Genomic DNA, 71,734 nt, shown 5'->3' on the forward strand with positions numbered 1-71,734 from the left:
AGGAGCAGTAAGAAGTGAAAGGCCAAGGGCCTGAAAAGCTTCATCAGCCTCTCAAAAATGCACCTTTTTATCAAGGACTGTGGACAGAGTTCATTAGGAGCTGCTGGAGGTTGCTAGTAGCTTGTTGGGGTCAAGGAATCCTGTGGCTGGCCTTTCCTGGCAGCAAAAGGCACCCTTAGCTTCCTCAGAGAATTCCCAAGAGTCCACAAATGATCTTAGAGAAAGTCCCCAGACAACATTTTCAGCACACTGTTAGACAAAGCCCTGAGGAACTTGGTGGTAATTCAGTGTTCATCCTGATGTGAGTGGGAGGTTGGACTGGACACCTCCCAAGGTCCCTTCTGAACTGAAGGGTGCAGTGATTCTGCCACATTTTTGGCGTCCAGTGTGGGGCTCGACAATGGCAGTTTTATCTTAAGCATGCTATAGCTAGAGTAGTTATTAAGTGGCGAGCTCCAGTGTGGGTCATGGAGTTTGTTGGCTGCACTGCTTATCTCTATTTTGCTGAGCTTGGGAACATGTTAATACAAATAATGGCTCTGTGCTTTGCCCTGGCATTGATGTTATTTCTGTGCTGGGGGAGCTATCTTGTGGATACAATACAATGCATCTCCCTCTCCCTACCCGGGATTGATGTAGATGGTTTTATTATGCAGGCTCCCAAGGTCTTTGTTCACCCTCATGTGAGCTGTTTAATAGTACTAATGAATACTGTTGGCATATTGTGGGTTTTGTGGAATTTGGTCTCGTCCTGGTGTAAGAAAAGATAACTTTTTGGTGAGGTGATACTGAAATGTGCCCTGAGGTGTCCGGTCCCTGGGTGGCAGGGTGTGTGGAAGGATTTGGGCAGGTTCTAGGACTGTTATCACCTCCCATAGCCTGGGACTTTACGCCTAAACAGGCAAGCAACCCTGGCAAACTGACACGCCACCTGATAGAAGGGTGCCTTGCCTACCCCAGTGAAAACCAACAGCTCCTAGCACTGTACTGGGGCCTGACCTGTGCCTATCGAGCAACAGTGCAGTGCTCTCAGAGGACTGTGGTTGAGGCAGGGACCTAAACCACATCTGAGGACACCGTGGCTGAGATAGGGACCCAAAAACCAACAACTACAGTCATTGCCCTAGCAGTAAAAAAAGAAATAGTGGACAAGGAGGAAAAAGAGAAGGAAAGGTTCAATCAGGAAGCTGATCCTTCAGCAAAAAAGTGGGAGGAAGGAGTGAAAGAAATCAGGCAGGAAGCAGAAACTACCCAGTCCCTAACCTCATCAGAACTCTGAGACACGCGGAAAGATTACAGGCAACAGCCAGGTGACCCTGGCTGCTCCAATGCTGGGGTAATGGGGCTGACAGGCAACAACTGGAAGGTAGGGAAGACCAGCAGCTGGGATCCCTTGCTAAAAACTGGGGAATTGAGAGAGGAATTGGAAAAGAAGCAGCAATTTGCAGTCTCTGGAGACAGCTCCTCTCAAGTATGAGGGCAAGATATCCGTTCAAGGAAGATCTTGTGAACTCCTCAGGAAAGGGGACTACCACAGATGAAGGCGTCCAGTGCCTGAGAGAATTAGCAGTGCTGGAAGTCATCTACTGTGATCTAGATGATGAGGAGGTCTCCAAAGATCCAGAGGATGTCCTATTCACAGGGGCCATATGGAGGAAGGTGATTCAAAGTGCCCCAGCATCATATTCTAACAGCCTGGCAGCGATGTATTGCCTGGATATGGACACACCAACTGTGGAGGGAGTGTCTTCTTGGCTCCAAAACTTTAAACAAAATCTCTGTACCTCCTCCTCCCTACAGGCCAGCACCTTGGCTGTCAGGGGCACCTCAAGAAATCAGTCCTTTCCTGCTCTGATCAGAGGGGAAGGGAGCCCCAGGTGTATGCTGCATGGTGTACTCTGGTTCTTCCTGTGTGACCAAGGGGAGGACGTGAGGAACGGAGATGGTGAACCCACCTTTAAGCTGGAAGCCCGTGTACACAAACTGATGGGGAAGATAGCTGTTAAGAAGGGGTTACTCAAAAAGGCTGTTAGCGTAGTTGCTGCAGAGACCCAAGAAGGCAATCAGTGATCTCCCAGAGACAGAAGAACTAAAATCACCTCCCTTGATCCTAGTGTGGGTGCTTGGATCAAGATTGGACAGTTTGGCACTCTGAGGGTCAGACAGTGAATGCTCTGACCAGGAACAGGAATAGAGGGTCCCTGCCTTCAGCCAGGAGGAGGAAAGGGATGACTGGGTATACTGGATGGCGTGGATTCGATGGCCTGACACATCAGACCCACAGAAGTAAAAGGCTTTGGTAGACATTGGGCACAGTGTACACTGATACCATCAGGGTATAGGGGCACAGAACCCATCTGGATCTCTGGAGTGACAGGCGGATGCCAAGCATGGTCTGTGTTGGAGGTTGAGGTGAGCTTAACAGGGAACAATTGGGAGAAGCACCCCATTGTGACTGGCCCAGAGGCCCCTTGTATCTTTGGCATAGACTACCTTAGGAGAGGGTACTTTGAGGACCCAAAGGGGTACCAATAGGCTTTCGGTGTAGCCACTGTGAATGCAGAGAAGATTGAACAGCTATCTAATCTACGCTGTCTGGTCTCTCAGAAGATCCCTTCATTGTGGGATTGCTGCAAGTTGAAGAACAGCTTAGGTGGACCTGGACCAGGAGTGTAAGGGTGAGCTATTTCTAGATTGATGGGCTCATGAAACATTGGGACATCTATGGAGAGATGCAACATACAGATGGGCTAGTGATCAAGGGATGAACCTCACCATGGAGGCCATCACACAGGTCATTCATGACTGTGAAATATGTGCCGCAATCAAGCAAGCCCTACAAATAAAATCTCCCTGGAATGAGGGTGGTGGCTAGGTTTTCAATATGGTGAGGCCTGGCAAATTGACTATATTGGACTATTGCCATGAACATGCTAAGGTAAATGCTACATACTCACCATGGCAGAAGCAACTACTGGTTGGCTAGAAACATACCCTGTAAACCATGCCACTGCCTGAAGCACCATCCTAGGCCTTGAAAGGCAAATTTTGTACGCCAGAAAGAATCAAATCAGACAATGAGCCTCATTTCTGAAATAACCTCATAAACTCATGGGCAAAGAAACGTCACTGAGTGGGTGTATCACATCCCCTATCACCCACAGGCCTCTGGAAAGAATGTTAAGACTGTTAAAGACTATGTTGATGCCATTGGGCAATGTGGCATGGAAGCACCGGGATACAAATTTACCAGAAGCCAGTTGGCTGATTACCACCAGAGGATCAGCTAACCATCCTGGTCCTGCCCAGACAAAACCCCTACATACTGTGGGAGGAGATAAGGTCCCTGTAGTGCACATGGGGAAGTGGCCAGGGAAGGTGGTGTGGATTGCCCCTCCCATGGGAAAAGGCAAACCCATTCCTGGGATTGTCTTCGCTCAAGGACCTGGGTGTACTTAGTGGGTAATGCGGAAGGATGGGGAGACCTGGTATGTGCCTCAAGGAGATTTAACACTGGGGGAAAATAATCTGTAATGTGAGTTGTATGTTGTAGGAAGTAATGGAGCAGGAATGACCTGAACCGACAAAGAGTGAGTTTCACAAGGAACCAGATGAGGGCAACAATGACCCAAAGCAAGCTGTTGCTGGTGCCCAACAATTGGACATACTGCTTCTCCTGTCCTGAACACCCATCCTGATGGACTGGGCCCAAGTCATAGCCTGTTTGTGAACATCTGGAGAAACAGAGGAAGCCCGTTGAATGGAGAGTAACATCTATCTGTTAAAGAACTGGGGAAGTGGCTGGACGTTGCCTGCTAATGGGAAGTAGAGCATAAATCTTGTTTTTCCTTTGCTTCCACACACAACCTTTTGCTTTTTGCTTTATTAGACTGCCTTTGTCTTGACCCACAAGTTTTTTTGTTGAGGTGTTTGGTTTTTTTCCCTCCCCATCTTATTTTTCTCCCCTCCCTGTCCTGCTGAAGAGAGGGGTGATAAAATGGCTTGGTGGACACCTGGCATCCAGCCAAGGTTAAACCACTACAACAGAGCCCTGAGGAACTTGATGGTAATTCAGTGTGAGTGGGAGGTTGGACTGAGGACCTCCCAAGGACTCTTCTGATGTGAAGAGTCCGGTGGCTCTGCCAGCTCTACTGATAGATACTGCAATTCTTGGAGTCATTAATTCCTCTTCTGCATGTGGATTATCCAAGCATGACATCCCCCAGAACAATCCTCTCCTCATGGTGTGATGTTGCTTCTTGAGCCTGAAACATTTTAAGTACTAAGTTTAATTCTGGATGACTGCGTGTGCAAATTGTACCCTCCTCATAGCCTACAACATGTGAATTACATCATGATGACAACTGAGAGTGACACTTGCAGAACACCATGGCGGGAGGGTGATGATATTCTAACAACCCTGGAGTCCTTTGCAGTTCCAAGAGAATACAGCAGGATTGGAAAAACCTTGAACATCTCAGGCATGCATTTGTAAGGTTGACCTTCTCACTGTGGGAGGCTGAAAGGCTAAGTTTTTTCAGTCATGAGAAAAGAAGGATTTGGGGAGACCACATAACAGCCTTCCCACACCTACCAGGAGGTAACCAGGAAGAGTTCACTGCTGTACATGATTGGGGGACGAGGGCCAATGTGCAGTAAGAAGGTTTCCTAGAGTTGGTGCCATCTCTGTCTTTGGAGGTTTTCAGGCCTAAAATTAATAAAGTCCTGTAAAAACTGCTGTGACCTGGTAGATGACCCTGCTGTGTGCAGGAGGTTGGACTTGGGACAACTTAGTCTGCAGCCTGAGATCACTTCCAGCTCAAACAATTCTGTGTTTCCATCCACTACAGATCTTCCTTTGATGCTGTTATGCAAAGCACTCAGAGTCTCGGTGACCATAGAAGTCAGTCAGACGTAAATATGCCTGGATCAAGTGCAGCTTGCTTGTCCTACTCCAGTCAGTCTTTCCTAGGTGAAGAGCTGCTTGGCAGATACCCCAGAACAGCCTTGATCATATCCTTGGCTTCACCTCATATTTTCTTTTTCTGTGTTTTGCCCCTTCCAGGTTCTTCCCTTTGATCATCCTCATGACCTCCTGTATGATCAACACACCTTTTCTTATCCTTTCCTCACTGACCCTGATTTTACTTGCATTGTACCTTCATTTGGTGATTTTGGGATGGTCACCATGATAATACCTACTACCCTGGCCAGCAATTTCATTTAACTAGCATCTCCATCTTCACCTACACGTTAACAGCGGACACAATGGAGCTTCAGTCCAGCAGATCTTGAGAAATGGATATGGTCAACAGAAACCTCTAGATGTTTTCCAAGGAGAAGGGTTTGTCCGATGTTGTCCACCAGGGGACTGAACAACCCCATACATAAAGACAGGCTCAGACCTGATTGGATGAGGAGCAACCTCAAGGACCATGCCTCAGTGGGCATTATGAGGGATGCTCTATGAGTCAGTGGTGCTAAATGTGAATAAGGCCATGTGCCTATTGGGCTGCACTGGGAGGAGTGTGGCCACCCAAACACAGGGAGTTATCATTCCCCTTGAATCAGCACTAGTGTGGCCACATCTGGAATAGTGTATCCTGGTGTGGGGCTCCCCATTCAGGAGGAGCGGAGAGGAATTGGAGAGGGTCCAGAGGAGATCTGCCAAGATGGGGTTGGGGGCCATGTATGAAAAGGCTGAGAGACCTGGGCTTCTTAGGCCTGTTGAACAGAGGCTCAGGGTAGTGTACAGTAGCTTGAGAAATCTTGAAAGTTGCTTACAAAGACGATTGCATGTTTTTCTGGCAGTGGGAAAGAGTATGAGGAAGGAAAACCATCAGAAGCTGCAGCTTTGGAAGTCCAGACTGAACAGGAGGAGGAAGAAATGTCATTCAAAAGGTAGTGCTGTGCTGATACAGGTGACTGAGAGGGAATCTGTGATCAGCCCATAGCTTTGTATTTCAAGAAACAGCCAGTGAGGATGGAGAAATCAGTGAAGGTAAGGACATGCTGTGGTGAGAACAAGCTGAGGAGGTGAGTGGGATGTCTACAGCCTGCAGGGAAACAGGTGCAGGGGTGGGACAGTGTAGGACAGCCTGCAGTGGAGATGGCTGAGGGGGTTCACAAGGCTGGAAGGCTCCAACAGAACCGAGGTCTTTGTCCCCTTGGCTATGGCAGATGTCTCTGCCACCAAGGTCTATGATGAAACACATTGCCCTCATAGCACTGGAGCCTCTTTTCCTCTTTGAATCCCCCAGGGAGGCTGGGAGGTGTTGTATTTTTGTCCTTCACTTGACATCACAAATCCTATATCCTGCTGCCCCAGGAAGAGCCCTGAGCCATGTGTGAGGGACAGGATCTCCCTTCCCCAAGAGGAGGTGGTGGTCAGGACTTAGTATTTGGCTTGATAAATACTTCAAGGCTTTACTCAACATCAGAGCCACCTGTACAGTACCGCCATCACTGCCTCCAATTTTCTGCACTAAAGAGTCCATGGGGAGGCTTTGTTAGTAATGGCCTTCAGTGGGGCCAATTAATACTCCAAGAAACTTCAGCAGTTCCTTCTGAATTTGCCTTCTCAAGCAGTTTGTTCAATCTCCTCTCAGTGTCTGAGATTCATGGATTTAGGACCAAATACACCATGGGGCTCATTACAATCCTGTAATTTGCTTCAAGTCTTCAAGACTTGTACAGCTAATTGGAGAGGTTTCAGGAGAGCAGTGAATGATGAAGATTTCAGTGATCATTTCATAAGAAAGGATTTTTGCTTTTTAAGGATATTTTTATAATTTTTCACTTTACAGAAGAAGTGATAGCAGCCTGCTCCTACTGATACTGATCCAGAGAGTCCCCTAGGGAGGTATGGGTGGGCAGGAAAAGCAGTTTCTCTGAGGCCAGAACCTATATCAACAAACTTCTTCCTCACTTTTCCAACCCTGCCATTCCTTGTCATCTGCCCCCTGGGAACTGCATCACTTTTCCTTACATCAGACTTCTCCACTGAAATCTGCAGCTTCAGTGTGATGCTACAGCTCCTTTGCACCAACTCCCTCCTGCTTTCCTCAGGAACTGCCTGCACGCAGGCACAGAAGGATTTCTCTTCATTGTCAACAAACCAAAGTTACACACAATACAATTTAATGAACAATAAAAGACTCCTTAACTGTATCTAGGTCCAAGCTGCATCTAATGATATCCACCTTCTACAAGGGATACCTGTACAAGAACTCTTTTAGGCAGAGAGATAGGAAAGATTAGATATAAAAACAGTGGAGTAGATTAAAGAGTAAATTAGGTTTCGAGAGATAGGGCAAGCTTCTAACTCCCTGAAACTAAAAGCAGCAACTAGTTGTGAGATATCTAAGTGAACAAAAAAGAAGGGGAAGATGAAATCTGAAGAGCAGTGGGAAGGGCACATGTCCAGATGGTCTGCTGAAAAGATGCCCTCTGACGTGGTTTAGGCCCAGCCGGACGCTGGATAAAACCACAGGATACCTCGTGATGTGTATGCTCCATATCCCCTCTCTGGAGCAGAAAAACACTTACTCCTAACAGCTGAAATACAGGTCTGTGCAGGTGGGGAGTATGATATATCCTCTTTGAGTTGCTGGACGTCCTGGGACAGTTTCTCCACAGCTGAGACAAGGGAGGAAGAAAGGCTCTCTTCATATTGCCGGAGTCGGCCAGCCACTTCGTCCACCGTGGGTGCCTCTTCACTTTTGCAGTCGATTACTGCCAGTGAGTTGGCGTACGATGATGGTGTACTTCGCACAAATTTTCGCCACATGGGTCGGGTACAGTGGACTTCATCGGGGTCTGTGGGCAACTGTGCATTGTCCGGATCATAATAAACCATATCCCGCACAGCTAATTCCCTCAGATATTGAATACCTCTCTCCATAGTGGCCCATTTGCCTGGCCGACATACGACATCTTCGCTGAAAGGATACCTTTCCCTCACACTTGACAGGAGTCGCCTCCAGAGGCTAAGGGCCTGTGCCTTCTTCCCAATTGCTTTGTCAATGCCCCCTTTCTTAGACAAGGATCCCAGCTGCTTGGTCTCCCTGCCCTCCAGTTCCAGGCTACTGGCCCTGTTATCCCAGCAGCGGAGCAGCCAGGTAACAATGTGCTCCCCTGGAAGGCTGCTGAAATCTTTCCACATATCTCGCAACTCAGGGACAGGGATCGAATAATCACTTCTGGTTCTGGCTCTTCTTCTTCTCGTGATGGCCCCGGTTCATCATCGTCTTTCACTAAGCGAACTGATTTCCTTGTGTATTTCTTTTTGTGTATAGGGGCAACTGATACTGGTGTGGGTCGATCTTTTGGCTCGACTACAGTGCCTGTTGCAGGGGCTTGGGCAGCTGCAGTGCCTGTGGGTCCGCTCTCTCCCTCTGGATGGTGCTGTCTACTATCAAGCAGTGTTTGATAGATTGTGGCCAGGGCCCAGCACAGCGCAGTAAGTTGTGTCTCCTTAGAATCCCCACAGCATTTTCTTTTCAAATATTCTACCATTTTATCAGGGTCTTGCAATTGTTCAGGAGTGAACCTCCAAACCATTGGGGGTGAAAAGGTCTCTAGATACCCGCCCATACTCTCCCTCATGCCATGCCAGCCCTGACCATTCAGTCTTGGGGAAGATCCCTGGGTGGTACTCTTGAAACAATTTTTGCTAACCCTGAACAGGACTTGGAAATCATTCAGGAGACCTAGCAACAGGAATACTGGCCTGAACATTCCAAGGGAATTCAAAATACTCAAAAATTGTTGTAACCAACCAAAGGGGAAAAGGGGAGGTGAAAGAGTGGGAGAAGGTATCCCCCCCGTCTTCCCCATAGATTGGGTCCAATTATTAATCAATTCTGACAGGTATTGACCGAGGTACAGGCCTGACCGAAATGCTACATACACATACCAGCTCAGACCCATGACTGTCGATGATATCTTATCATAAGTCATTATCACACAATACAACAACATGAGAACAGGAACCCCTCTCCCAGAGGTGATAAACAGCACCGCAGGGATTGCATAGAGTAAACACGGGTTTACAAACCAGAGCCATGTGACCAAACAGAACATCATTATAACCAGTGACTGTTTCAATAACATCATAAATGCTTATAACAACTTTGTTTTAACACACTTGGGTCAAACTTGTCGTTATCACAACCCCTTGAGCCCCACGTTGGGTGCCAAAAAGGACTGACGTGGTTTAGCCCCAGCCGGTAGCTAAGTGCCACGCGCCGCTCGCTCACCCCTCCCCCGGTGGAATGGGGAGGAGAATGGAAAACCAACGGCAAAAGCCTCGAGGGTTGGGATAAGGGCAGTTTACTGGGACAGCAAGGGAGAGGGAAAACAATCAACAACAGTGCTGATAACAGATAGTAACAATGGGTGATAACAGAGAACGATTTTACCGATCTGACGACCGACCGACTGGACGCTCGACCCGTCTCGGAGCCACGCCGACATGCCGAACACTCCCCTGCCCGACTAGCCCCCTTTTATGGTGAGCATGACGTCACACGGTATGGAATAGCCCCCAGCCATCTTGGGTCACCTCTCCTGGCTCCTTGTGAAATTAACTCTATTCTTGCCGGAACCAGGATGCCCTCTTAAACCTGATCCTTTAATTAGGACAGGTGGGAACACCTGAAAGATGAGGTAGATTAAGTATGCGATGTAACAGTAGGGTACTGGTAATGCAAGTACAGGGGGAGGTTGGACATGGTGGAAAAACATAGCCCTTTTATTAAAAGTACTCAATTGTTTCAGGTGATGAAAATGTGCTCAATATTTTTTAAAAGTTGAAAAAAGTTGTTCACCTTTCTAGGCAGACCTAATTTGTCTCAGCATAAACATCCAGTGCCACTTTTCAAGGGCCCCAGTGTACCTCATGTGTTTTCATGAGACTGGCAAACATCACAGAGGACTGTAGGAGACCAGGGTTCCTCACGAGCTGCAGGTGGAGCCTGGGCAGAGAGTTCCAGGGCATTGATGCTGACACTAGGTGTCTGAGTTCCTGTAACTGAAGACATTTGTGTCCCTCATCCAAACTCTGTTCTGAACATCTTTCTCTTTCAAAGAAAGAAAAAGAACACATAATCCCCCCCAAAGACCAACACATTAAAAAAAAAACCCCAGAAAACAAAACAAAAAAAAGATTGTTAAAAGCTTTGATTTAGATCCCGGTCTTCAGTTCTTCTTTTTTTCATTTTTATTGACATTAATTAGTATATGTCAGGCTAACAACATTAAGAAAAGATTATTTTGTATCTTGCACAGAGTCCCATGCCTTCAGAACAGTCCCTGTCCAGGACTGTCCATGACACTCCTCAGTCTTCGCAGAGAGCAAGTCACACTAAGGTGTTGACCTCTCTTAACTGGTTTAGATGTTGGTTTAGATGGTCACATAGAGCATAGGAAGATTCACGTCCCATAAACATTTGCTCTGTACCCATCAGAAATAGGGCCTGAAGGTCATAAGGTTGGAAGGGACCTCGGCAGGTTTGTAGTCCAACCTGCCAGGAACAGGGTCAGACCAGGTTCTTCAAGAATTGGTCCAGTCAGATTTTGAAAACCTCCAAGGACAGAGACTGCACAGCATCTCTGGGTGATCTGTACCAATACTTGGCTGAGCTCATGGGGAAAAGTTTTTTTCTTATGTCCAGGATGAAACTCCTCTTTTTCACCTTCCACACATTGTTTTTTATCCTCCCAACATGCACCGCGGTGAAGGGCCTGGCTCTTCATAACCTCCTTGTAGGTATTGGCAGACTGTGATGAGGGCCTCCTCAGCTTTTCCTTCTCCAGACTGGACAAGCTCAGCTCCCTCAGCCTCTCCTCACAGACCAAATGCTCCAACCCTCTACCATCTTCACTAAATCCACTCCAGCTTGCCAACATCTGTCCTGTACTGGAGATCTGAAATATGGATGCAGTAACCTCGATAACCCCCTGCCTTGATCTCCTGGCTGTGCCTTTGGTCATATAGCCCAGGATGCTGCAGATCTCCCTTGCTGCCAGGGCACAGGACCATCTCCTGCCCATCTTACTGCCCAACAAGTCCCTTCCACAGGACACCCCCAGCCTGTGCCATTTCCAGGCTTATTCACCTGTGGGGGCAGGAACTAGCAATTGTATTTGTTGGAATTCATGACTTTCCTGCCAATATGTAGTGTCCTCCTCCTTGAACCCTTTCACTGAGCACAGAGGCCTGGAGACCTTTTCAGTAAAAGGCTCAGGCAAAGCATGCATTGAGTCCCTCAGCACCTGGGTCTACTGTTATTAAAGCACGCTCCCCATTCAGCAGCAACCCTACATTTTCTTTGTTCTGCCTTGGTCTCTAACAAGCAATTGAAGCTCTTCTTTTTGCTCTTGACTTTTCGTTGCAGATATACCAACTCCAGGTGAGCTTTGTCTTTCTCAAAATCATGCCTGCACGGCAAAGGCAATGCATATAAATTCCTTGTATATACCTGTCCTTGTTGTAACCTCCTGGCAGCTGCTTTGTAGCCCCTGTCAGTGCCCTGTCCCTGATGCAGTGCCCCACATGTCATCCCATCTGTCATGGAACCTCACAAACCAGGCCAGGCCAACTAACAAACTAAAAACGGGATTTATTTTTACAAAATCAAACTAAGTTTTACTCTATCCAAAACTGCTTTGAGACTCCAACAGACATTAACAACCTGGAAGTCGGTCAATAACAATAAGGATGTCGGTCAGGATGTTAATACTACATCACCAACTTAAGAGATCCTAAGGTTTATGGTTGATGACCCAAAATGCACATAATCACTCACCCACGTAAGATGAGGTCTCTCAGAAGATAAAAAGTAGGTGGCGTCCCAACCCACAGGGAGAGCCCCCGACCGCAGACCCGCTGCTCTGAGGGAGACCGACTCAAAATGGCCCTCTCACAGGCCCCATTTACACCCAATTCAAATCTGACCTGTGGTCATATATGGTCACGTAGCCCTCCCATTCACCGAAGACCGCAAATTCATCATCTTTCAACTGAAATGACCACCACCATGTGGCCGTATCACAAACTGTGGTGGGAAGATTTTTGTCAGATCTTTGTTAGGTTTTCATGGGCTTTGTTGGAGCAGGTGCACCTGCCACACCATGGCCCCATCGCTCAGGCAAAGCATGGGACAGGCTATGTTCAGGAGTGTGGAAAGGTCCCCCCCATTACAATACCGACAGTCCTCAGTTCCTTATCCCCCCATAACCCTCCTACTTTTGCAACTTTCCCCAGTGACCAGGCCCTGCTCTGCCTTGCCCTGGCTGTGTCCCATGTGGGTCCTTGCAGACATGGTTTGCTCCATGGTTTGCTGTGGTCTGGAACAAGAGAGGGGCTGGGCAGGTCTGGCCATTCCCCTGATACAGGCACTGAACCCAGCAGGAGGATGGAGATGGCCTCGAAGCAAGAATCACCCAAAAATCTGGGGTGAGTGAACACTGATGAAAATTGCCAGTGTGAGAGGCTGGATGTGACAAATGGCCTGGGCCAACGTCCCAGACTAGCCATGTGTCTAAGGGCACAGACTGGCCTCCTCTCTTCTGCACCTGCATATCTCAGCTCCCTTCCATAAGTGCTGGCTCTGCACCACAAACTCACTGGTGCATGTCTTCACCCTGCATGGTCACACTACTCAGCTACCTTTGGTGTTTTCCTCTTCTGGGCACTTTCCAGCCCAGCCCAGCCCCTACCTGGCTCTCCCCACCTCCCCTGCCTTCTCCCCAGCCCAGCACAGCAGCACAGTCTGGGCTGGCCCCATGGCAGTGCCCATTGCAGGGTGCTGCAGAGCTCTGGGCATTCACACCAGAGCCACAGCCCCTCTGAAGGGCACAGCAGCTCCTGAGGGGCAGAGAGGGGTGTTGTTCCCACATCAGCCCCAGGCTGGGAGACAGAGGCCAGTGTCACCCTGTGTCTCCTGCCTCCAAGAGATCTTTATTGCCACTGCTGGCAGTCCCTCTGTGCCAGCCCATCTTGCCAGCACAAGACTCCTGGACTTGGGAGGTCCTAAGACTGCCCATACTGCTCCAGTGATGGAGCAGCCTGCCCTGAGCTGGTACATGCAGAAATAGATTTTTCTGTCATTTATTTCCTTGTGGAAGCAGAGAGTTGTTCCTGTAGTCTTCCCCAGGGACATCCCTGCCACCAGAGAGCCTTTCCACAGGGAAGTGTGTGCAGGCTGGCCTGGCCAGCCGCTCTTGTCCCCTTTCTGTGCTCAGTGCAGGGTCCCAAGCTGGCAATGCTGCATGGTGTCTGAAAGCCACAGGGAGACAGACCTAGGCAGATCCCTTTTGATCATTCGCCATCTCCAGGGGCACTGGGCACCCACATGTGAAGGCTCAGTCCCGGCCTCCTTCCCTAGGACATCGCCCTGCCTTCCTCTCCTGAGCCCATGGAGAATACAAGCACAGAAGCATGGCATCACGGGGGACAATTTCTTCAGCCTTTTTTTTCACTTCAGCTTTGGAAGAACCTCCAGACACCAGCACTGAGGAAATCTCCTTTTATTACAGACTTGCAACATGGGAAGCAAGCTGTACCATTGTGCCAGACATGTGTACAAGGGCCTCTGTGTCAGGCCAACTTGGTTCATGCCTCTGGAGAAGTGCAGTGAATACAAACATTCCAGGAAAAACAGTATTATTACAGATAAAATGTGAAAAGCACAGAAGTTTCCCAAGATAAGTTGAATTCACTTCAGAGGAGACATGGGCGGCTTATTGTTGCTGAAAGACAACTGATTGAATAAGCTTCTTCAGTGCATCTTTGAGTTCCTGGTTCCTCATGCTGTAGATGAGAGGGTTCACTGCTGGAGGCACCACTGAGTACAGGCCTGACACCACCAGATCCATGGATGGGAAGGAGATGGAAGGGGGCTTCAGGTAGGTGAACATGGCAGTGCTAGCAAACAGGGAGACCACGGCCAGGTGAGGAAGGCATGTAGAAAAGGCTTTGTGCCGTCCCTGCTCAGAGGGGATCCTCAGCACAGCCCTGAAGATCTGCACATAGGACAGCACAATGAAAACAAAACACCCTAAAGCTATAGAAAGACTAACCACAAGAAGCCCAACTTCCCTGAGGCAGGAGTCTGAGCAGGAGAGCTTGATGATCTGTGGGATTTCACAGAAGAACTGGTCCACAGCATTGCCGTGGCAGAGTGGTATTGAAAATGTATTGGCAGTGTGAAGCACGGCATTGAGAAACCCACTGCCCCAGGCAGCTGCTGCCATGTGGGCACAAGCTCTGCTGCCCAGGAGGGTCCCTTAGTGCAGGGGTTTGCAGATGGCAATGTAACGGTCATAGGCCATGACGGTGAGAAGACAATACTCCCCTACAATCAAGGAGAGAAAGCAAAAGACCTGGGCAGCAGATCCTGAGTAGGAAATGGCCCTTGTTTCCCAGAGGGAATCAGCCATGGATTTGGGGACAATGGTGGAGATGGAGCCCAGGTCGAGGAGCGAGAGGTTGAGGAGGAAGAAGTACACAGGAGTATGGAGGTGGTCGTTGCAGGCTATGGCTGTGATGATGAGGATATTGCCCAGGAGGGCAGCCAGGTAGATGCCCAGGAAGAGCCAGAAGCGCAACAGCTGCAGCTCCCGCGTGTCTGCAAATGCCAGGAGGAGGAACTGGGTGATGGAGCTGCTGTTGGACATTTGCTTCTTCCAGAACTCGGTGCTGTCTAAAGAGGAAAAGACATTGACAATTTAGGGCAGGCTTCTCTGAGAAAACCTCTTCTGTTTCTTACGGAAACCTCCCATATCACCTCTCTTCTTCTCAAGACTCACTTCATGTTTCTTCCTCTCAACCAATGGGCTCCCCAGGAGTAAGAACTGCTCTACAGCAGTTTGCACAGTGAAGTGGCAAAAAGCCCTATATATCAAGGAGATCACTGAGGATGGACACCCTGGGCTGAGTGCAGGAGCCTGAATGCAGTGACCCTGTAGGAATAGTCTTTATGTCCTGCAGGGAGAGATTAAGTTAGCACTCAGGCCACCTGTCTCTGAAAAAGTGCCCTAGGAGGGATTTCTCTTTTCTGGTTCTAGTCTTCTAAGCAGAGGTGTCTGGGTTTGATTCACTCACCACTGTGACATACCCTGCCCACACATCAATTTACCCTCCACCTGCAGGCATGATCACAAGAGAGAAGCAGGTGTGGACTATGACTATGTGCACATCCTTCCTTGGGAGAGGTGCACCCATCAGCATCTTTCACCCCATGTTCCAGATGATAAGCTTTAGCACAGAGATTTAGCGATACACTTTCTTCATTTTTAGATGCCCTCGTCACATTGGAGGAGCGTTCATTGAAGAGGTAGAAATCCTCAGCTTCTGGATTGCTTTCAGCATAAACACTCATGAGCTATGAGAAGCATGTGCCTGAGTGCAGAGTCAGGAGAGCTGGTTTCTCCACCAGTCTTGTTTCCAGCTGCCTCATTCTGTCTCTCTCAGCTGGAGGATGATCACATTCAGAAGTTACTCTGAAAAAAGAACTGGAGAGAGCAGGGGTTTCCAGATCCAAAGGGTGGATCTCCAAACTTCTCTCTATCATTCTCAGCCTAGATGTGCAGGGAGTGACACAGAAGTTGTGGCTCCTCACTCAGATGACCAGACCAAGCACTCTGGGGTGTTGTGTCCACATCTGACTGAGGTCTCAAGACTCACTCTCTAGCCAAAGGCATGCAGGTCTTATGTCATCTGTCCACATACTCATGCTGGAAAATGCCCAGCAGCATTACCACAGGCTCAGTGTCTTCACTGCTTCACTTGTGGGGCTCTTAGATAGATGCTATGGGAGCACTGCACTCTTGTGGATAACAGCTTGATATGACACTGCAGGGAGACAGTCAAGTGTCCTGAGGTGCTGTGGCTTTCAGAGAGAATGTGCTTATTTCCTAAATCCCATTGACTGCACTCCTCCAATGATGACAGGTTAAAAGAGAGGGAGGCAGTAAAAGATGGGATCTCTGAAGGGACAGTTGGTGCATTCGCCACTCCCACACACTGCATTGCCTGGGGTCCCAGAAGTCAGAAGGGGGCTGGGACACCACATTCCCATGCAGAACACATCTGTGGGAGAATGGTCAGGGTTGGTGTCTGAACTGCAGCTGAAACCCCCGCCCCCAGACTGCCTTAAAACAATAGCAGCAGCATGGGCAGGTGGAGAGACATGGAGAAATACCATGATGCTCATGCCGAGGAAGGCAAAGAGGCAAACACTCTGGACGGTCATTACCTTACCCAGCTGTGCACACTTCTCCAGACATCGGCACCACTGTGCAGTCACTCCAAGCGTGTGCTCTAAGCCCTCTGTCATGCAGCAGGAAACAGGCATTTGTAAGGAGAGAGAGGCACCTCTCCTCTGCTAAAGCTATGGCTGCAGAGGAGGCAGCTCATGCCCTGGCCACCACCATCTTCATGGTAGAAGCTGTTGTGACAGAGGCTTGCTCAGAGGAAGGCATCTTCACTGAAGGAACTGACAGGGATTTGCCCAAATCCACCCACCACAGCACTTTTAACAGCACTTTCTTCTCATCCTCTGACATATCTCCTCTGCCTGGAGCTGTTTGTACCTGTAGCTGTTTCTCTGTCTTTTCCCGTCCCACTCACTCTGCACTCAGCTCTGCTCTGTAGAAACCTCCCAGGGGCAGGACGCTGTCCAGGGGCACCTCTGTGTCTGTAGGAGCAGGTCACAGAAATTCTGATGTGTCTGTAAAAGGGAGGTTGTGGCTGGGGGCAGCTGGGTTACGGTGCTTTGAGGTGCTTCTTCCAGATTTACTCATCTCTCAGTGTAAGAGATTGGGAGTCTCAAAGCTTACTCTAGAGTGGAAACAAGAATTTCAACCTCCAGCTCAAAACTCAGACAACCAGGCAGAGTCAGGAAAGATTCTTCCCCTTCCAGTAGCCCCTACCTTGATGTGCTTCTTGAAAAATCCCCTCAGAAATATCCCAGGAGTGATCTGGAGCTGTGAGGAGCCCTGATTCCATGCAGCACCCTCCTGAAAGCAGAAGGAACCTGCCTTCCTCCCACAGATTCTCCCTGCAGCCTCGTGAGGAGCTCCCCAGGCAGGCTGAGAGCTGACCCTGGCAGGCAGCAGAGTCCTGCCCCAGCACACTGGGGTGCAGGGACCTCGCTCTGAAGGACAGCCCTGGGCACCCCTGGATCCACACCTGGCTGCACACCCCTGCAGCCATCCCTGGGAGAAAGCAGCCATTGTGCCCTATCCCTCTGTCAGCACGGAAGGGAAATCCTGCTCTGGAGCATGCCCTCCTCCACGCTAAGAAGATCCTGAGAGCCATCCTGCCAGATCGTATCTGCCTGGGGATGTGCCATCTCTAGGACACCCACCCAGGTTACTCACGTGCCCTGCTGCCATGCTTTCACTTACCATGTGAAAGGCTGGGTTTCTCCCTCAATGATCTCTCCTCTGTCCTTCCACCCCAGACTGCCTCAACCTTCCTCTGCCCCGCTCACTTCCTCTCGGTAACATCCATGCAGTTCCCTCAGCCCTGCTGCCCTTTGCAGAGGAGATGCTCCAAGGCAGAGCTATCTCTCTGAAGTGCTGCCAAGTTTCCATGAGCTCCCTCCATCCCAAGAGCTCGTCCCAGCTCAGGAGCAGAGGACCAGACCAAGACATCGCCTTCTCTACCTCCTCTGGACTCCCTTGAGGTGTCCCTGGGGCTCCAGCAGAACCTGATGTTCCCTCCCTCAGCTGGGGAGAGACACTTACTTCCAGCAGTGTCATTTCTCTATCAGAGACAGAGTTAGGTCCAAGAATCAACTTTTCTTGTCTTATTATAGACGAGACACCCAGACAGTGACAAGGAAGGATCTGCTTTATTTGTGCTGAGGGAAGGGATTCAACTGAGTCAATCAAGGCATCTCATCCTGGGTTTGTCGTCCTGGGACAGGAAGAGTATTCATCTCCCTCCAAAGCCTGCCATAACCCACAGGAGGCAAGATTCCTCTTGCCTCAATTCAGGTGTGCACAAAATGGGCACCTGCGTGTGAACTGCTTGTCTCAGCTCCCAAGCTAATTAATGGAGGTGGAGGTCAGGAGTGAGTTGTTGAGATGCAAACACTTGGTAACGTTTGAGGGGCAGGAAGCGGTCCAAAATATATGCAGGTAACTGCAAGCTCTAATGGAACAATTCTCAGGGATAGGGCAGCATGCGAACATCTTGGAGGCTGATGAGAAATCCCTTTGGCCCAGTGAAATGACGTCAGATGCCTGCATTTAGTACAAACAAACCTGTCCTAATCCTTATTATCTTTATGTTCAGGGCAGCTGACAGAGGTATTCATCTGACCAAATCATGTGCCAGTCTCTCTCTTTCTCTTCTCTATTTGCTGTATTTACCAGACGTCCAGTGACTGCAATAGCAGTAGTCTCATGGACACCTCCACATAGTTTCACCTAATCCAGTCCAGCTGCTGAATTTATTAGCCAAATACAGGCCTGTAGTGCTAATTCAGATACCAAAACCATCCACCACAACTGGAGCACACAGCTGACAAGGGCAGAGCAGGACCTATGGACAGCTATCCTCATTCAGAGCTGGTACCCAACAGATACTCCAGGTCATCTCAGGCAGATTTGGTGCTTATGAGCAAGTGACTGATTCCCACCACTGCCATGAGGCAAGGCCTGTCCCATCCCTATCCAGTAGGTGCGGGCAGTGCTTCTCCTGCATGCTTGACTCGTCCCCTGGGACTGGTCCCTGCTGGGACCAATACTATTTAATTTCTTCATCAATCACATAGATACTGTGATTGAGTGCACCCTCAGCAAGTTTGCAGATGACAAGACTGACTGGTACAGTTGTTCTGCTTGAGGGAAGGGATGCCATCCAGAAGTACCTTGACAGGCCAGAGAAGTGGGCCCATGTGAACCTCATGAAGTTCAACAAGGCCAAGTGCAAGGTCCTGCACCTGGGTTGGGGCAATCCCCACTATCAGTACAGACTGGGGGATGAATGAATTGAGAGCAACTCTGCAGAGAAGAATATGGGAATACTGGTGGGTGAAAAATTGGACATGACCCAGCAAGAGGTTCCTAGAGTGTATGGAAGATAACTTCCTGACATGGTGAGGGAGATAGATGAGAAAGTTTTTTTCCTAGTTTTCACCAACTAGGAAAGGTGCCCTGCTGGACCTGCTGTTTGCAGAGGAACTTGTAGCTGATGTGATGGTTGGAGGCTGTCTTGGACATTGCGATCACAATTCTTGGAGGAGTAATGAGGGGGGTCAGCAGAACTGCACCTTGGACTTCCAGTGGGCAGACTTTGGCCTGTTTAAGGGTCCATTGGGAGGCAGTCCTGAAGGGCAAAGGAGTCCAGGAAGGCTGGGCATTCTTCAAGAAGGAGATCTTCCAAGGCAACTCAGGAGGACTACAAGGATGTTGTGAGGTTACACACAGAGAAAATTAGAAGGGTCAAAGCCCAACTAGAACTTAATCTGTCTACTGCTGTAAAAGACAATTAAAAATGTTTCTATAAACACATTAACAGCAAAAGGAGGACTAATGAGACTCTCCATCCTTTATTGGATGGGGGGGGGGGGAAACATAGTGACAAATGACAAGGAAAAAGCTGAGGTATTTAATGCCTTCTTTGTCTCAGTCTTTAGCAATAAAACCAGTTGTTCTTGCGTTAACCAGCCTCCTGAGCTGGAAGACAGGGATGGGGAGTGGAATGAAGCCCCCATAATCCAAGGGGAAATGGTTAGCAACCTGCTACACCACTTAGACACACACGAGTCTATGGGGCTGGATGGGATCCACCTGAGAGTACTGAGGGAGCTGGCAGAAGTGCTCACCAAGCAGCAGTCCTGGCTAACCAGGGAAGTCCCAGTTGACTAGAGGTTAGCCAGTGTGATGCCCGTCTACAAGAAGGGCTGGAAGGAGGACCTGGGGAACTACAGGCATGTCAGTCTGACCTTGGTGCTGGGGAAGGTTATGGAGCAGATCATCTTGAGTGCCATCACATGGCATGTTAGGACAACCAGGTCATCAGGCCCAGTCAACATGGCTTTATGAAAGGCAGGTACTGCTTGACCAACCTGATCTCCTTCTATGACAAGGTGACCCACTCAGGGGTGTAAGGCTCTGATAACAAGTGAATGTCACAAACATCTGTCTTGACACAAGTAGGGATAAACTGATAATGAGGGAATGTCGCAAACATCTGTCTTGACCAAGGACAGACCCTGCAGAGGCAGGATACCATCTTGTGAGCCCATTCCCCTATTCCTGAAACATGCAGACAAAAGACAATCTGCCTCCCGGGGAGGGGGGGGGGGCTTGTGAAAGGTCATCATTCAGTCAACCCTGAAGTAGGGGGGACATGACTATGAGACCCCCAAGAACCCCACAGCTGACTCATTACTGGAACATTCCTGAGTACATACTGTGCCTGCTCAGTGATGACAGATCCCTGCCTATGGGATGGGCACATTGGGTTATAAAAAAGGGAAACACAAGTTTTCAGTGTGCGCCCACCACCTGAGGACTACAACTATGAGCAGAGAACATCGCTGGATCCAAGGGCAGTGATACCTTTTCTCTTTTCCTCCCTCTCTTTCTCTCTTTTCCTCTCTATAACTCTCTTTGTCTCTAACTTTGTTTTCGGCACATTAGGGTAATATCATCCCAAGTTTTGCCAAGCCTCTATCTTTTGTAGTTCCACTGAATTTTAAGTGAATTTGTGATTTGTTTGAATCTCTAGAGTAATTGTCATTACTCCTGATTACTGCGCAGAGAATTAAAAAGTTAACCTCACCCTCACCCACTGAGTGGGACGGGATATTAAATTGGCATCATGGACAGGATTCTCTGTGAGAAGCGGTAAAGAGGTTCCATAAAGGAGATATCAGTCAGAGAACTGAAAAAAGGAGAACTGATTTCCAGCTGAAGCCAAAATCTCTGACAGTAGGTCATGGCAACCCGGGATAAGCCTGATTTTGACTGCTCCCTGCTGTTGGATTTGTTGAAGTGCTACAAAGCTTGCCCAAACCCAAAAGGGCGTAGCTGGGCTGAGGGACATTAGCAGACCCCGACAACTGTAGCAGAACAGATAAGAAAATCAGTTTAAGCCTGGAAAGGGAAAGGCTGTGGTTTGTGGTGTCTTGGGAGCCGCGTTGATAGCTGCCCAGAAGGACAAATGCATTGTCAAACATGCTGAGCCAGAGGCAAATGAATCCCTCTAGGAGCTGGTTAGAAAACTACAGGCAGAATCTGTAACTTGCAACCTCACCTATATGCATGTGAATTTAAACAAAATTCTTGTAAGTTCATTCTAGTTTAAAGCCATTCATAAGGTTTTGAAACTCTGCTCTAAAGTTGAAAACAATCTCCTATATCTTCTGACTGTGGGAACTTGAACTTCAAGCAACACTAACAAAAGCCATAGTAGAGTTGCTGTATTGCTGCTGTTCTCTATTCTTAAATAGGAAACTTGCTAGTTTTTATTTTGTGAAAAGCTTAGTACATGCTGACCGGGTGAACTGTTGATCAGCTTACAGCTGTACTGGTCTGCCAGTAAATCCACAGGAGGTGATTCTGACATCAGCCATTGTTTTTTCTAACTTCCAGTAGCCTGAAAATAGTTTACTTCTGATGCTTGGAGAAATTAATCTTTATTGATCCCCTAATCATGGAGGAATTAAAACTGGTGCTTCACCTTGCCCTACTTTTTTTTTATACCCATCAGGTCCTGGCCTTTCAAGGAATTTGGTGCAATTTGTGCACCTGCTTAGGTGAAATCATGCTGCAAGTTCTTCTGCCAAGTGAATCAAAGAGCAGATGAACTTGCACTTTTCCTCTAAAATATAAATGGTTTGCAGATTTTCAATAGTCATATGAATGTAGATCAGCTTAAACTGAATCACCAGGTGTCCCTGTGCTCAGGTATTAGCATTGCCCTACAGAAGATCTGTGGTTTTAGAGCTTTGGCTCATTTAGGAGCTGATCTTCTTGCGTAAATGGTTGAGCTAGTTGTAGTTAAACCACAGGTTATTCTTAAGTGGTGATACATGCACCTTGTTGAACCAGCAGGCTTGTGGGCCTTATTTTGAAGGAAGGTTTCTTGTTCTGTGCTTATTGCACCTTGCACACTGAAAAGGACTGGTGTTTGGGTCTATAGGACCTGCTGTGTTCCTAGTAAATATGGACTGTACTTAGCTTAATGTCCCTGAACTAAACCAGACTAATTGCATGTGGTTTTCTTTCTCAGCTCCAGTTCCAACCTGTGTGTTAAGCACTAACGACCAAGAGACCATGCACTATTTTCCAGATGTCAGTGGCTGCAAATTAGCTGAGGACATCACTTAGGTGATGCTGCAGGTGGTCAGTGATAATGGATGTGTACTTGCATGATGGTGCTTTCATGAAAGTTTTATGATCTTACCACTTCAAAAACTTTCTCTTTTGCAGAAATTTTAAGATGGCATTTCTTATTCTTGGGTTCAGACTGGAATTTGGTAGAGGTTTCCTAATCAAACTGACTTTTCTGTGCTGGGAGGCTGCATTGGAGTAGCGGACATAAGAGGTGTCATCTTTAAAGCTAATCTTTAAAACTACTAAAGCTATAGCAAATCTAAAAGTAAAAGCTAGTTTCTTTCTAAAATCCTGTCAAAAATGGTAACAAATAAAGGCACTTGCAATTGGCTTTTTTATGGAATCTTCACACTGAGTTCTTTATATCGATTGATTTGGGAGGCAAGATAGCACTGAGGAAAGAAGGGTTCTCTGAACGGTTTCTTCACCATAGGCATGGTTAAAGCCATTGTGCTAAAACATGCTGATACTATGATTTATGAACACAAAAAATCATCTGTCTATAAGGCAAGTTTAAGTAGAAATAAGGACAAACTGCTGAATTTGGTCTTCTGTATTTGATGCAAATAAGAGATTGCTTGCAGTGGTCACATCTCACGTGTGTGCTGGTGTGTTAACACAGGCTGTGTTGCATACCTGAGTGGTACCGAGTCCCAGAATGAGCCAGCTTCTGCCGACAGTTTTAGCTCAGCTCACATGACAGAATTGAAAACATCTTTGCTATTGGCCCCAGACTTCAAAGGTGTGAGTATGTTGCTGACATACCCCTGGCCTGGAGATGTGGGGAGTTTTGCCAACAGTCCAGTAAGAATTCTGTTTTCTGATGGAATGGGTTTCCAGGTGGATTTAACAAATGATTGCCTTTCTGCTGTGGCTATTTCCAGAAGAGCCTTCCCCTTCATTTCGATTTGCAACAGTAAGGACTTTGGAGGATAATTGGCTAAACCACCTTTCTCTCTATGAAGTTTACCAGTGTCGGCATAGAAAAGTTGAGGTTTAATAGAATCATAGAATCGTTTTGGTTGGAAAAGACCCTTGAGATCATCAAGTCCAACCGTTAACCTTGCACTGCCAAGTCCAACCACCAAACCATATCCCTAAGCACCACATCTACATGTCTTTTAAATACCTCCAAAGATGGTGACTCAACCACTTCCTTGGGCAGCCTGTTCTGGTGCTTGACAACCCTTTTGGTCAAGAAATTTTTTCCTAACATCCAAACTAAACCTCCCCTGGCACAACTTGAGGCCATTTCCTCTTGTCCTATCACTTGTTACTTGGGAGAAGAGACCAACACCCACCTGGCTACAGCCTCATTTCAGGTAGATGTAGACAGCGATCAGGTCTCTCCTCAGCCTGCTTTTCTCCAGGCTAAACAACCCCAGTTCCCTCAGCCGCTCCTCATCGGACTTGTGCTCCAGACCCTTCACCACTTCATTGACCTTCTCTGGACACACTCCAGCACCTCAACGTGCTTCTTGAAGCAAAGGGCCCAAAACCGAACACAGCACTCGAGGTGCAGCCTCATCAGTGCCAAGTACAGGGGGACAGTCACTGCCCTGGTCCTGCTGGCCACACCATTTCTGATACAAGCCAGGATACTGTTGACTGCCTTGGCCACCTGGGCACACTGCTGGTTCATATTCAGCCGGCTGTCGACCAACACCCCCAGGTCCTTTTCCACCAGGCAGCTTTCCAGCCACTCTTCCCCCAGCCTGTAGCGGTGCATGGAATTGTTGTGACCCAAGTGTAGGACCCAGCACTGAGCCTTGTTGAATCTCAGTAAGTAAAGCTTATAATACAGTGCTGTGCTCAGACATGGAGCTATATATCCTAGAGACGCTGTTCATTTGGACACATTATTTTCCCACCAAGTCTTTGAGTCTTACCAACTTCAGCTCACAGGATCCTGACTTTGTAGTTCTAACACTCAAGTGGAGATGTTTGGTTTGCCTTACTTTTCAAAGGCAAAGCCCATTGCAGTGTAATGGTGCCACAAAAAGCCTGGGACTGCAATCTTCTCAGTATTCTGTAGCCTTCACGCTGCTGGGGTGTTTATGCTGTTTCGTCAGAAGTAAAATTCATCCTCATTCTGCTGTCTCTGGCATCCTTCCTCATCCTGCATGGAGTCAGCCACATCATCCTCCATTTTCTGGGTGCTCTTTAAGGAGAGGGAAGTCCTTCGTTTAATCTTGTCTCAGAATCCCAAATTCAGCCTAGGAAAACCTCACTAGTTATTAGCTTCAGATGTTGGCTGCTGCAAGTAACCCATTCATTAACTGGTCATACTCTACATGCTAGACTGGTAGCTAGATTTCTTTTTTCCTCATTCACATCTTTTTTTGAAGGAAACATCACAGTTGTGATAATCATGAAAAGGTTGAATTTTTATTCCATTAAGAAAAAACTTTGTGCTGGGTTTGTTCGGTTTTTTCTTTATAAAAGTATTATTTTAAATAACAGCCTCTTCATTTCCTTTTTCTGCTTTGGTAGCACTGAGCGTTTTATCTGTCTAAGTCTCTTGAACCCAAAAGCAGTGTTCTAAGGGAGGCCTTATTAGTGACCTTATTAACACCGTCAGTGATATTAAAATAAAAGCTGCTTGCTCTGCTTTTACAAGCTACTTGCTATGTGCCTCTCCAGAGCAATTCAGGCTTAGAAGTTAGATTGAATCAAGGTGATAAAGAAGATCACTCTGGGTTTTGAGTCTTTTTTTCCTTTTGATTTTTAAATCACTAGAGGAAATGTTTGTCATCTTTTCTGTTTACTTATATCCACGTACTTCTCTTGCCAGCTTTCTTTGCCAAACACAGGCTGCTGCTTAAAATTTACATCAGACATGGACAGCAGTTTGTGCTTTTATCTAGCACATAGAAAGTAAAAGGGAAAACTGTAAATCCAAAATCCTTCAGGACCAGTTTTCCCTTTGGCAATGCAAGAGTCTATGGCTGTAGAAATGTGGTCTGGAAAGGACCTCTGGAGTCTTCCGGTCCAACCTTCTACTTGAGTTCATGCTGCTGTGACTGAATTGCTGGTGTTTCCCCACTATGTCTTTTTCCCTCCCCACTCAGCATTACTGACAGTCGTGACCTTCAGCTTTACAAAAGCAGATGTGAGTTCTGTCATTTACATCGATGTTGAATCCCATTCACTGAGCCATCTCCCAAGTGCTTCAGGAAGTTGAAAGTGAAAAATAGACAGCAGATGTTCTGGTTCTTCTTCAAAGATAAATTTGGGAGCAGATGGGGAGGGGGATTTGTGAAACTTGAGGATTTTTTATCTTTCCCTAACTGAAAAATCAGAGCAAATAACTTTCATCTGATCACAAATACTGATGTGAATGAATTCAATTGATTGCAGTTGCTGTGGAAAGATGCTGTTAGTCTCTCATGTTGAATGCTGTGCTCTCAGCATCTTGAATAGCACTTGACACGAAGTTGTTCATACCCCCGCTTCCAACCTTTCTCAGTGTGTTTGTGTTTATTTCCTTAGGTATAAGTCAGCTGTACTAAATGGTCTCGTTCTTCCTCTGGATTCTGAGGACGTTATTTAGTGTGTGTCTGAATTTCAGTTGTTAATGTTCCTAAGCAGAAGTGACTTTCCAGTCATTACTTTCGATCACCTGAAAAATTTCAGGAGAGAAATGCTACATACCACAACAAACTTGTTCTTGTACCTTCACAGATCCTAAAGGATGATCCTCAGTCTAAAAGCTTGAAGAACTGCCCCTGCCCCCACTAGACTAGGTGGTTGGGGAGAAGTAAGTTGTAGAGATGTTCTGGCTTGAAAAGAAAAATGCTATCTTGAAATTCAAGTGGGGATTCTCTGTAGTAGTTCAGCATATTGTTCCATGCTTGGTTTCCCTCACTGTGAATATTCTGAAATATTCTTACAGCACTCCTTCTGGTGCTTCCCTTGCAGAAATGCCCAGTCATTCCCCATTCACATTCACCTTGGTGCTTCCATGACAAATCTCTACCCAGTATGTGGTGCTGCTCTTTCCCTTATTCAGTCCAAAGTAGAAAGGGTTTACATTTGTGGTGATAGCCTTTGTCTTCCCAAGTAACCATTACATATTTTCTAAACTTTGCCCTGGCAACGAATGAGAGGGATCCGAAAAGTTAAAGTAGGAATTGTTCGTCCTGGATCTTTGTTTAGAAAGCGGCACCATCAAAGGAGTTGCACAAGAAAGCAGAGTCTGGCCTGTCTGCTGTAGGAAACAAGTGAATCTGGAAAACCAAGTGTAACATAAGCAGGTAGTAAGTGCGAACACTGTTGCAAGCCATGTATCTCTTTTTTGTGGCCAAGGATGAAAACTTCGTCTTTAAAGGAACTCAATTCAAATACAGTCTAAAAGGTTTTCTAGAGTTGAGGGCAACTGAAAATAGTTCTTGTAACAGAAAAAGGAATGCAGTTTTTTTCAGTGAAAATATTTCTTAGCCCATTTAAAATTAATATCCAGTGTCTTTTAAAACATCTGAGAAATTGGCTTGCTGGCCACACACGGAATTAAAATAAGCATAAGCAATAAAAGAAAGCTTTTTAAATTGTCAGAAAATATGCTGAGAAGCTACAAAGAGGTTTGGAGAGAGGGAAATTCTGCCCTTCTGGTTGAAAAGACTCAAAGCTTTTAGGTCCTAGCAAGTCTAAATTTTTCTTCATTTTCAGTTTATCAGTTCCTCTGTGTCCTGGTTTCAGCTGAGAGGATTGATTTTTCTTCATAGTAGCTAGTGTGGTGATACGTTTTGGATTTGTGCTGGAGACAGCATTGATAATATAGAGATGTTTTTGTTCTATGGACTTATTGTTGAGCAGTGTTTACACGAGGCCAAGGCCTTTTCTGCTTCTTGCACTGCCCTGCCAGTGGGATGGCTGGGGGTGGACAAGAAGTTGGGAGGAGACACGGACAGGACAGGTGACCCAAACTGACCAAAGGGGTATTCCATACTATATGACGTCATGCTCAGTTTATAAGGAGCTTGGGGGAAAAAAGAGAGGGGGCGGCGGCGTTTGGAGCAATGGCGTTTGTCTTCCCAAGTAACCGTTACGCGTGATAGAGCCCTGCTTTCCTGGGGATGGCTGAACACCTGCCTGCCCATGGGAAGTGGTGAATGAATTCCTTGCTTTGCTTTGCTTGTGCACGCGGCTTTTGCTTTACCTATTAAACTGTCTTTATCTCAACCCACGAGTTTTCTCACTTTAACTCTTCCGATTCTCTTCCCCATCCCGACGGGGGGGGAGTGAACGAGCGGCTGCGTGGTACTCAGCTGCCGGCTGGGGTAAAACCACGACAGTCTTTTTGGCGCCCAACGTGGGGCTCGAAGGGTTCGAGATAATGACAGATTTGATCAGAATGTGCTAGATTGAATTTATAGCTGCTATTAGCTATTTAGTATTAGCTGTTTAGCTATTAATTGTCAGGCTCCTGTGCTTGCCATGGGGCTTGCTTGCCTTACTATCTATTAGAGTCTAGTGCTCGTTAGTGGCTGCTTGTGCTTTCACTGCTCGCTGTACTGCTGTACTTCTTATCATTTTACTGTGCTGTGCCTGGGAACATTTTGATAACAGCAATGGCGATGCGCCTGGGCTGGCAAATGGCCAGGGCATCGCTGCTGTTTTTGTGCTGCTGTCCTGGACAGGCTGGAACTCCTGTGTGCACTCGAGTCGAAGGGACTGTGACCTGTGGATGATTCCACGTCGGAGCAGGACACCCCAAAGCGTCTGTGGCTGTGGTTGCATCTGTGCCGCAGCAGGTATATCTCGAAGTGTCTGGGGCCGTGGTTGCATCTGTGCCGCAGCAGGTATATCTCGAAGTGTCTGGGGCCGTGGTTGCATCTGTGCCGCAGCAGGTATATCTCGAAGCGTCTGGGGCCGTGGTTGCGTCTGTGCCGCAGCAGGTATATCTCGAAGTGTCTGGGGCCGTGGTTGCGTCTGTGCCGCAGCAGGTATATCTCGAAGTGTCTGGGGCCGTGGTTGCGTCTGTGCCGCAGCAGGTATACCTCTGGAAGGACTGTGAGCCAAGGATGAGTCCATGCTGGAGAGGGTACACCTCGGAGCATCTGTGGCAAGGATAAGTCCATGCTACAGCAGGTACACCTTGGAGCATCAGTGGCTGTGCATGGGTCATGCTGGAACATTTCAAAGTGTGTGGCCATGGACGAGCCCATGATAGGGCAGGTTTATTTCTGAGAGGACTGAAGCGACTGTGACTGTGGGCAAGGCCACACTGGAGCAAGTGTATCTATGAAGGCATTGTGGCCCATGGAGAAGGCCATGCTGGAACAGGTGCACCTCGAAGTGACTGTGGCTGTGGATAAGTCTATGCCACAGCAGGTGTACCCCTGGAGAAACTGTGGCTCATGGATAAGGCTCCCCTTGGAGCAGGTACACCCCTAAGGGACTGCAGTCTGAGGATAAGTTCAAGCCGGAGCAGGGGCAAGGGGAGGTGTTCATTGCAATGGTAAACTTGATGGTCTGACTCAAAGGGACCAGGGGTGGAGATTGTAATGGAAATACCTTTAAATTGTTGTAACCCATGATTTGAGTTGCATGTTACAGGAATTACTGTAGCAGAAATCACCTGAACCAATGGAGAACAAGCCTTACAGGGGGCAGCGCAAGTGCAGCAGTGGACCTGACCTGAGCTGGTTTTGGTGCCCAGTAACTCCACATGTCAACCACCTCTCCTGTCCTGAGTGACCACCATGGTGGATGGAGCCCAAGGTTGTGGACCAAGTGAACCCAATGGACATTTTGTGGACATTTATGGACATTTTAAAAGGGTGGTCCACAGACTAAGGGAATGATATCAGCATATTATATCAAGGGATGAAAAGGGTGGTGGTGCTTAATGAGGATGTATTGAATTGTGTGGGACCTGAGCATGACGTAAATAGTATGGAATAAGGGGTGGATAATGTCCTGGTTTCAGCTGAGAGGATTGATTTTTCTTCATAGTAGCTAGTGTGGTGATACGTTTTGGATTTGTGCTGGAGACAGCATTGATAATATAGAGATGTTTTTGTTCTATGGACTTATTGTTGAGCAGTGTTTACACGAGGCCAAGGCCTTTTCTGCTTCTTGCACTGCCCTGCCAGTGGGATGGCTGGGGGTGGACAAGAAGTTGGGAGGAGACACGGACAGGACAGGTGACCCAAACTGACCAAAGGGGTATTCCATACTATATGACGTCATGCTCAGTTTATAAGGAGCTTGGGGGAAAAGAGAGGGGGGCGGCGGCGTTTGGGAGCAATGGCGTTTGTCTTCCCAAGTAACCGTTTACGCGTGATAGAGCCCTGCTTTCCTGGGGATGGCTGAACACCTGCCTGCCCATGGGAAGTGGTGAATGAATTCCTTGCTTTGCTTTGCTTGTGCACGCGGCTTTTGCTTTACCTATTAAACTGTCTTTATCTCAACCCACGAGTTTTCTCACTTTAACTCTTCCGATTCTCTTCCCCATCCCGACGGGGGGGAGTGAACGAGCGGCTGCGTGGTACTCAGCTGCCGGCTGGGGTAAAACCACGACACTCTGATAAAAGGAAAAAAAAAAAAAGAAAAGCTTCCTCCCAAAGCTCTGTTTACTGCAGTACCTCCTCTCACAGCAGTCCATTTCCATCTGATAGGAACATGATTTTCCATTTACAGTTGCAAGGAAAGCTGAAAGCTAGCCAGCAGCCGGAATGATTCAGCCCTTTGCCTCTGGATTCTCTGAAAAGCAATGGCACTGAGCAGTACGTTACCTGCCTGGCTGTGCCCACAGATTTTAAGTGCTGTAGGCATAGGGTTTTGTGACACTAGAAAAGGATCGGGGTGTCTGTCTTTTCTGGAAGTGCCACGGACCAGTTAGAGCAAGGAGGGTACAGAGCTGAGGTTGACAGGGACCTCTGGAGCTTGCCTGCTCAGAGCAGGTCCAACTAGATCAGGTTGCTGCAGGCCCTGACCAGTCAGGTTTTTAATGTCTCCAGGGAGGGAAATTCCACAACCTGCCTGGGCCACCTATTCCAGAGTTTGATCACCTGTACAGGAAAAAAAAAAAAAAATTCTTATGTTTAATGTTATGTGGAGTTTCCTACATTTCAGTTTGTGTTCATTGCCTCTTCTCTCACCACTGGATAACATGTCTATGATATTTATACCTGTTCATAAGATCCCCTTGATGAGCCTTCTCTTCTCCAGGCTGAGCAGTCCTAGTTCTCTCAGCCTCTGCTCATACGGAAGAGACTCCAATCCTTTCACCATCTTTATTACTCTTTCCTGGACTTACTCAAGTATGTCAATGTCTGTCTTGTGCTGGGAGCCCAGCACTGGATACAGCACAGCACTCCAGGTGTTTCTCACCCAGTTGAGGAGAGGGGAAGGATCACCACCCTTGACTGTGGCAATGGCTTACCTCAGGCAGTGGGGTGATGGCGGCCTTCTTTGCCACAGGGGGGACGTTGCAGGCTGTACTGGATCCACTTGATGTCAGCCAGAACCTCCAAGTCCTTCTTTGCAAAGCTGCTTTCCAACTGGTTGGTCCCCAGCATGTCCTGATGCATGGGGTTATTCTTCCCCAGGTGCGGGACTTTGCATTTCCCTTGGTTGAACTTCATGATGTTCCTCTTAGCGTAATTCTGTTGTTTGTTGAGGTCCCTCTGGATGAGAGCACAACCCTCTGATGTCTCAGCCACTCCTCCTAGTTTTGTATTTTATGCAAACTTGCTGAGGGTGTACTCTGTTCTGTTAAAGTCATCAATTCCCTAAGGAGGTCCTCTTCCACCAGTGGTAAGTTTCCTTGCTCCAGACTTTCCCACTGATCTCAGGGACCTGCCTCATTCAACAGCAGGCCCACATTTTCTCTAGTTTTCCTTTTGATGCCACTATACCTGTGGAAGTCTTCCTTGCTGCTCTTCACATCCCTTGTCAGGAGCTCCTTGTTCGTCCATGCAGGCCTTCTGACATCTTTGACTGCCTGCTTGTTGGGATTGACATTGGCTGGTGATCCTTGCAAATCCACCAGCGCTCCTGGGCCCCTCTTCTCTCCGGGATCATCTTCCCATGAGATTCTTGACACAGGAGCCTGAGCAGGCCCAGGTCTGCTCTTCTTAAGTCTAGGGTTGCGGTCTTGCTCTTTGCCTTGTTCCTTCTTAGGATCCTAAACTCCACCAAGTCATGCAACCAAGGCTGTCCCCAGCTTCATATCCCCCATAAGTCCTTCCTTGCTTGTACGTATATGGTCCACCACAGTACATCCCCTCATCAGCTCATCCATCATCTGTGTTAGGAAGTTTTCATCAGTGCACTCCAGAAACCTGGATTGGCTGTGCCCTTGCCCATTCAGCAGGTAAGGAGTTCGAGTTCCCCATGAGGACCCGGGTCTGCAAACACGGGGCTTCTTCCACTTGTCTGATGAATTAAATGGTGGTTTGAAACTGTTGTGTTTCAGTCCTTGTTAGAGGGACACCCCAAGCTTTGCTGAGCCAGGACTAACCAGAAGCCCATACATACTCCAGAGCGAGCTCCAGAGAAAGCTTGAGAAATGCACTGAGGCACACAGTAAGGTGGAAACAGGAACAAGCCTGACAGTGCTGAAAAGGTGCCCTGAATAGAGGGTACGAATGGAGTGGTGAGTAGGAATGAGTGGGTCACGCTGCAGGTCTCAAGCAATGATCAACCAGTTGTAGGGACAGGAGTTGGGAGAGATGTAATGGTTGTAACAGTTTCATTCTCTTGCTGCATCTGAATTTCAGAGGTGGGCTGTTGTGAGGACAGAGGCGGCAGTTTTTAGGCAGTGAGAGGAAGATGTGGCTCCTTGGGCACCCTGGTAATGCAGCAATTGAACAACCAAGCTATTAATATTTTCCCAGTGGTCTTTTCTAGATTTGTCTACGTATTTTTTTTCTCTACACTCATTTTTGTTGAAAGTAAAAGAAGAAAATCAGTTTGACTCATGAGCAGCCTTGCCTTTTGTTGCCTATCCTCTTGGATTTGGTTTTTTGTCAATAACATTTTTTACATAGTTTGTTTGCCTAGCATTTATTTCTCCTATCTGTGCCACTTTTCTTGCAGCCCATGGAGGAGATGCCTGGAAATCGGTATTTTCAGTGAAGGAATGTCAATATAGTGAAGTACAGTGAAGTGTTCCATTTAGCTTGTTGTCTGCACCATATTTACTGTTGTGCTTCAAGTAAGGGCAGACTGAAAGAGAAACTTGATCTTCTCTTTCTCTCTGTTTTGTTGAAAGAAGGACAGGCCTGACTCTCCATGGAAGGCTACAGGCAGCAGTCTTAAATCAGTGTAGTGGGAAGGTGAGCCTATGGGCATGTAGATGAGCAGGTGGGTAAGCAGAGAGGAGTGGAAACCTGTGGGAAGTCCTGCAGTGCCTCCCTGTAGTTCTGGCATTCACACCTCTCCAGCAGTGAAGGGACATCTTTCACCAAATACCGTACATAGACTTGGAGGACATAAGTGTTTGGACTTTCTGCAATTTATGAAAAACATAAATATTAAAAATAGGTAAATGAGTGACTATAAGAATTTTCCTGGACATTTCAACATTTCTGACAAGAACTGCTTTTTTTCCACACTCAGCTTAAGGTGGGACTGATCAATAGGACAAACAGCTGTGTAACACAGCTGCTGCAAGCTCTCTTCCTGGGGCTGCAGGTCTGACTTCAGTCTGGCAAGTAGTAACCTCTTCTGAACAAAAATCTGAAAGGGAGATCTTAACCCAGTCAGCCCTTCAAGGTATCCATTATTTGCTGAGCACAGGATTTCCTTTTGTCTCTGTAGATTTTATTGGAAAGCCCAGTGTCTGCTAAATAGTGCTGGGGTCTTGAGCTGGGCTTTGTTCATCTCCTTCAGGGAGTCTGGATAGCTCAGCTTGATGAGCAACAGGCTTTTCATCTGAGGGTCCAGGACTCAAGCCCCTCTTCAGGTGAGAGCTTTCCTATTTCTTGAATCATTTCTCCTTTGCAGAGCAGATGGCACTGCTCAAAAGAGAGGAAAGGTGATGCTCAGAGTCACAAATGAGCTCTTTGCATCAGACCTCTGCCTCCCACCACAGATCTCTCTGCTTGCTCAGCCCGTGGAGATGGAAAAGGCAGAAAGACCCTCATTTCAACACTACATGCACGCACCTGTCAAACATTGCTTAGTCTCATGCCAAACATGTCCCCCCAAGTCTGTGCATCTCTGTCAGCCCACTGCACTATCTCACCTGCTCTGCCACATGCCTCTTGCAAAGGGACAGCAACCACCACAAAATGGGCTACTGGGAAGGAAGAAGATCTGTGTGGTTCATTCTGTTCACTGTCATTCTGACAGCAGCCAGACAAGACCAATGCTTTATTTTTCCTTGAAAAGTATTTTGGAAAAGCCAGTGGCACCCTGTTTCCAGTCCTGAAAGTCCACCAGTAGACCTGGTGGAGAAGCTGGGGAAGTGATGCCTGGAGATTTCCAGTTGAACCAACAGTATGTGAAACAGTACGTTTCTAGCATACCCAGGACACTGCATGTGGTTGGAGTCACAGCAGAGTTTAGCAGAGATAACAAAGCAGGCTGGGAAAAAATGGCTGTCTTTACAGAAACTTCATAAAGTGGCACACAGATAAAGAGGCTATCAGAGCCATGAATGTGCCACAGGAGTTTACTGTAAGAGATGCCAGAGCCATAAAATAATAGTAATTTCTGTAAACTAATCTCCTTCTTTGCCAGCTAATAACAATTCATATATGTCACTTGAGAATGAAGAGTTCTGCAGTTAAGCCTGTATTTTTGGATACCTTGATGTTCTTAAAGGTCTTTTCCAACCTAAATGATTCCATGATTCTTGCTGAGACTTGGATATGGTGAAGACGGGGCAAGTGAAAGTAGGGACTCTTGTTCAATTGTGAGTTTTTTCTCTAGGAAAGTTCTGTCTCTAGGAGGCAGAGAGTCCAAGGAGGCACTTGGCCGCAGGAGATGAGCAGTTCCCTTCAGCACCACAGCTGGGGCAAGAAGAATAGGGTGTGCAGTGGGTATACAATCATCACTAGGTCTGGTGTCTGGTACAAAGTCCTGTTTCAAAGCCAGGTGAAGGTAAAAAAGCATCTTTGATGACAGTCACTGCAAAAAGTGCAGTTTCAAAGAGTGCCCACCATGCAGGTGCTGCTCTCAGGATCCCCTGTCTATTTGGCAGATGCTTTGACCAGCTGAACAACAGTGCCCAGAGGAGGTAGGACCCATTACATAGACATCTGAGCGGGGCCTTGCATTTGCACAGTACTGAGCATTCAAATCACCTTCCTGCCTTCTGGAGCATCATTTTTGAACCATTCCTTCTTTTACAGATTGAGAGACCCATGTGTTTGAGGCTGAGCCCAGAAAAACATTCAACCCCTGCTTCTTCCTGGGCCAACGCCTATGATCCTCAGGTGCCTTTTCTGAAGTGGGAGAGGTTTCAAGCAGTAAAGCAAATGCAGACTTGACACTTCTGCTAGACCTACAGTACTCAAACCACAGGTTTACACCCTTTTCATGTTTTTCCGTCTTGCATTTTAACACATTGGGTCAGTTTGCTTAAAATGCCTGTTTTGCCTTTCCTTGTTGTGGTGGGTTGACCAAGCCACCTTATCAGTCCTGTCCTCAGCAGGAAAGGGGTGGGAGAGGAGAAAATAAGATGAAAAAACCCCTTGTGGGTCAAGATAAAGGCAGTTCAATAAAGCAAAAGCAAAAGTCATGTGCGGAAGCAAAAGAAAACAAAAGATTTATTCTCTGCTTCCCATTAGTAGGCAGTGTCCAGCCACTTCATGGGAAGAAGGGCTTCAGTACACGTAGCAGTTGCTCTGGAAGACAAATGTCGTAAATAACAAATAACCCCCCTTCCTCCTCCTTTCTCTTAGCTTTTATTGCTGAGCAGACATTATATGGTATGGAATATCCCTTTGGTTAGTTTGGGTCAGCTGTTCTGGCTGTGTCCCCTCCCAAGATCTTGTCCACTCCCAGCCTGCTGCTTAGGCAGGGGGGAGGGAATGTTGGAGAGACAGCCTTGATGTGTGCCAGCACTGCTCTGCAGCAGCCAAAACACTGTTGTGTTACCAACACCTTGCTAGCTACCAAGACACAGCACAGCACTATGAGGGCTGCTCTGGGGAAAATTAACTCCATCTCAGCCAGATACAATACACTCGTCTACTGTCCCTTCTAATGCTTCTATTTTTAGCGAGCTGCCTGTGTTCCAGGGAATCTCTGTGCCTGGAAACTTTCCTGCCTGAAAGCAGGAGAGCTCAGCAGGGCTGTGTGTGCATGGGGCCCAGGATGAGAGACTGCTTTTGGACAGGTACCTCAAAGCTGGAGTGTCTGGATATCTGCACTGCAGGTATGAGAGCCTGGGTTCAGCCTCTCATGCCCATGCTTTGACCATACTGAGCTGTGAAAACTAAAAGCAGTGCAATCTAACCTCAAGATTGGCCATGGCTATGCGAAGATGCATGGGGTGACCAATGGCTGGGTTCTGGGTTAAGCACCCCAGAAGCTCTTCACCGCCGGTGCTGGGCCCAGCCCAGGGAGCCCCAGAGATGGGGATGAACATGGGCACAAGGAAAGCAGGGGTCAGTTCATGCTGTGCTCCTGTGGCCATACCCTGTGGTTGCACCACAGGAGAGCTTGGGCACATGGTTCTTGCTCAGGATCTGCCCCAGTCTAAGGACATGTCCCCTGCTCTTCCTGTTCATGCATGGCTCTGTAGCAGAGGAGCCAAGGACGCTACTGCCAGGATGGTCCCTCTTTGGTGGGGCAGGGCTTGCAGTAACACTGCCTGGGTCTCCACTGAGAGCCAAAGCCTGATGGCTGGGAAAGGTAAACCAGGGCCCTATAGTGATGCTCTCAGTGTTCCCTCCCCACAGCTCACCCCAGACATTACTTCTTTATGACTGAATGAACTCCAACCGCTCAAACCAGAGCCAAAAACCTGGGCAGCCACAAAGAGGAGCACCTCCTCACACAGCTCTGCACCTTCCTTGGGCACTGCCTTACCCCAGCTCTAAGTCCTGTCTCATAGCCAGGGCCCCATGACCACTGGTGGCCTGGGAGGATTTCAAGGTATGCAAGAGGCGGGCAGGGAACCCCTGGAAGGGGCACTTCCAGCATCCCTCCTGGATCCCTTATCTCTTTCCATGGGGTCCAGCAGTGAGGATTCCTGTTTCTCACCCAGGCAGCCCAGGTGCCACTCCTGGTGTGGGAAGCCCTCGCTAGTGTTGCTGTTGCCAGATGAGTTTTCATGGCTTGTGCGATTTGCAGGGCCTTTCTTTTTTTTTATTCTGTCTCTTCTATCTTGCCTGCAGCAAATCAAAGGGGGCACAGCTGGGACCTAGACCTCACTGTTCCATGTGAAAGGTGAGCTTCTCAAGAAACTGCCTTCTAACATCCTCCACATCCATCCCCATGTCTCTGTCCCCAAGTGATCACCTTCTTACCCATCACAAAGTGCTGTCTCACTGACCTCTGCAGCTCCTTCCCACCACTGCAATGCTTCATCTCACAGGAGAAGGCCAGCTGAAATAAGTCCTCAGCAAGTGCTGTCAGGCCTCTTCCCAGCTCCTGCCATGGCCAGCACATCCCCCCTTTCTCGGGTCTGCCTCTTTCAAGGCCAGGGACTTAGCCCAGGGGACTCCCTGGGACATGCCTCTCCATCATCAGCCTCAGTACCACTCTAACCAGTGAGCTGGTGGCCAGGAAGGACCACGCAGGGGGAGAGAAAGACCCACTGTCCCACTGAGAGTTGCTACCCAGGGCTGGGCAAAGGGCTAGCACCTGGACTCATTTCTGGCAGGCTCCAACAGCAGGCTTCTAAACATCTCCATAATCCCCCCACCATTGCCTAAGTGGGGAGTTTGAACCCAGTGCTGTTCAACTTGGCTGCAAGATCTTTCCTCCCAAAGGACCAGAGGACAACATCCCATAGCAAGGGTCATGTCCCAGTCACCAGCACTTTGCTGCTCCATGCCCAGGGAGGTGCCACCCTGAGAGTCATTGTGAAGCTGGGGTTGGCATGGGGTGCACACCACATCTGTCTAGCTGGGCATAGTTTGCTGGCCAGCTTGAAACACACTTTGTGGAGCTCCAAGAATGCACCAAGATGTCATCCCCTCCAAATCACAGCTTCTTTGGTTCTGCAAAGCAAACACATCAGCCACCAGTGGGGGGGGGATGCAAATCCATGTGCAGCAAGCAACCACCACACAGAAACAGTACATCCCTTGCCCATAACGCCATGTTAAACACAAACTCTGAGCATTCAGACCACAACTGCTCTTGATATCATAAGTCTTCATAGCAGGACCTTTTCCCCAGAAAGCCTGTTTCTGGAAACAGGTTCTTTCCCACTGAGAATCTCACATAAGGGTTTGCAGGAGGAATGCCTACAGTTGTTCCCAAATAGGCATGCAATCGCTTTTGTTCCTTCTCACCATTCCCCACCAGTCCAGTGCAGGCCTTCTGCTTCAGCATGCCGCAGGTGCCACAAATGTGCTGCTCTCCAGCTTCACTGGTCACCCTCTGAGTCAAAAGGGACCCCTCCAGAAAAGCCCACATCCTAGCTGCCTGCAGCATCGCCAGCCCTGCAGCCACTGTCCCTGGGACCTGCTCACAAAGGGCCAGGTGATTTCTGTGGCTGAGCAAGCTGTGCTACCCCGACCTTGGGATGGCAACTGGGAGGCAGAAGCTGAGCACGTGGCGCAGGGAGTCCTTGCAGCCCAGCAGGGAGAGCTACTGAGGGAGACCATGTGCCACTAAGTAAAACTTCCTCAAATGATTGCACTAATATTACTATCGTGGATTGGAAGCTGCTGTATAAAATGGAGACACTGGAAGTCTGGAACTGGACAGAGCTGGAGTTTGAAAGATGTCAGGTGTCAGTGGAATGATTCAGGACCCTGCTGCTGCTCTGTCTCTTTTCTCAGTGACTGTTTAGCTGAGAGGCCTTTTCAGCATGCTGAAAGCATACAGCAATAATATCATAACATATATATGTGCACTATATGTATATGCAGTACAGTATAGAAAATGTATGTTGTCAGTTCTTTAGAGAATCCCATGAGGGCCCAAAACTTAATGCAATAATATTGGTGGGGACCGATAATTCTGAATGATCTCTCTACCAATAATCCACTTTCTTGCTTCAAGCAAGGGGTTGCACCAGAGACTTGCAGAGGTCCCTTCCCACTGATGGGATTGTGTTTCTGTAACACCTTTCCCACAACTCATTCCCTCTGTCCCTCTCACAGGCATAAGAATCAGCACACAATCACGCCTGCTTTGGATTTCCTCCATTATGGCCATTTCTTTCAAGATCATTTCTTTGGTTGACTTTTACTGCACACCAAGAGATGCTGCAGGCAGGATGTGGACAACTGATGTGTACATAGAAATTATTTCTCGGCTCTTGCATTCACTGGATAGCAAAAAGTAATGAGGCTAAGCATTGATATTCTGACTGCCTCAGTAAGACAACCAAAGTCTGTGTCAGTCAGATGGAGAAAAGTCAGCCTCCAGCTCTCGTGGAGGGAAAGATTCCTATTTTCTTCACACTCTTAATATTTTATACCTCTTCAAGGCAGTGGGTTTTCTCTGGCATCCTTGAAATATTAATTGTTACTGTCTCAAAAACCTTACCTCCCCAGGTGTAGAACTTTGCATTTCCTGTGGTTGAATTTCATGGGGTTCCTCTCAGCCCATTGAGGTCCATGTGAACAGCAGCAAAACCCCTCCAGTGTATCAACCAGTCATCCCATTTGTATCATCTGCAAACTTGCTGTGGCTCCACCCTGTCCAATCATGCAGACCATGTAGATTGTTCATGAAGATATTAAATAGTACTGCCTCGGTATCAGGTACACCGACGGTGACTTGTGATTGACCTGCAGCTGGAATTCATGCCACTGATCACAATATTGTAAGCTTGGCCATTCAGCCAGTTTGCACTCCACCTCACTGTCCACTGGTCTAGCCTGCACTTCATCAATCCATCCATGAAGATCATATGGTAGACAGTGCTGAAACCCTTCCTACTTGCACAATAAACAATATCCACCTCACTCCCCTCATCCACAAGGCAGTCACCTCCTTGCAGAAGGCTATCAGCTGCATGAGGCATGATTTCCCCCTTTGTAAGTCCATAGTGGCTACTCCCTAAATATATGCTAATACATAACAACTGACTAAATCAGCCACCCACAGCGTAGGAGGGATTTGATGTTCATTCATGTGCTGGGGAAAGAGACACTGCTCCACATCTCATGGGCACTGATGCATGCAACCAATCCTTCCAGCCTGTGAACCACACCTGGTCACTGGCCCAGCTGGCAATCCACCAGACTGTGATCTTCAAAAGCATGAATGAACATCAACTGCATAGCTCTGCCAAATATGCAGAACTTAACACTTTATGCCTAATGCTGATAAGATAATTAAATAAAACAAGCAGTGAAATGAGTGATTAAAGCAAACAGAGAATAACAAAGAGTAAGCAAAATGTGGCAAGCACTTAGTAGTTTATTCGACAAGTGGTGTTAGAGAAATAAAAACTTTTGAAATGGGGTACTCAAATTCTGAGATGCAGTTAGTAAATTCATACTGCTGGCAAGAAAAGTTATTTACTAGCAATTTAATTATGCATTAAGCACTAACAGATGACAAGTAGTGACTCCTGGTTAATTAACATTAAAATGATCTGATGCTAATGCTACTTCCTTTACTGGAACCGTATGGAAAAGAGGAAGAGGCATATTTTTTATCCTCAGTCTCTAGGTTTGCATGTAGGTCTGTGTGTTCCCCTCAGGAGATCCCAGAATGGATAATAACAACAGCAGAAACCATGTTCTTTAGACCTTGTTTTGCTTTATCTTTGACTTGACCCCTTAGCACTGCCCCAGATGCAGCTGCAGCACACCATGGAAGTGCATATCCACATAGTAAGTGAACTCCTTGGGCATGATGTGCATCCTGTAGTTGGGAAGCACATTGTCATAGTAATGATGGGGCAGGGAATGACCATCGGGATGCAAAGAGAAGGGCCAGAAGCCATAGAGTGTGATGTGTTGACACAGCTCCAGAGCAGTGTTCACGAGCATAAACCCTGAGGAGAGGCGATGGGTATGAAAACCACGATCATGCCAGTACTTGCTTAGAGAACTCAGGTACTGAGGGTGGAAGAAGGCGACATGTGACTGGGAGGCAGAGTCCTGTAAAGCATAGAGTGCTCGGTAAGATGCCTCACTATTGCCAGGGTAGGAGAAAGCTGGAATGAGGAACCATGTTTTTCCATAGGAAGCTGCTGCCTTCACAAATGGCAGGCGCCGACCACTCAGACCATGAAACCTGTGAGGCAAGAGATGTGGGACCATCACCCTCTGCCAACCCCATTCTTATTCCCTCCTGCCCTTCCCACACCACTCTGCCCCAGAGCAGTGAAATACCAGTGCTGCTCTTCACCTCCATTTTCCCCTTCTCTGCACCTTGCAGGTGATATGACTTCAAGATTCTCAGGTGCAGCTAACACAGACCAGAGGAGCTGCTTGGAAACACCCAGGATGTTTGGTAGTGATTAGTTGGTTAAAAGCCTGGGAAGGTGTCTTCAAATTTAAAAATTTAGTGGCCCCACAGCTTGCAATTCATGGAGGATGATGTCCCATAATGGTGGAGCAGGTGTCTGGGACAGAATTCATGCCATCTGTCTTTAGAGATCTACTACACAGACATCTACCTCTGAGCTAATTGCCTAAATGTCCTCTGTAGCCCATAGAGAGAAACAGGCACAGCTGGATCACAACTGATCTGTCTTATTTTAGATGTCTGCTGTAGGACAAGAAGAGTACCTGTTTTCTCCACTGAACATAAAGAGCATTTATGCAGCTAGGATCAGAATGAGATTAAATAGTTCCCATCAGAGCTCCTCCTGACAGCAGCAGTGTGGAATACAGCTGAGCCTCTCTGCCTCTCTTGATATCATCCTTGAGAGCATCAGCTCACTGGAAAGACTGGAAATGCTGTTAATCTCTAGTGGTAAGCTAAAACAATCAACAGCAACCAAGTCTTGAACAAATGGTGCCCCAAACAACTCCAAGACTTGCAGTATTGCCCTGTATCCCTCTGCACAGAGGGGAACATCTCATGGCAGTAGGTGTCAAAAGCTTTTTTTTTTTTTTGATGGGGCTTGTATGGTAGCAAAAGCCTGCCTATTTTCTGGGACCAGAACAGAGGCAAAAGAGACTGACTCTTCAAGAACACAATATACGGCAGGGGGGAAGAAAGTCAAGAGTCCTTTCCTCCATTTTCATTACCACACCTATTACCGTTTATGAAGGATACTAGGATTCACAGTGACAATGCTTGACTTTCTGCCCACATCCTCAGGGAAGTCCACAGAAGGCAGGTTAAACCTGATTGAGGTCATAAGCAAAGGAAGTCTATGAGAAATAATGCTCCATGATATCCCAAGAGCTTACCCATCCCTCTGTGACACTACCCAGTTCAGGTACACCCCACCATTTACCCAATTTTACCAAATTTACCTTTGACCCCACTCAGAACATTTCATCTGTCTCCATTTTCTCTGCCTTCTCCCCACTCACATGAAAGCCCCCTCCTCCTGCTGGTCTCCTACATCTCTCCTGGGCAGGCTGGCAGCAATTACCTGATTACAAACTGGTGCTCATCAATTTTAGAGCCACAGCTGCTGTTCCTGAGAATTCCACCATTTCCCACCACAGCACAGGTTTTGTAAAGAGGGTCCCGAAAGGGGGATTTCTATAAAGAACAACATGTATAAATTCACTCACACTTAGAGAATGACAGTAAAGACCTACCACAGATCCTCCAACCAGACACATGCCAGGGTGTCCAAGGGAAAAGCATCCAGACTGTGAGTTGTGTTCCCCCTCAAAAAGCACTCCTACCTCAGGCAGGATCTCAAGCAAGCCACTGCTGACTTTCAAGCTCTTTGAGGGATATCCATCGTAGACTATCTTGGACTCCAATGGTGTGTTCTCTTGCGTCACAGCCAGCCAGGATGAGGCATTGCAGCAGCGCCCTAGCTCTGCCCTGTAAGGAGGAGACAGAGGAAGACAGTGAATAGAGGCCTGGGGATGGGACAAAGGAGGGCTGTAACAAAGGAGAGAGGGATGAAAATAAGAAGAGAGGGCTAGGCAAGGCGGTTCAGTAGAAGCAGAGTAAAGGATTAGGTGAACAATATCGTGGAGTAAAGGGAAAGCAAGCTTGGGAAAGCACAGGGAACACAAAGCATTGCATGAAGTTAGAAGAACCTTCACCATGCACTCCATTCATCTCCACACATCCTTCATTTTCTTCTTCCTCATCCACGCACATTTCCAGACATTTTCTATCTGTTCTCCACTCTTTAGCCTAGCCACTACTCCAAAGCCCTACCTGCTTGCTTCAGCCTCAGCTTCACCCCCACCCCATGCATGCTTTCACCCCTCTCCTCATAAGCTCACCATTGTGCAAGATCAAAGCCAATCAAAGGCCAGCATATGGGATGCAGCAGGGCAATGCGAACAGGTGTTATGCAAACAGGATGTGCCTGTGCTTGCGTGTCCCACCCTTACAATATGACCTGGAGAACAGCATCTCTTTAGATATGATTGTGAGTGTAGACAGTGTGTGTGAGGATCAACCCAATAAACAAACCCAGGCAGGCATTCGCCCAAAACTTATCATGTGAAAGAAGATGTCCAAGAGACTCTTGGAATAAAGAAGGAGTCGCCTGAAACAAAGTATAAAAGGAATGTGAACATTTTTCATGAAGGTGAATGAATATGAAGTAGAAAGAGCAGCAGTCAAAACCTGATCTGACCCTGCCAGAAGTTCAGCATCACAACCTCTGCCGAGGCCAGGCAGAGCAGCCTCCCCGTCAGACACTGTGCAGTCTGCATCCAGCCAGTGGGCTGTCAGCAAGCAGGGACCCACAGCATGGGTGGTGAGTATATGGGGATTCATGGGGTACTGCTTCACAGGCTTGTGGATCAGCAAGTCATAGCAAAAGGGGTCCCCACAAATCTCGAGCATACGAACATCCTGTGAGGGGGAGCATGTGCATGTAACCGTGTCAGCGTGTGTGGCTGTGTGTGATTAGAACTTCTTGGGCTTCTTTGTAGAAGGGTGTTTAGAAACTTGTATTTGTATATTGACATTTTGTAAATGTCTGATATTTTGGTTTACCTGCTTTGTTACTGATATTTGACCCTGAATGTCTATTTTACCCATGTGTCATCAAAAAATTAATAAACCGCTTCGGTTGTGATTTTTTTGGAAGTATGTGAATGGAGTAGTTTTTCCCTGTGACTGGTGGACATCACCTGTACTGGGCCAAGGCAGTAGCATTGAATTTCCAGTGGCAGCTCTGCATTAGCTTCACATGTCTCAGGCTCCAAATCTCATTCACCCTAGGGCAGAAAGAGCTCATGAGCAACTTGAATGCTCTCCCAAAGACTTACTGCAAACAAATGGCTCCTTGTTGCACCCCTTCCTACCCCCTTCACTGAGGCCACCAATTGACTCAGTTTAGCCAGCTGCCGGTCTGCCACTGCCCAGTACACTTGTGGCCTTGATTCTCACTTCTGAGGTTGTGTTATGTTGCTCAACAGTCCTTGACATGCTTCTGCTTCTGGAATCTTGATGTCAGGTCTGCAAAAAAACCCCAAATGGTTAAACTGAGCCAGAACACCGTGTCCTCTCACAGCTTTCCTCCATTACTCCACCCCAGCAATCCCATAGCCCCCGGCCATGTCATGGCCCTGCTTGTAACCACACCCACCCTAAGACATCCACCTGAAACTAGCACCATAGCACCTATCCCCTACTCTATCTCCACTCCTACCCTATTGATTCCTCCCCTGGAGGCCTCCTCAAGCGACCCTCCATGTTCTCACTTCCTTTCAAGGACTGAGGGGACACAGTCCCCTCACTCACCTGTCATTCAACACCAGAAAGGACATGGAGATAAGTAAGACTGCAGTTACAGCCAGCAGCATGACCCATAGCTTCTGCATCTTCAGCAGTCCTGGCTTCACATACTCCTCCCCACTGATGCTGTTTGGCATTTTGGGGAACACTTGAGAGAGCAGAAGAAATGAGTCAGTGTAAGCACCGAGCCCAGGGCTTCTCTGGCACTGGCCCTTGTTGAAAGTTTGCCTTAACTCTCTGCAAAACAACATCCAACACAAGGGATAGTAGGGAACTCATTTCTCTTGGGCTATGCTGAAGCATGCCATGGAGTTATCAGTGGATCCTACTGGACCCTGTTGGAAGGCATCACCAATCTTCAGTATTCGCTCTCCTCCAAAGCTGTCCTCAGCTATTCCAGGGCAATGATTCCACCGGTATTCTTCCACAGCCTTTGCGCCACATCTTGACACCAAGGTGTAGCAGAGAAGGGAAGGAGGAAGCAGAGCTTTGTTGACATTTTTTTTTTTATGTTTTGCCTGAGTTTGCTATTTTTTATCTCTCTTTACAGTATGCTGGTTAGCCTAATCCAAATCTTTCCACTGGAAATTTTGAAGGTTTGGGCAAAGATATGGTCCCCCACAATATTCTGGTTGCTAAATTGAGAGATATAGGGTTTATGGATGGACTGCTAGATGGATAAGGAACTGCCTGGATGGCTGCGTCCAAAGAGTTATTACAGTCAATGGCTCAATGTCCAAGTGGAAACCTCTAATGACTGGTGTCCCTCAAGGCTTCATAGAATCATAGAATCATAGAATGATTTGGGTTGGAAGGGACCTCAAAGATCACCTAGTTCTAACCCCCCTGCCACAGGCAGGGACACCCTCCACTAGACCACGTTGCCCAAAGCCTCATACAACTTGGCCTTAAACACTTCCAGGGATGGGGCCTCCACAACCTCTCTGGGCAACCTGGTCCAGTACCTCACCGCTCTAACGGTAAAGAATTTCTTCCTAACATCTCATCTAAATCGACCCTCCTTCAGCTGAAACCCATTACCCCTTGTCCTGTCACTACACTCCCTGATGAACAGTCCCTCACCAGCTTTCCTGTAGGCCCCTTCAGGTACTGGTAAGCCACAATTAGATCTCCCCGGAGCTGCCTTTTCTCCAGGCTGAACAACCTCCAACTCTCTCAGCCTGTCCTCACAGGAGAGGTGTTCCATCCCTCTGATCAGCTTTGTGGCCCTCCTCTGGACTCGCTCCAACAGCTTGATGTCTTTCTTGTACTGGGGCCCTGTGGGGTGCTGGACTTATCCAGGCTTGTTGGTGCCGAATACAGGGCCGTTATGACCCAGCAGAAGGGGCCCTGGGGGAGTCCAGCTTGGGCGAGAGCAGGGATTGAGCAACTTGCTTATCTTGCGCTGATAAGCACTGGACCTGAACAGGGGCAGGAGATGAGCAATTTGTTCATCTTAACAAGATGCAGCACCTGACGGGTCTGCTCCTTAATCAACTAAGTGACGCCTGGGGTGAGGGGGAGCCTTCACAGCTTGACGTTACTTTGGTAAAACTAAACAGACCACCGCTCCTCTGTACTGAACGCCTTTGTTCTCTGCCACTTCCCCCCCCCCAGCCCCGATCAACTGCACAACAAGCCTTGTTAAGGGCCAATCGACACACAATACTTGACTTAGTCCCACCTCGCCAAAAGTATAAATCTGGCATTTAGAATCCTCTTTTCTGAGGACGAGAACTCCAACTATCCGGACGGGTCGACGGGCCTGGACCTCTCTCCTCCCCAAGCAGGGACGCCTCTTTGGTAAGACTTGCACCTCCGATTATGTCGGATGTTACCCCGGGAAAACTATCATTAACAAAAGCGCTGAACTATTAACTTGAGCTCAAAATTGTTGCAGTTAGTGCATTTATCAACGGCAATTCCGAACTTTTATATCTGTCGCTTCAATAAATTACCTATTTTTTCTTTTCAACTTTGCGAAACTGTTTCAGTAAAAGTCCTTAGTGGGGCTCTGACAGGCAAACGTTGACTCTGATAAGTGGCTACACACATAACCCTTTAGACATAAACCGTTGACGAAGTCTGGGACTAAGACTGGACCTAGCCGCACCTAGGCTCCTCTCTGAGAAGGAGTTTAGAAAGCAAGGGGGTCCTTTCTGAACCTCGTGACTCAACAGGAGGGCCTCCCTCAGCCACATATCAGACTTGTACCCTTTCACGCGACAGGCCCCCAGAGCTGGATGCAGTACGCCAGGTGGAGTCTCACAAGAGCAGAGTAGAGGGGCAGAATCCCTCCCTTGACCTGCTGCTCACACCTGTTTTGATGCAGCCCAGGACACGGTTGGCTTTCTGGGCTGCAAGCACACACTGCCAGCTCATGTTGAGCTTCTCATCAATCAATACCCCTAAGTCCTTCTCCTCAGGGCTGCTCTCTATCCATTCCTTGCCCAGCCTATAGCTGTAGTTGGGATTGCACCAACCCACGTGCGGGACCTTGCGCTTGGCCTTGTTGAACTTCATGTGGTTTGCACAGGCCCACCTCTCCAGCCTGTCCAGGTCCCTCTGGATGGCATCCCTTCCCTCCAGCTTGTCAACCACACCACACAGCTTGGTGTCATCAGCCAACTTGCTGAGGGTGCACTCGATCCCACTGTCTGTGTCCGACAAAGATGCTGAACAGTGCCGGTCCCAGTACCGAACCCTGAGGAACACCACTCCTCACTGTTCTCCACTTGGACATTGAGCCGTTGATCACAACTCTTTGAGTGCGACCATCCAGCCAATTCCTTATCCACCGAGTGGTCCATCCATCAAATCCATGTCTCTCCAAGGAGTCATACTGGGACCAATGCTATTTAATATCCTCATCATTGACATAGTGTGATTGAGTACCCCTTCAGCAAGTTTGCAGATCACACCAAGCTGAGTGGTGCAGTTTGCAGATAACACCAAGCTGAAGGGACCTTGACAGGCTTGAGAAGTGGGCCCATGTGAAGAAGTTCAACAAGACCAAGTGCAAGGTCCTGTGCCAGGGTTGGGGCAATCCCCAGTATCAATACAGTCTGGAGGATGAACGGAATGAGAACAGACCATCAGAAAAGGGCTTGGCAATACTGGCAGTGAAAAATTGGACATGAGCTGGCAATGTGCACTTGCAACCCAGTGGTATGCAGTGTTGTTCAGACTGGAGAAGGCTCCGGGGAGACCTTATTGTGGCATTTGAATACTTAAAGGGGGCTTCTAAGAAAGATGGAGAGACACTTTTTACCAGTGCCTGTAGTGACAAGACAAGGGGCAACGGTTTTAAACTAAAAGAGGGTAGATTGGACATAAGGAAGAAATGTTTTACGATGAGGGTGACGAGACACTGGAACAGTTGCCCAGAGAAACTGTGGATGCCCCATCACTGGAAGTATTCAAGGTCAGTTGGACAGGTCTTTGAACAACTTGATCTCATGATATATGTCCTGCCCATGGCAGGGGGGTGGAACTAGATTATCTTTGACAGTCCTTTCCAAGCCAAACCGTTCTACAATTCTATGAGTCTTTGATTGTATGATTCTATGAAGATGGGAATTTTGGATTTATCAGGATTGGAATGTGATCATCAGTGGCCTGTTCATAGGGAAAACAAAAGCTTCTTTTTGCCAGTATTGCTCAACTATGGACTTTATTTCCCAAAGGTGGAACTTGACTAATCCCGCCCCAGGCAAAATGAAGGTAACTGAACGTTGGTTTTATTGCTATCAATCAACAAATGCACTTCCTGCTACCTGGGTCTGTTTGTTTTGGGGGTTTTATTGAGCTAGTCTTGTTCAGGGTTTGGTTGGTTGTTGTAGGTTTTTTCCCTGAGTAACAGCTCTTTCCAGAGGAGAGTAATCTCTTTAATGCACTTGGTCTGTGTAAGCATATCATCATCAAAAGTGATGGTTGCTGAAACCCGATACAAGCAGTGCACTAAGGTTTAGCACTAATTATATAAAAACAGTCTAGAAAACAGGAATCAGTGGTTCAGGTTCCCACTCCAAACCCACAACGTTATAACAATTTCAATAAAATAAAAAGGTGTGGAATCTAAATCCAAGAAAGATAAAGCTCACATACCTTTTAGAGCAAGAAGGCTGTGAGGCACATATGTTTGATCCTGAAGCTGGCTTCAAGTACATTCATACCTGGGCTGGTACAGTTTTGCTGCAGCTCAAACCTATAAACAATCTGGAACTGCCCTCTCAGGGGGAGGAGATGTGATGACTTCCTTCTGCTGGAGTGACTCATGCATTTCTTCACAATCACAACTAACCTATGAACTGTGAAAAGTCCTCCTGACAGTCAGTGCTTGGTGCAATTATGTCCAGATCAAAAGCCTTTCTTTGCCTTGTTTTTATAATTTGTGCATCCTGTGGTAAATATGAAGGTGTCTTGACCAGCTGTTGGAGTGTTTTGCAAACAGCTGCTGCACAAGACAACACGGACACAAGAAGACAAGGATCTTGAGTGTACGGCCAAGACCTCAAAACACTCTTGCAGTGCTGAGAGGGGAGCTAGCCGCTAGTCTTAGTGCAGAGGCTGACTGCAGTAAACCATGCCTAGACCTACAATTCCCAAAACTGCTCAAGAGTCAGTGGAAACTGGAATATCCCTATAGAATCAAGCTCTTCCAAGTGCACAAGCTCTTGCACTTACAAAGCCTCACTCACTGCTCCTTCCTGTGAATGACACTAGCAAACAAAAAAAAACCAAAACAAAACAGCAAAGTGGTGGAATTCACAAAGGCTTTCTCCAGGTGAACCTCCTTATCCATGTATCTGCAAGTGTACTGGGACAACAGCTTCTGGAGCTGCCATGGGTCCAGTGTCCTTGCATTCTAATCCGAACAGGCAGCTGCACATCCCTTTACTACAGGAGCTTATGGTCTTCAGCAAAAGCAAACTTGATCCAAACTTCCCAGTCAGAAACTATGTCTTTAGCAATCTGTGGAAGAGCTGTGCTTTAGATACACCTTTTGGAAAATCCTAGGCACATGGTATTCAAGCCACATGTCTCAAGTCCTGGCAGTGGCAATCTGAGGTCATGGTATTGCTGCTGAGAGCCACCATAACCACTGTGTCATCTTCCCAGGGCTGGTGCTTAGCGTGAACATGTCTTTAGAAAAGGCATCCTTCTTTTTCTTGGGCCTGAGGCTGTCCTGTACCTGACAAGGCAGATCAGGACCCTGGAATTGAGGCTGTCAGGTAGAATGTGTGGCGAACAGAGACAAAAAATCCCACATACATGCTAGGGGCTATAGTCTAGTGCCCAAAACCAGATTTCCCCCCACTCCAGCCCCTACTTCTCCCAATGGTCACCAGTGCCCCGCTATTGGCACTGCCCCAGCTCTGCTCTGCCACCTGACTGCATGTAGGGCAGCAGGAGAATCCACTTCCTAACACCAGGCTGTGACCTGACTCTTGCCCATTCTGTGGTGATGGAGGGACCCTGGAACTCCTGGTCACAGGGCAGGGAGGCCTCAAGGGTCAATCATAAAGACACTCAGAGACCCACGTTTTACACAGAAAGGCACTCAGAGGCCTGTGGGGTGCACATGAAGGCAATCAGAAGGCCCCGGGGTCACAAAGAAAGGCACACAGGGGCCCCTGGGGTACACTGAAATGCATTTAGAAGCCATTGGTATGAACAGAAAAGCACTTGTAGATCCTGGGATGCATGAAAAGGCAATCAGAGGAGCATGGGATGCACAGAAAGAAATTCAGGGCCCTTAGGTTGAACAGAAGGGCAATTGGAGGCCCTGGTATGAAAAGCAAAGGCACTTGAAGGCTCCAGCCTCACTAACCCTGAGGACCCATAACCCAAAAGGGTACAAAGAGAAGCAGTCGCTAAGGTTCAGTGCCCAGAGTTCTACTGGCCCATTACTCCAGGAGTTGCTAACCCAAGGGTTTGGTAACCCTTGGGACCCATAACCCTAGGGGTCGTATATCCTAAGGTGCAGTAAGCCTAGGGGGTGCTAACCCTAGTGGACCATACCCTTAGAGGTCACTTACCCAAGGAGTCCAAAAGCCCAGTAATAAACTTAGGAACGAATAACCCTACCAGTCCCTAAACCTATGGGCCCATAAGCCTAGGGATCACTAACCCTAGGGGTAGATAACCCTTGTGGCCCCAAAACCTTGGGTTGCTAAACCTAGGGCCCACAATCCTAGGGGCATAAAACCCAAGGGGGCCCAAAACCCTACAGGGTGCTAACCTTAGGGGTCACTAACCTGGGGGCCCCCTGACTTTACTGTCCAGTAACCGTAGGGATCCATAACCCTAGGGTTTGCTAATCACAGGAAACTATAACCTCAGTGGCTGATAAACCTAGTGGATGCTAACACTAGGGTTCCGTAACTGTAGGGGATAATAACCTTAGGGGCTCATACTTCTAGGGGTCACTAACTCAAGGGCCTGTAACCATAGGGGCCTGTAATCCTAGAAAACACTAACCATGGGGGCCCATAAACCTGGGGGAGGTATAACTTAAGGGTCCCGTAACTATAGAGGCATACAACAATATGCTGCCATAACCCTTGGGTTGTTAGCCCTATATGGTGCTAACCATAGGAGCCTATTACCCTAGAGGCCCATAAACCTAGGAGGTGCTAACCCCAAAGGCCAATAACCCTAGGACCCCATAATCCTAGGGGATGATAACTGTACAGGCCCATAACCCAAGACCTGTTAAATCTAGAGAACTATAATCAGAGAGATTACTTTGGTGACCATAACCCTGAAGGACACTAACCCTAGGGATCACTAACCCTAGAGGCCCATACCTTTATCATAATGGGAGACAACTTGAAGGTCCCATAAACCTAGGAGTTGGCAATCCGAAGAGCACATAACCTTAGGGACCACTAACCTGTGGTGTCACTAAACCTTGAAACCCATTACTGTAAGGTTTACTAACACTGTGGCCCCATAACCCTAGGTCCCATAACCCTAGGGCATACTTACAGCTAACTAGCAGCTAACCCTAGGGTTGCATAATCATAGGAACATATAACCCTATGGGCCCAGTACTCTAGGATACCTGATGCTAACCTTAGGGACCCATAACCCTGGAGATCCATAAGTCTAGGAGGCGCTAACCCTTGGGGCCCATAACCTGAGGTCACTAACCCCTAGGGGTCACTAACTGTAGGGACCCATAAACCAAGGAGTCCCTCAACCTAGTAGGTTCTAATCATAAGGACTGCTAAACCTAAGATTCACTAGCCCTGGAGGCCCATAGGCCTAGGGGGTGTTAACCCTGGGGGGCAGGGCTAACCCAAGGCACCCATAACCCTGAGGACATGTTAACCTATGTCCCCATAAGCCTAGGGGTCATTAAGTCTATGTGGTGCTAATCTTAGGGGCCAATAGCCCTAGATTCCTACGACACAAGACAGACCTAACTCAAGGTTGCAATAACTCTATGGGGTGGTAACTCTAGGGATAAATAACCCTAAGGGGACAACAACCGTGGGGGGACACTAATTCTATAGGCCCATAAATTTGTCCTAATGGGAAAAAAACTGAATGTCTCATTAGCCTATGTGTTGCTAGGACTCTTGTTGCTAAACCTAGGGGTCAATAACCCTAGGCATTACTGACCCTAGGGAGCCTTTACCCAAGGGGTGACAAAACCTAGAAGTGCATATCCCTAGGGGCCCACTACCCTAGCAGTCCATTACCCTGGGATTTGCATACCTGTAAGACTAGGGTCCCATAAACTTATGGGTTGCGAACACTAGGGATCTGTAACCCTTGGGGCCCATTATCATAGTGGTCACTAATGCTGGAGATCCACATTCCTAGGGGAATGCTAATCCTAGGATGTGCTGCCCTACAGGCCCACAGTCCTAGCTACCCAAGGGCCCCAATACCCTGGAGGCCAATAACCCTAGGAGGGTGCTAAGTAGCTAACACTAGGCACTCATAACCCTAGTGACCCATAACCCCAAGGGGTACTAATCCTAGGGGCCAAAACCACTATGGGTCAGTAGCCCCAGGGGTTTCTAACCCTAAAGGCTTGTAATTCTAGGGGCTCATAAGCCTAGGCATGCTAGCACTAGGGAATGAAAACTCTGGTGGACCATAACGCTATAGACCCATAACCTAAGGGGATACTAACCATTGCTGTCTCTGAACCTCGAGGCCCATAAACCTAAGGGTAAATTACCCTAAGGGCCCATAACCATAGGGACCCATAACCCAAGGGGGTCCTATACACCAGGGCACATAACCCTAAGGGTTGCTAACACTAAGGGTCAGTAATCCAAGACAGCACAAACCTTGGGGGCCCACAGCTGAAGTGGCCCATAAATCTAGGGGGTGCAAATCATAGGGGCCAACTGCCCTAGGGGAACCATACCGCTAAGTGGCAATAACCCTAGGGATCACTAACCCTAGACATCCATGACTCTCGGGGGCACTAGTTTTAGCAGGTGCTAAGCCATTGGCCCCATAAACCAATGGCTCTCTGACCCTAGGGACACTTAACCTCAGCGGAAACTGACCCTAGGGAGTAGGTACCTCCAAGGCCCATAAACTTAGGGGTTGATAGTTGTAGGGGCCCATCATCAGAGGCCTGTAACACTGGGGGCCCAAACCCTAGAGGGTGAAAACTATAGGAGTCTGTAGCACTATGGAGTGCCAGCTCTAGGGGCTGCTGACCTTAGGAACCACTAGCCCTTGAAATCCATAACCTCAGGGGCCCATGAACCCTAGGGATTGCTAACCCTAAGCGCCAATAACTCTGAGGAGCCATAATCCTAGGGGTCACTAACCCTAGGGTCTGATAAATTATGCCACCTGTAATCCTGTGGGTTGATAAACTATTGGTTGATATCCCTTAGTGCCCATAATCCTATGGGCCCTTATGGCCCCTTTTATAACTAAGGGGTGCTGACCCTATGGGATGCTGACCTGAGGGACCAACAGGGGCCCATAAACCTGGTGGCCGCGAACCCCAGAAGCTTTACACGTAACTGTTGCAAACCCAGGGAACTGACAAGCACAGCCGGGGCTAATCCTCAGGGGCGCTAATTGTAATGGCCAATAGCTCCAGGGATCATCAATCCTAGGGGCTGCTAACCCTAGCAGCCCACAACCATAGGGACCCATAACCCTTGGAGCTCTATAACAAGGGGCTGCTAACCAGAGGGAGCCATAACCCTAAGGGCTCATAGCCCTGGGGAGTGCTAACATGAAGGGCACTACACCTCAGGGTCAAGAACCCTAGGGACATATAAACCCAGAGGGCCATAACTCTAAGGCTTGCTACCCTTTGGGATTGATGACTTTATAGGGACTATAACCCTAGGGGCTCATAGCACCAGGGGTACTAACCACACAGTGGAGGCTAACCCAAGGTGACCATAACCATAGTGGCATCTAACCCTACAGGCCAGTAATCCTAGGGGGTCATTAAACCTAGAGGCCCATAAGCCTAGAAGGTGTAAATCCTAAGGGGTGCTTACCATGGGGATCCATAGACCTAGATGCCCAAAACAGTTGGGGGCTTCAAATTTAGGAGCCCATAATGCTAGGGACCCCTAGCCCAGGGAGGTGCTTTTGCTGGTCACTTTACCTGGGGACCATAACCCAGGGGCCCATAAGCCTGCAGGTCGCTAACACTAGGCACCTATAACCCAAAGGATCATCACCCAAGGGGGCACCAGCCCTAGGTGGCCATAACCATATGATCGATAACCCTGGGGACCCATAACCCTTAAGGGCACTAATCCTAACAGCCACTGAGGGGCCCATAAACCTAGGGGTTGCTAAATAGGCCTAAAACCCTAGGTGGTCAATGCTGCAGGGTCCCAACACACTAGGGGTGGCTAAGCCTAGGGCCCATAATCCTAGGGGCCAATAACCCTTGGGAACCCTAACCCTAGAGGCTGCTCACTCCAAGGGCCACAAACTAAGGGCAACAAAACCCTAGGGATTATTAAACCTAGGAGGTGCTAAACCTAGGTGCCAAAAACCCCTAGAGGCCTATAAGCCTAGGGGTCCATTATCCTTGGGGCCAGTACCTGTAAGTGCCCATAACTGAAGGTGCACTTAGTCTAAGGGCCCATAACTCTGGGGGAACTAAACCTAGGAGCCCATAACCTAAGGGACAGTTAAGACTAGATGCTCATAACCCTAGGTGGCACTAGTCCTGGGACTTGTTAACATTTTGGCTCATAACTCTGGGCAGCACTAATCATAGGTGTCACTAACCCTCGAGGCCCATAGGCTATTGGCCACCTTCCCTAGGTGCCCATAACCCTGGGGGACAATAACCCTAAAGGGTGTTATTCCTTGGGACACATAACCCTACTGGTCACTAAGCCCACAACAATAGGGGCCCCTAAATGTAGAGACCCATAGCCACTGCAGTTCATAACCACAGAAGCCCAGATCTTTAGTGGTTCTTAATCCTAGGCCTTAATCTTAATCCTGTAACCAAAGGGGCTCATAACCCAAGACATCACTAAGCCTAGTTGTCCATAACCCCAGCGACCGATAACTAAGCCTGGGGTGTGATAAACCTAGTGTCTAATAACACTGGGACCCATAACTCTAGGCACTCATAACCTGAGGCACTGCTAAGCCAAATTGTGCACCACCCTTGGCACCCGTAACCTTTGAGGCACTAAGCCTAGGGAGCCATAACACTTAGGGGCCTATAACCCTAGGGGACCACAATCCAAGGGGTTGCTAACCTTAGGGACCCATAAGCCAAGGGGACTGTGACTCCAGGGTTTACTAGCTGTAGGGGACCCATAACCTATTGGTCACTCTAACTAGGTGCCCATAACCCTATGGGGAGCAAACCCCTAAGCAAAACTTAGGGGTTGCAAACATTAGGAGTGGCTTACCCTAGAGATCCATAATCTTTGGGGCCCATAACCCCAGGGGCATATTGGCCATTAAACTTAACTCTAGGAGACCAAAATGCTAGGAGGCCATAACTATAGGAGACCATAACTATGGGGTTGATAACCATAGGGACCCAAAAACTTTGGGGGCCATAACTCTAGAGGCCCATACTTATTGGCACCCATAACTACAGGGATGGCAAACCGTTCACGCTCATAATTTTTGGGACCCAGAAATTCAGGGGGTGCTAAGCTTGGAGGGATGCTAACTATTGGGGCCCATAACCCTAGGGGCTGATAACCCAAGGGGCCCAAAACCCTAGGGGTCACTAACCATAGGGACCTATAACTCTAGGTTTGCTAAACCTAGAGGCCCACAACCCTAGGGGTTGCTAAACAAATAGGATGCTAAACCTAGCAACTCATAAACTGATGGACCCATTACCCTATTGGGCGCTAACAGTAGGGGCCCATAAAACTATGGGGCCCATAATCCTAGGGACACATTACCCTAGAGGTCCATAAGCCTTTGGGGCAGTAAAAGTAGTAGGGGCTACCCAAGGGCCCATAACTTTAAGGGCTGGCCCAAAACCCCAGGGACCAGTAACCTTATGTGCCTATGGAGCCCTATGGAACCCTAAAGACCCATATAATCCTACAGGCCTAAACCTAAAAGGTGCTAACCTTAAGGGCCTGTAGCCCTAGGTGTCCACAACCCTTGGAGGTGCTAGCCCTTGGGTCCCCAAACTCTAGGAAGTTCAATACTTCCTAGACCTAGGAAGTATTGAACCTAGGGGCCCATAACCCTAGGGGCCCAAAACCCAGGGGGTGCCTACCCATGGCTCGCAGGGGTCCCTTGGTTGAGCAGAAAGGCACTTGGAAGCCTCTGGGGCACACAGACAGTCTCTTGGAGGCCTAGGGCTTCATCGAAAGGCATCAGAGGCTCCTGGGGCAAGCAGAAAGGCTGTTGGAGGCCTCTGGGATGGAAAGTTGGTGACCTCTGAGACCTACAGAAAGTCTTGTGGGAAACCACACACCCAGAGTTGATGGAGAGTCCCCTTGTTCCAAATAATCAAATTCCTTGTAGTCTTGCTCTTAGAGAAACACAGGCACTTCCACACAGAAACAGCCAGGGCTCCCTGGGACCCATGTGGTCCCCCAGCAGCGTACCCCAATTGCTCTTACCCTTAAAGACACACAGGCACCCACACCCCCAGAGCTGGCAGAGACTCTGCTGCTCCACCATAGGCTACACCATGGTGATCTCGGTCTTGGAGACACAAAAGCACCCAGTGACTGTGAGCTGGTGGGCATCCCCGGGTCCCCCCAGCGGAAACCGCACTGTGGTCTCACTGTTAGAGTCACTAGTTCACACAAACAGCCAGAGATGGCCAGGACACCACTTCTCCTTGCAGTGTCTGGAAGAAAGCCTCCTCTATTTCTTCTTCAAGAAGTCCGTATCACAGAGCTGCCAAACATGACTGGTAATATAGGAACCAATTTTATCCAAGACAAAAAGTGACTGGTGCCATGTCCCCAACTTCTGGTGGATTTCCCACACCTACTGGCACTCACATTTCCCACTTTTTCCAAAGTGTTGCCCTCAGTCCCAGCCACGTGATCTGTTTATCCACCTCTTTTTGCCCCGGAGGCTGCCATGTTGTAAAACATCATACCCCGTGTGTTCACAGACCCTGCCTGTGATTATCTGGCAGGAGCAGCTGCCCCGTCCAGCTTGCAGACAGGAAGTATGTTGCAACACAAAGCCCTTACGCTAGTGGGGTGGGCTACACTTCTGCGCACTAAAAAATAATTTATTCCTCTCTCTCGCACACTGGTGCTCCCTTGCTTTTCCTTAGCAACACCCTTGCTCCCCAGAGAGCCTTTTCCCAGGTAAAATTGAAGCCGTGCTCCTGAATGCCCTATGTGCAGGATCCCAGGTTGGCAGTGCTGCTCAGCAGAGGGAATGGGGTTGCAGTCAACCCTGTCCAGGTCCAGAGTTGCAGTTCTCTGTGGCCACGGGGTGATTCCACACTGGTCATGTTGGTCAGGGAGGGAAGCAGATGTAGCCAGATAGAGCTACTGCTTATTACCCCTCATCTTTAGGTGTCTGTGGCCATGAAAATTGCTCTGAGGAATCGTAAGACATTTCCAATGGCATGAGATGCATTCAGGTGTGGTGCTAGATCCAGCCTAAGGTGTTTAGCTGAAGATGGTATGAATCAGTCTCCATTCCCCATTCCTAGGGAGTGCTAGGACTCTGTGCTTGTCACCCTGAGCTCATGGAGAACCCAAGGAAAGCAGTGGGTCCTTTAGGGTGCAATGCTTTGAAGTGTGCTCTTGCCAGCAGCGTTGTAAGAAAAGCTGAGCTTTTGGGCACTACACTGAAAACCTGTTACTGCAGAGATGCTGAAAGCAGCAGCCCAGAAGAGGCCAGACTTTCTTTAGCAGAGAAGCACTCATTGCTAGGACAACACCACCAGGTTACAAAAGCAGTTAGACCATACATAGACAGGGCACAACAGGACAGCATGGAAGTGAAAAGAGATCATTTCTGAAGAGACCAAGTTGTGGCAGTTTTGGGGGACACAGCTCTGAGAAAGCAGGAGTCCTGACTGCAGCAAGGAGATACCTGCAATGGCTGTGAAGGGAATGCAGTGGCTGGAACAGGGGCTGCCGCTACATGATGTGGGTGGACCTAGAACAAGCCTTATAGAACAGCTGATCTAAGCACTGGGATGGCCTCAGATTTCATCTGCCCAATTAGTTGTTGCCCTCTGGAAAGTTCTCAGTAGCTAAAGAGTAAGAATCCAGTAAAGACAGTATGGGAATAAAAACATGAAGTGAAAAAACAAATGGTACTGCCTACTCCTATAGACACAGCTGATTTCTATAGTGTAAGGGCATGTGGAAGGGGGGTATCTGCTCCTTTACAGATATCTGGTCAAGGACATTTTCAGTGCAAAAATAGATAATAAGAAAAGGAGAAGGCAACAAACAAGAGGCAACAAACTAGGCCAACAAACCATAAGGGAGGCAGTGATGAGAACAAATGTGATCAGTCACGTTAACTGATGAGGGTATGTGGGAATGTTACCTTCAGGGAGATTATCTAATCAAGGACCTTGTCAAATGTGATACTAAGGAAAACAAATTATACAGAGAAGCAAACCTGACAGGTAAACATAATGGGGACAAAGACACAAAAGAAACCTTTCCAGTCACACTAATTGATGGGCTATCAAGCAATTGCAGGCAAACATGGAGTTTGGAACCAATGAAGATTCCAATCTGAGGCTCCAGGATGTTGGAGGTGGTTGGCAGGACTGTGCAAACTGATGAGGCAATGTGCAGGGGAAGGGATCTGAGGAGGAACAAAGGGGGAATAGACAGAACAGGGTGTACATGGGGTAGCTGTGTGTAGAATGGAACCGCTCAGTACGCTTGTGTGACCAAGGCCTCTGCCTGATCACTGCAGTCTGCCATATTTTCTTATTAGATCTATTGTTAACTATCTGTCTAGGTAATCTCACCCTCTGTCCTGTGCGTGAGTGCTGCAAGGAGTAAGTGCCACCTACTGACAGAACCAGCACAAGTGGACTGGATGCCAGCTATGGCATCAGACTGGGGTGTGGGTGCCCTTGGCCTGTGTGTCAGTTACTGGTGTGAGTAGGGGTCTTGGCTACCAGCATTGGGGCGGGAACAGTGTGTGTCCCAAAAAACAGCTACTAGGGGTGACTGGGGTGAGGGAGGTGAGTGTGAGACTCCACACTGGCGGTGGGAGTGGGACCGTGTGTCCCAGCCCGTGTGCCTGGTGCTAGCTGCTGGGGAGCAAGTGTCTGTGTCTTCCCCAAACTGTGTGTGCATGGGATGTGCATGTGTATTCACCAGCAAACTTCAAGTCTGACCAGCTGGCAAACAGAAGGACCTGGGTCCTTGCAGGAGCATCAGGTAGGCAGGGGGTCCGTGCTGGTACCCAGGAGTGTGGAGTGCCTCTGGGAAAGAGGGTGTGAGTGTTGCATGTTTGCAGTGGGCATCAAGCCGGACCAGTCAGCAAGCAGGGAATCCATGGGGCAGGTAGGAGGGCCAGGGCAGGGGTACTGGGTGGCAGACAGACTGTGCTGGTGCTCAGGGGATGTGCGAATGTGCATGTGCTTGTGAATTTTGAGAGTGTCGTGTGTGTGTGTGTACACCTGCACCAGACTGCACCAGCCCCAGAGAAGCAGGGGGCATGTGCTTTTGTGTTATGAGGGTCCAGTACGTAGGTGCTGCTGAAGGCAGTCTGTGTGACCGGCCATGCCAGTGTTCTCTGGGCATGTCCTATAGCTTTGCTACTAGTTGAACCTGCAGATGGGAAAGCGGCACCCATGGGGTCAGCCTGGGCAGAGATCTCAGATCCCCAGGGCACCAGACTGGGCTCCAGTGGCCAGGCAGGAGGACATCTTGGGTCCAGAACTGTGGGAGATGATGACCACTCTTAACATCCCTTAACATATAGGACAGGTTGCTTTTTTATAGCTCCATATTTTAGATTGAATTTATTTGAAAAGTACAGCTTAAAGGTAGTTAGTTACACTGATTGTGAAACTTGAATTTTCCCTAACATTCTGCCCAAAGCTGTTTTCACATCATTATTTTTCAGGCTGTAGATGATGGGATTTAGCATGGGGGTTAAAATGCTGTACTGGATGGAAAACAGTTGATCTGGAATTAATGATGAGACTGAATTGGGTTTTGTGTACTGGAACAGAGCGGTTGTGTATAGCAAAACCACAACAATGAGGTGGGAGCTGCAAGTGGAGAAAGCTTTGCGCCTCCCTTTTGCAGACTGTATCTTCAGGACAGTGGCGATGATATACATGTAAGAGATGAGAGTGAGCAGAAAGGAGCTTGACCCAAAGATCACAGCAGAAGACAGAAGAACAAATTTATTGAGGAAGGTCCTACCACAAGCTGCAGTTAAGAGAGGGGGCAACTCACAGCTGAAATGCTTAATTTCTGTGTACTTGCAGAATTGCACATTTAGCATTGGCATTGTGTTTATAATGGAGTGCAAGACCCCCATTGTCCATGCACCCCCCACCAGCTGGCTGCAGACAAGTTTGTTCATAACCTCTTGGTAGTGTAGTGGTTTACAGATGGCAACGTATCGGTCATATGCCATAGCTGAGAGCATGAAAATTTCACTGCCAGCTGAGAGGAGGATTAAGGACATCTGGATAATACAAGCACTGAAGTCAATGGTTTTCTGCTTGGCTAGGAAATTCACCAGCATATAAGGAACAATGGTGGTGGCATAACAGATGTCTGTGAGAGCTAAGTGAAAAAGGAAAAAGTACATAGGGGAGTGAAGGTGAGGATCAGTACTTATCACAATCATGATCACAATATTTCCAAATAGAGTGATGAAATAAATCACTGAAAACACAAAGAAGAGGAGTCTTTGAAGTGGTGGGTCACTTGTAAGTCCCAAGAGAACAAACTCACTTGCACTTGTTTGGTTTTCCATTCACAGTACATTACCTGTAAGACGAGGGAAAAAAACCCATCATGTCAGCAAGTGGAATCAGGACATACTGAAGATGCACTAGCTGACTTCCAGTAACAGACAGGGAAACAAACAACCTTGTGCAGTATTCAGTGTCAGGAGCACTGGTGCAGCCAATTTCAGTCCTAGCTGAGAAACAGGGTTTCCAACAAAGGTGTGGAGACAGGGTTAGATGCGAGCTGTCCTCCCCACTGAGTCCAACACACATTTCCTCCTCCTCCTTCATGTCTTCTTACAAATGCCTTTCAAACTCCACACAAGGGGGAGACCTGGGAAGGAATACGTCCTTACAATCTTCTGCCTTGTCTAAGATATGTTTTCTTCCTAACAGACTTAAATCCCAGAAGAGCCCAAACATGGGAGGATGACAGCAATTCTGGCTGGACCAGTCTGTTCCTCTGCTCTCATGACCTGCTCTCAGGGTTACCTGAACTAGACTCAGTGCAAGGTTGCCCCAGTTCTTAGGAAGTCTATTCTATTTGTTTCTGGTTTGACTCACGGCCAAAATGTCCAAAGGCTGTGGCTGCAGAATACCCCCACAGGCTGTGTTCCAGACATACAGACATGAATGTGTTTAAGGTCTCCACTCTAAGCCAGGGATAAGTGGATGTTTGGGGAATTCACATTCTGATGTTTACTGCCAGGAGGTTGACCACATGACAGATAATTGTATTTTAAAGCAGGGACTTTCAAGGAATATTTCCTATACGCATACACTTTGCTAAGCAAAGTTTCCTATTACACACTTTAATACATCAGTGGGGATTAATCAGGAAAAGTAGTAGTCCTAAATATAATATTTTCCTCATTGTTGTATTGTTAGTCTCATAACTAACAACATAGTCTGTGAGGAGAGATGTCACAAGATGCACAAAAACATATGATGCACCTCAGATATATAGTTGTTTTCAACTCAGCAAACAGTCTAGAAAACTATCTTGGCCAAGGATTGAGATGGACCACATTCACCTTCCCTTTGGTAGCTCATAGAGTTCAGACTCAAGTTCTCAGAACCAAGTATCTCCACCCAGTTTGCACCTTCAGCATCTCAAGAAGCAGATCTACACTATGAGCCAGTTCCCACATCTTCCACCACCCACCTTTGCTTTGGTCGGCCTCTCTAAAGAGCCAGGTGGTTTACTCCTGAGTTCAGGCAGATTCAGGCCATGCTTTTGGCACTCAGGGAGATTAGATGTGAGTGTGAGTTTGATCCCGGGGCTATCATGGCACTATGAGAAGCTCAAAGGCCTTTGCAGTGTGTCACATGATGTCCTACAACACAGCAATGAATTCTTTTGGTTTAAACCATTACCAACATCTTGGTTTCTTTCATTTAGGCACTTGAGTCTGGAAATGGGAAACTCACTACTTTTCAGAAAAAAATTGTTATCAACAAGTTCTTAGGTAACAACCAGTGGGATACTATCTCCCTGTTGGATTTATCTAAAAGCTAGTCACAAAAATCAAAACTAGTTGCTTAGATCCTCCTGTTATTTTATCAGGAAAAATAAAAAGAAAAGGAGTGTCTAGAAGATGATACCTAAGATATGAGAAATAAGTAGACTTTTCATAACTTTTCCCCCCTTCTCCATTTACAGAAGAGACACACCCTGATGTTTAAAAGAAAGTGACATCAAAAAAATTCTGCAATGGAGAGGATTTTATGATCACTTCTAAAACCTTTTCTACTCATTTGTATGAATACAAACTAGTTTTGTGGAGGGAAAAACAATCCAGTAGTTATTCAAGAAATCAATTTTTTTTTCAAATGTCAAATTCAAACTATATTTTTCTCAACCATTCTAGTTTTGAAAGCTAAAATGAAAAAAATAAATAAGAAGATAAGCTGAGAGAGCTGAGTCATTATAGTGAAATTGATCTAGCAATTTGATATTAAAGATGGAATGTCTTTCAGTCTTCTACAGCCTTGATGACACCAGTCATTGCAGACTGCCATTTTAAACCCATTGAGAGAAATTTTGTAGTGTTATTCACTAGTCTTACAGTGAATTTAATAGCATTATTCTTACATTTATATTATCCTCACATTTATATAGGAACTTAACAAAAATCATAGTACTATGAAAGTTTCTATTTTTTTCCTGTGAATTTTAAAATGAGCCCAGAGCTCAGTTGTAGCAGATAGCAGATAAGATAATTAGTGGAGACTAGCACCTTTAATTGCAAAGTCATTCTGCTCGTCTTGAACACATATTCTGAGTCACCCCTTGAACAGCCAAGTTGTTTCCTTTGGCTATACAAAAAGCCTAGATCATGAATGTGAACACTAACTCAACGCTACTTCAAAAAACCACATACATTCACTGAATTACTTGTTTGGGATTTGTGTACTCACCAAAGAAAAAATGTTGTTGCTTTTCTTAAGGTGGTGTTAGCTTTTTGCAATTCTAGTATCTTCTCCCTAGAAAATGGCACTAAAATATATTGAATGAGTTTGTTAGCAGGAAATACTCTAATAAAATAACAATAAACTAATGTTTATGTATGTATACTCTTCATAGGAGAGAGCAAAATAACAGTGAGCTGACCTACCTCTAACATGAAAGTGAGGAACAAGTTAAAAGTGACTGGATAGACAGACAGATACATTGACAGATACGCAGATAACTAGGGAGAATGATTCATGGTACACAAGCGAAAATAATACAATTCCTTCCTCTTCACTGCCTCTTGTATTAATAGGACTTTTAGACAGCAAACATAAGTCAATGTTTCAAAAAAATACAACATAAAGCTTTCTTGAAATTCTCTCATCTCTGATCTACAGCTCTTGTCTTTTTCAACCTTGTTCTCTCTGCATCTTTAAGTCAAACATTGTATGTAAAAAATATGCAATACAGTTTACCCCAGGAAAAGAGATGCTCCTCTGTGTTCGTCCTGGTGATGTACTGGGGAAGAGTCTATTATACACCTCCTCCTTTGCAGCTCATCTCTTTTCATATTCCTTACTCTAAATTCTTAGCCTTGCTTTTGAAGCCTAAGTATTTCCTGGCTGCCACTAGGACGATTATCTCTTGTGTATGAAACTGAATATTTTGAGCAAGGAGCTAATAAGCTTATTCCAAGACAGAAATAGTAATAATAGCAATAATAACAATAGGCTATTAGCTAGTTTCTCATATTCCCAGTGTTGCACCTTATAATTCCTTTCATTAGCCATTCTGTTTTGAAGACTGCTGTGTACCTCTGACCTCCGTGATACTGGAAACACAAACTGTCTACTAAGTAATGCTGAGACCAAGTAAAATAAATCATCATATCTTGGATATTTTGGTTGAAATGAAGAGATAAAGTAAAAGGAGTGATCATTAATATTACAAGCATCCCGCCCTCCCAAAATCATCTGAGATAAACTTCACATTGTGGATTCTTTTATTGCTTATCTCTTGTCTAAATGATGGACTTCATTCTCCTAATATTTGGTGCCTACAATGCAAATAACAGCTGAGATAGATAGCTACTTAATGTAGCTGCAATAGTTCATATAGAAACATGGTGTCCATATTTCTTTTTTAGTCTGGATATCTAAATAGGAATAGATGCATCCCATCTGAAAGAACTACCATACCCTACCAGTAGAAAGAGGTGGCATAGCTTCCCTTTTTTTTTTTCCTTGCTTTTTATCAAAAGACTGTTTTCCTGAGCTTGACTTTCTGTAATTAATTGTGTATTTTGCCTAGTGTGTCAAAGAAAGAGCTATTAATGATTTATCCCCTTTCAGCATCTTTGCAACTGTGGTGTGGCAATCATCCATGGGTTTACCACAGTTTTACAAAAATCTAACTGAGATAACATGTTTATTGTGGAATATCATTCAGGACAAGTGGCTGCTGTTGTTCAGCAGTCTTTGCTTCCTATTAAGTGTGCTGCAAGGATGGATATCCCATGGATCAGGAAAAAAAAGTTTGCTTCATGGGAATTCTAGGTAGAGGAAGAAACTTGGGGCATGAGCACCCATTCAACAATGTGTTTTTTTCTGAAATTTTCGATTTCTGTGTAGATCCTGTGATACTGATACTATGTGACCAAATAAATCAACAAAATTCTCCATCATCGTATATTTATCTTTTTTCTTTATTGTCAGCTTTAACTTGTTTCAGAAAGCTTTTCTTCATCTAGTTAAAATGTAAGTAAACAGAAAAAAAAAATCTTAATTCCTAAATTAGAAGAATTATTAAATATTACTTCATTGGATTTTGAATAAACTCTAGGAAGACAAATATTCAAACATGTAGGTGGATAGACAGAAAAGGGAAATGGGAGATGATTTATTTTACCTTTATTGTGTTTAAAGTCTCCCTGACCCAACACTATCTCTCCCTGAGATTACTTTGCTCACACAGATGTGTGCGTGCGTACACACACATGCGCACACATGCACATACAGGTCTCACCGTTAGAGACCCGCAGACCCTACAGTCTCTCTGGCAGCTGACTGGGACTCCTCTGGTCCCTGTGATAATCAGGTCTTCAGCTGAGATGGAATTCATTTTCTTACATGTGAGATGACATCCTATGCTCCCATTACCGCAAGGGGAGAAAAGAGGCACATCTGAGGCACGGCTCATGTCATCTCTCTCAGATATCTATTTTAGGTTGCAGTCTCACTGCCAAGACCAAATACAGGATTCAATATGTGCATGCTTCCTTCTTTTACTGCAGCATGCAACCCTTGTTTCAACAGCACACAAATGACAAATCTCTTCAAGGATCCCTTCTGTCCTGTTCCCAAGTAAGATACAAATATATTTTACTAGTATTATAATTCTTCTGATGACTTTTAATCAGCAACGGTGGGACCACACCCTGTCTTTCCCATCTTGGTTTAGTCTTCCGGTATTATACCTCAAAGCGTTGTGCTTTCATGCCACACTTCTTTTTCACAGAGTACACATCCACAATATCAAACCTGGCCAGGAGAATATTAATCACTGATAGAGGGTCCATACTCACCCTCAGTGAGCAGTTCTGTGCTGAGGGGTTTGAGAAGCATCACTCAAAATGAAAATATGGTCAGTGTCCTATGTTAAGACCCAAAATGAGAAACATTATGGTCATTTAGACTATGGAGAAAAGACAGGTATTTTTCGTGGCCTGCAGAGATTGATAACAGGACCTCTGAGTGCACAAACATGAAAGGCTTTCATTCATGCCTGTGGCAGGGATTGCTTCAGGTAGTACAGATGTGGTGATATATGGCAAGCGATGGACTTTTGTATGGAATTATAGAATCATAGAATCATAGAATGGTTTGGGTTGAAAGGGACCTCAAAACCCTTCCAGTTCCAACCCCCCTGCCATGTGCAGGGACACCCTCCATTAGACCACGTTGCCCAAAACCTCATCCAACCTGGCCTTAAACACTTCCACAACCTCTCTGGGCAACCTGTTCCAGTGCCTCACCACTCTAATGGTAAAGAATTTCTTCCTAACATCTAATCTACCCTCTTTTAGTTTAAAGCCATTATCCCTTGTCCTGTCACCCTATGCCCTTGTAAACAGTCACTCTCCAGCTTTCCTGTAGCCCCTTTAGAAACTGGAAGGCTGCAATAAGGTCTCTCTAGACCCTTCTCTTCTTCAGGCTGAACAACCCCAACTCTCTCAGCCTGATTCCATAGCAGAGGTACTCCAGCCCTCTGATTATCTTCGTGGCCCTCCTCTGGACTCACTCCAACAGCTTCATGTGCTTCTTGTCCTGGGGATCTCAGAGCTGGATGCAGCGCTCCAGGTGGTGTCTCACAAGAGCAGAGTAGAGGAGCAGAATCATAGAATCACAAATCACAGAATCATAGAATGTGTTGGGTTGGAAGGGACCTCAAAGATCACCTAGTTCCAACCCCTTGCCATGGGCAGGGACACCCTCCACTAGACTCGGTTGCCCAAAGCCTCATCCAACCTGGCCTTAAAGACTGCCAGGGATGGGGTCTCCACTACCTCTCTGGGCAACCTGGTCCAGTGCCTCACCACTCTAACGGTAAAGAATTTCTTCCTAACATCTCATCTAAATCGACCCTCCTTCAGCTGAAACCCATTACCCCTTGTCCTGTCACTACACTCCCTGATGAACAGTCCCTCACCAGCTTTCCCGTAGGCCCCTTCTGGTACTGGAAGGCCACAATCAGATGTCCCCAGAGCCTTCCTTTCTCCAGGCTGAACAACCCCAACTCGCTCAGCCTGTCTTCATAGGAGAGGTGCTCCAGCCCTCTGATCAGCTTTGTGGCCCTCCTCTGGACTCGCTCCAACAGCTCGATGTCTTTCTTGTACTGGGGCCCCCAGAGCTGGATGCAGTACTCCAGGTGGACTCTCACAAGAGCAGAGTAGAGGGGCAGAATCCCTCCCTTGACCTGCTGCTCACACCTCTTTTGATGCAGCCCAGGACACGGTTGGCTTTCTGGGCTGCAGGCACACACCGCTGGCTCCTGGTGAGCTTTTCATCAATCAGTCCCCCAAGTCCTTCTCCTCAGGGCTGCTTTCAGTCCATTCCCCATCCAGACTGTAATGTGCTTAGGATTGTGCCAACCCACGTGCGGGACCTTGCGCTTGGCCTTGTTGAACTTCATGCGGTTCGCACGGGTCCACCTCTCCAGCCTGTCCAGGTCCCTCTGGATGGCATCCCTTCCCTCCAGCTTGTTGACCACACCACACAGCTTGGTGTTGGCAAACTTGCTGAGTGCGCACTCGATCCCATTGTCCGTGTCACTGATCAAGATTTTAAACAGTGCCGGTTCCCTGATGAACACCACTCCTCAGCGCTCTCCACTTGGACGTTGAGCCGTTGACCATGGACTCGAAACACTCTACCTTACCTGGCCAAAGAATAGACATTGCTCCTGTGTAAATCTCAGTCTAACATCATATCTTATATCATTATCTGAGCAAGTCAATTTAGGTTCACTTTACTATCAGTGCAGAAAATGGACAGTTCAGAGATCCAGTTTTTCTAGTCAAAGACAAATTTGATCTCCACGATTTATGATCAAACAGTAATAGATCTCCACGATTTATGATCAAAACTTACAATGACTAACTCTAGTGTACATTAAACTGGATACACCCCCTTCAAATGACAGCTGTATATGATCAAGACTAAAGCCAATAGCTTTTAGTCTATTTTTATCTCAATATTCTTTGTGTCTTTGTAGATAGTTCTGAAGAGAGGTTTTGGTGGTAACTAAACTCACTATCAGTGAATTCATTCTGGCTGGTTTTTAAATATTACTGAGCCATCAGTCTTTGTCTTCCATAGTTTCCAGTCCCCTGCTTGATAACTCTTTTGGCAAACGTCCTTACTTTTCTCCTGATAAAGCTCTATACTTCTCTTCACACACTCAAGTACTTTTCCTTCGCAAACCTCTCATTCCTGGAAAACTGAAACATCAACAATGTTCCTCCTCTTCTTGTTGTTGTTTCACCTGCTTGCAAGACATTAAATCATCTCCATATGCCAAGGAGATGTCTGTACCTCCCCAGTGTTGTGCTTGCAATTCCTTACATCTTTTTATTTCTCATATTGCTGTTAATAATGTAATTTAAAATGGGACTTCCAGATTTGTATTTTAAAGTCAGCAAATTTTGTGTCTTCTATATAACTGGACATGCTTTCAAAAGGTCTGGCTTTTTAAAGAGATCTAAACACATATTTGACACTGAAATCTATAATATTTCATTAGCCAAGCAACTTAGAGGTTTTATTCATTTTTTTCTTGGAACTCACCCAGCATCTTGTGATGGCTTTCAGATTTTTTTTTCTTAGCCCTGTAAATATTTTTGAATACTCATCCACTAACACACCTCAAAGGAAACAAACTCCTTTTTTTGTGTCTATGAAAATGCCATTGTAAGGATTTATCTTAAAGCAGATATAAAGTCTGATACAGAGAAATTTCTTGTGTAAGTATCCTGGCTGTGAAGGTAAATTTTGGTTTAAATGAGTTGATGTTCACTTGGGCTGTGAATCAGCTCATATGGTTTAAGCTGTCAAGAACTTAGGTGTCTAAATTACTAATCTGAGCTTCCAGAACAAATAAGAAGTATACTGTCATCTTCAGCATCATTTAATCCTTAAAGAGATATCTGAGATATTTTTGACTCTTTATTTTCTTCTTATGTGGAAATTTATGTGGAGAAAAATAAACATTATGATGATTTTTATTTTATCACATTAACACAAAGAAAAAAAAGAAATGAAACCAGATATTTTCCTTAGTATTTCCTTTAAGGAGTATATTTCCCAAAAACTTTCTTCATGGTCTCCTCTGCTTTTTTGTCAAAGTGTAAATGAAGAGACTGATGAGAAGACTTAAGATGGTGTAGAAAACAGATTTCTAGGTGTGAGAACATACACACAACAGCTATGGACCCCTGTGTGGAAGTATGGCCATGATGGGGTGAAAATGATGAAAAAGGAGGCCGGCAAAAAATGAAAGATTCACACATCAATGGCAATTCACATTGTTTCCCATGAGAAACTTGAAATAATAGACGTAACATCTTGGAGCTCATAGGTGCAAGGCCATGTGGACAATAGCAGCAAAAAAAGTACAAGGGAAGAAACTGCCCCAGCAGCATTGGTGTGCATAGTTGGAACGTGGCACAGCCATCAGTGAAAGGCAGACGGCAGTGCTGAGTGAAAGGAGCAAGAAGTGTAAAAGGAAGGTTTTCGGCATTCTACAAATTAAGGAAAGTTGCAGTAAAAGCCATTTACCCTGTATCCTCCTGCTAGATAGATAAAAGTTCTGCCCTTCATAAGCACTGCATAACACGGAGGCACTCTGCTAGACAGCAATCATATTGGTGCTGCTGCTACCAGCCAGGTGAGAGCATGCCAAATAAAAAAGTAATAGTGTGTGATACAGACACCCAGTGCAACAATTCTGTCCCTGTCATCAAGGTGTTTGGTGTTCTTGGCAGGATGGTGAAAACTGGGAGGACAAATTCCCTGGGAAATACTTAGAAATATCACCAATACAGGAATGATGAGATTCCCAGCTACAGCCAGAATGAAGATCACCAGGATCAGACTGTTTGCGCTCATGCTATATGGAATGTGGTTTGTCTTTATGTGGGCGCCTATAAAGACACTGTTCTCCCATTGTTGATCTACTTGTATGTACTCTGTGGGTGTGTGCATGTATGCTTGTGTGCAAGTGCGTGTGTGTTGATTGGAGCTGGCACTCGGCCTTGCCTCTGGTCTTGGGAACAGAGAAGAGCAACCTCATCATAGCTAGTGGGCTGGGAGGGGAGGAACCCCTTGGGTTCTACAGTCTACTAGAGTTATCCCTAACAGATAAAACCTGAAAACCTGGGCATAGATTAATTATTCCAGTACTTCCAAAAGTACTGGATTTAAACTACATTGAATTGAACATCAAAACACAGTGTCAGGGACCTGAATGCACTAAGAGGCTGTGAGTGCCCTGATGAGCCTCACCTAGGACTCCCATCCACGTGCCCTCTGCCCTTTTGTCCCTGAGCTCTTTTTAAGCTCAGACCTGGATGCTCAGACCTGGGCACTCAGTCCTTGCTTGAGTCATGCTGCAAGCACACCTCTCCTTGGACTTGGTTTTGGAACCAATATTTGAGCACATTTAACTGTCAAAATAGCCCCCCGTAAAAGACAGTAACTCATGATCTGATTCCAGACTTACAAAAGCCTATGATATGCCCAGTGTGAAATTGGCTACATCTTATTAGAACTTACTGACGTTGTAGGTTTAAATTGTAGTTCCTTAGACAGTGTCACTTTCAGAAAGAAATTGAACATCCCATTCAGAACACTGAGGGACACTGTGTACGCTGGAGACAGATTGCTGATACGGTGAGGTTTAGGGTGCAGACCTTCAGCAGAAAGCTGCTCAAGGCTTTGGGATGGGGAAGAGGATATGACATGGAGAGTGGGAACTTGGGCACCCACTGAACACAGCTGGAGGGTGGGCCTGGAACAGCTGGGACCTGCAAGCTGCCACCACCAATGGAGAAGATGCTCTTCATGGCTGAAGAGCACCCATTCATATATGGAAATCTTGGGGAATGATCTGCTGAGAGTGGAAGTTCAGAGTTTGCAGGGGCAGTCCATGAGGCACCACTGAAGCAGTGGGGTCTGGTGGGGTGAGGATCAGGTTTGGGGCAGGAGGGACTCTGTGTGGAGAAGCTGGGCACCATCTCTATGTGGCTGGACTGCCGGCGGTCTGCAGGCTTGGCCAGAGGGGTGTGAGGAAAAGTGAGGTGGTGAGGGCTGTGTTTCAGGACTGAGCAGTGGTGCTTGAGCCTGGGGCACACAGGGGAGGAGGGCAGCCCCATGCTGGGGTAGCAGCGATGCGTGGCACACACCTTTGCTCAGGCACCTTTGCTATGCGACCGCTGCAGCCTCCCAGGAGCCTGGGTGTCTCCTCTGCATGCTCCACGCTGACCAGAAAGAAACCTCAGGCAGGCGAGGCCTGAAATGGTCCTGCTGGGATCAGCACCCGACCCCTTTCTTGGACAGGACATGTCAAAGGGACTGCTTGGAGAAAGCACTTATTCCCTCCTGTTTTTTCCTGTAACCATGCTCTGATTTTTCTGCTCTGACCAGCCCCTCAGGAGGGCCACTTAGACCTCTGCAGCAGCTCCATCTCTAATAGTCTCAGCAGGCCCCATTAAAACTCCGGGAAACTTTACTCCTGTGTAATTTTCTCACATGGGCTCATTAGAGTGAGGAACTGTCATGAGTTCACTGTACCTGTAACTCCCCATGCGGTTGTCAGGTGGCTAACAGGAGAAATTGTCTTGTGGAAAAGGTTTTGCTAGGCTTGGCAATTTCAGTGAGAACACGATGTAACAAGGCTTCTTTTGTTTCTCATTTTTAAGACTGATCAAGTTAATTTGCTTCAACTAAGTCATAAATGTCATCTTTTGGTCCTTGTGGTCCAGCATCTATTGGACAGTTTATGGCTATTTTTTTCCTTAGTCACCGCGGATTGAGTCGTCTCTTGTAAATTCT

The 71,734-nt window shown here is 47.1% G+C and overlaps 1 protein-coding gene, 1 long non-coding RNA gene and 1 pseudogene across 3 annotated transcripts; 1 reads left to right on the top strand and 2 right to left on the bottom strand.

The window, feature by feature from the left end:
- Positions 1 to 13,746: 13,746 nt before the first annotated feature.
- Positions 13,747 to 14,682, bottom strand: LOC142603453 (olfactory receptor 14C36-like; annotated as a pseudogene).
- Positions 14,683 to 30,260: 15,578 nt separating this feature from the next.
- LOC142603504 (uncharacterized) lies at positions 30,261 to 44,295 on the top strand. 2 transcript variants are annotated; one of them, XR_012837447.1, is made up of 4 exons: positions 30,261 to 34,842; positions 36,225 to 36,420; positions 36,663 to 36,714; positions 38,604 to 44,295. It is a non-coding gene; the product is annotated as an uncharacterized LOC142603504 (long non-coding RNA). The 2 variants fall into 2 exon arrangements; XR_012837446.1 differs by having other exon boundaries at positions 36,663 to 44,295.
- Positions 40,236 to 48,473, bottom strand: LOC142603503 (alpha-2,8-sialyltransferase 8F-like). Its single transcript, XM_075764634.1, has 8 exons — positions 48,406 to 48,473; positions 44,305 to 44,446; positions 43,951 to 44,019; positions 43,692 to 43,778; positions 42,273 to 42,417; positions 42,011 to 42,123; positions 41,670 to 41,756; positions 40,236 to 40,695 (listed from the first exon to the last, which is right to left on the bottom strand). The coding sequence occupies exons 2-8, from the start codon at positions 44,433 to 44,435 to the stop codon at positions 40,236 to 40,238; spliced, it is 1,092 nt and encodes a 363-aa protein (XP_075620749.1). The 5' UTR covers positions 44,436 to 44,446; positions 48,406 to 48,473.
- Between the last annotated feature and the right edge of the window lie 23,261 nt (positions 48,474 to 71,734).

This window comes from Balearica regulorum, chromosome 12, assembly GCF_011004875.1.
Source record: "Balearica regulorum gibbericeps isolate bBalReg1 chromosome 12, bBalReg1.pri, whole genome shotgun sequence".
Taxonomy (NCBI): domain Eukaryota; kingdom Metazoa; phylum Chordata; class Aves; order Gruiformes; family Gruidae; genus Balearica; species Balearica regulorum.

Bases quoted from the DNA above. Each gene is read 5' to 3' on its own strand.
- LOC142603503 (XM_075764634.1), bottom strand. From the start codon at position 44,435: ATGCCAAACAGCATCAGTGGGGAGGAGTATGTGAAGCCAGGACTGCTG. The intron at 43,779-43,950 runs GTGAGAATCAAG...TTTCTGCCCTAG, and splicing joins AACATAACACAACCTCAGAA to GGTGAATGAGATTTGGAGCC. The intron at 42,124-42,272 runs GTAGGAGTGCTT...TGTTCTTTATAG, and splicing joins TGCTTGAGATCCTGCCTGAG to AAATCCCCCTTTCGGGACCC.